The sequence below is a fragment of the Pipistrellus kuhlii genome, unplaced genomic scaffold (assembly GCF_014108245.1).
Source record: "Pipistrellus kuhlii isolate mPipKuh1 unplaced genomic scaffold, mPipKuh1.p scaffold_m20_p_6, whole genome shotgun sequence".
In the NCBI taxonomy this organism is placed as follows: domain Eukaryota; kingdom Metazoa; phylum Chordata; class Mammalia; order Chiroptera; family Vespertilionidae; genus Pipistrellus; species Pipistrellus kuhlii.
The window spans coordinates 54869514-54935925 of NW_023425562.1; the positions used below are offsets into that span (position 1 = coordinate 54869514).

A 66412-nucleotide genomic window follows, 5' to 3' on the forward strand; every position below is an offset into this window, starting at 1 on the left:
TGTCAGGAACCAAAAGTTTTGGGGTCCATTTCCAGTCCGGGCACATCTTTAGGATCCTTTGGGAGGCAACAGATGTTCTCTCTCTCTCTCTCTCTCTCTGTCTCTCTCTCTCTCTCTCTCGGCCCACCCTCTGCCCTTCCTCTCTCTCTAAAATCAATAAAAACATATCCTCAGGCGAGGGTTTAAAAAAATTACAGTTTTTACAAATGAATATTTAATGACACGAAAAAGGACAAAGGGAGTGGCGGCCTCAGGTGAAGACTTGCTTGCTGTGTGGACAGGTCCCTTCTCTGTCGTTATTCCTCCGCCTGGGTAACGGAGACCCACAGGGAGCGATGTGAGTATGAAGGCTGTAGCGCATGCAAACGCTCAAACTTGTGCTTGGCACATAGTCATGCTCAGTGTTGGTGGCTGCTGTTCCTAGTTGTACAGATCGGCCACCTCCCGCGCCCCTGCAGGGACGGGCCTGCACACATGCACCCTGCCGTCTGTATGTGGCGTGAGGCAGATTGCACTTGCGTGGGGCTTCGGGCACAAATGTGTGCAAACAGGCACTTGACTCTGAGAACCACATCAGTCCTGTTTTCTACCCAGCACTCTCCTCTCCCTGGTTCCCTTCAGCTTCAAGCTGCTGGGAACTCAGGCTTCCTCTTGGCACCTGACCTGACCCAGGGGCCTTGAGGGTCCTAGGGCATTTTAAAGGCTGGCAGTGGTATGGAAGAGGAAATCAGTGAGTAGAATTGGGGCACTGGGTTTGTGCCTGCCATGCTGCTGAGGGATGGCTGGGCCCATGCTCTGGCCAGCTCCAGCCCTCAGTCTCTCTTGTCCATCCACCCCCATGGCCCTTGCCCTTTTGTCACTCAGAGCATCACCATCAGTGGCCTGGAGCCCCATCCCTGGCTCCCATTTCTTTCTTTCCTTTAAAAAAAAACCAGTTTTTACTGATTTTAGAGAGAGAAAGGGAGAGAGGAAACATTGATCAGTTGCTTTCCACATGCACCCTGACAAGGACCAAACTTGCAACCTGGGCATTTGACCAGGAATCAAGCTAGTGACCTTTTGGTGCCCAGGATGGCACTCCACCAGCTGAGCCACACTGGACAAGGCTGGTCTTTCCCGTTTCCTCCACCTCCTCCTCCTCTTCTTCTTAAGATTTTATTTTATTTTATTTTTATTTTATTGATTTTTTACAGAGAGAAAGAGAGAGGAATAGAGAGTTAGAATCATTGATCAGCTGCCTTTTGCACAACCCCTACTAGGGATGTGCCCACAACCAAGGTACATGCCTTTGACCGCAATTGAACCTGGAACCCCCTCAGTCCGCAGGCTGACACTCCATCCTCTGAGCCAAACCGGTTTCAGGTGGTCTTTCCCATTTCTAATGCTTAGAAAGGACTGGTCAGAATCCTTCCTTGGCTCCCCACTGCCTCCAGGATTAAACCCAAGTTCTTTGCTGTGCCTTGTGGGGTCTGCTCACCTTTCTCACCTCTTACTCTTCCTCACTCTGCTGGTCTTTTCCCTCTGCTCAGTCTGGGATGCCCTCCTGGTAGCAATGATGAAGCGTAAATGATGAGCCCTCGCTGGTTTGGCTCAGTGGATAGAGCCTCGTCCGGGTTCGATTCCGGTCAGGGCACAGGCCTGGGTAGCAGGTCGATCCCCAGTAGGGGGCATGCAGGAGGCAGGCGATCAATTATTCTTTCTCTTCATCTCTCTCTCTTTCCCTCTCCCTTCTTCTCTGAAATCAATAAAAATATATTTTAGAAAAAGAGTAAAAAAGAGAGGTGAACTTCTTCTCCTCACTTCTCTATATTTGATGTGGAGTCCAGCAAATTTGCATTCAGATCTTATCTTTGCCATTCCCAAGCTCATTGTGACACTGGGCAGGTTTCGCCCCTCTGAGTTTTACTAGGTGTACCGGTTAATAATGGGGATTTAAAAAACATAGATGGCGTTACACATATGTTGATATATATGCGTTTTGATATGTATGCTATTTTATTGTATTGCTCCTTCAGATTACCACTTTTTCCCCATCGATGGCACACACACTTTCTGAGCAGCACTTCAAAACGTACAAAGAAGTGGAAAATTGAGTCTCTGAATAGTCTGCCTCAAAACAAGAAAAGTTCTATTGGGAGAGTATCTACAAGTTACCTGAAAGATGGGGAAATGTGTAGCTAGCGATGGACATTACTTTGAATAAAGCACTTTGATGTTTTTCTTGAAATTATCGTGTTTTTTTATTACAAAATCCACATTACTGTTAATAATGCAGATTAATTATTAACCAGTTAATAGTGTGGATTAACTATTAACCAGGTAGTAATACAGATTTTGTAATCCAAAGAAAACATGATAATTTCAAGAGAAACATCATCGCCAGTCACAATTCAATGCAAAAAAAACTTTCTTTAGTGCTGTTGAAACAACATTTTATTGATGACTTTTTGGTTTTCCATTTGTCTTTTGTTCAGTTGATGTGGCACTATTTTCCTTCCTTTAAATCTTCCCCATTGCTTGTAAATGATGGGAAATTGTTTGCTGAGCAACGTTTAATCTTTCTTCAAGTTGTTTTTCTGTTTGACACCCATCTTCATCCAATGCAATTTGTCTTCATACTTTTTCAGTTGACCTGGATGTTCTTTGTCTTCCACATCAAAATCATCACTTTTAAAACGTTTAAACCAGCATTTACAAGTGTCTTGAGATGGAGCATGTTTACCATAAGCTTTCCGAAGTATATGACAATTTTCAGCAGGACTTTTCTTCAAAATAAAGCAATGAATTAAAACTTCCCACAAATGGTCTTTTGGCATGAAATTTGACATTTTTAAGCATAAAAATATCTAGGATATTAACACCTTCAGAAAATGTGACATATGAAGTTTTGAAGCTTGTCAATACAACAAAATAGCATACATATCAAATCGCATATATATCAACATATGTGTAACTCCATCTATTGAAAAAAATCCTCATGATTAACCGGTACACTTAGTAGATGCCTCCTTTGCTAGATGGAGATAAGTTAATATTTCTTTTTGCTAGAGGTGGATTCATTTTTATTTTCAATTGCATTTGTTTTTAAAAAATATGTTCACTTGGCTCAGAACTCTAGTGATTTAAAATATACAAAAGATTACTGTATTTTCCGGCATATAAGATGACCCCCTAATTTTAGTTAAAACATAGGAAAGGCCTCTATTCGCTGTATAAGACTACCCCCCACTTCCAAGGCAACACCAGTTTTTTTTTTATTTTTTTTTTACACAGAGAGGAATTGAGAGGGATAGAGAGTTAGAAACGTCGATGAGAGAGATACATGGACCAGCTGCCTCTTGCATACCCCCCACTGGGGATGTGCCCGCAACCACGGTACGTGCCCTTGACCGGAATCGAACCCAGGACCCTTCAGTCCGCAGGCCGACGCTCTATCCACTGAGCCAAACCGGTTTTGGCACCAGTTCTTTTTTTAATAGACCGCCTCTCTGACTCTGGCCAATCTGAGCAGGCTTTTTTTCGTTTCAAAAGTCGTCTTATACGCCGGAAAATACGGTACACATACAGCAAAAATTTCTTCCCAAGACACCTTTGAACCTTTCTTAGCCTCATATCTTGTACACTCTTCCAGAAATGTCATCTGTCGAGGTCCTATACACTATACGTGCTCTCCGTGGATTTGTCACTCCGTGTTCACAGCCACCCATCAGGTCGGTGAGGAAACTGAGGCTCAGAGACCGGAAGCCACTTGCCCGGAGTCACACACACTGAGTAAGCAGTAGACACAAGACAACGTGAGCGTGTCCGCTTATGAAGCGCCTATTACGTGCCAGGCCTCCAGGACTGTCCCAGACTCGGGACATTCAACAGATCATTCCGCTGACAATGATCACCCTCCCTCCCTCCCTCATCTTCTGGGCGCTCGGCTGGGTGCTGGCTGGGTGCTGGGGACAGCTCATCGCGGGAGCCATTTTCTGGGTAAGAAAACCAAGAAACAGAAAGGGGAAAACCGCTCTGAAGCCACAGAATGATCATCAGCGCCGTTTGCAGGTGGGAAGCTGGGGCACAGAGAGGGCAGCGACAGGCCCAAGGAGTCCCAGCCGGGAGAGGCAGGGCAGATTGAAAAGCTCAGTTTCTGCGAGTGGCCATGGCCCCGCCCCTCGAGGGGCGTGATCAAACCCGGCCCCGCCCCCTGCCCTCCCGGCCCCGCCCCCGCCCCTCCGGCCGCGTTCCAGGCGCCCGGGCGCGCTTCCTGCCGGCTCCGCGGGGCGGGCGGGCGGCCGGCCCATCTGGCGGCCCCACGGGGCGGCGGCCCAGACTCGCTGGAGCCGGGCGCGGGCCGCCCCCCTGCCGCCTGCGGAGCCCAGGTGTGGCCGCGGCGGGGGAGGGGTGTGCCTTCCTTCCCGCTCGGCCCTTCCTGACGCACCCGGGCAGGATGCAGCCGCTCGCTCGTTCCCTCCTCGGCCGCCGCCTCCCGCAGCCCCGCCTGGATCGCGGAGGGGATCCGAGGTCGGGGAGAGCGGTGTCCGCTCCGGGGGAGACCCCGGTCAAGTCTGGCCCCTCCTGCGGGGAACTCAGTTTTCTCATTTGTGCGAGGACCGTTGGACTCTGACCTCCTGGACTCTGGCCTTGCCCCTCAGGAATCCCAAGCAGGACTGTGGGAGCCGGGGGCAGCTCTTCTGTCTTAGGGGCTGACAGTATCCATTTTTCACCCATTTCAAGTCTGTCTCCCCATCACAACTCCGCCCGGCGGCACTCCCTGTGTGCCCTGCTCACACCTGGTGCCAAGGCTGGAAGGACAGCTCAGGGCTTGACCTCCCTCAGGTGCAGCCTGCCTGGAAGGGAGGTTCTCCATTTCACGGCCGAGGAAACAGGACCGAGTGGGCAGGCCCCTTCCCGTCCCATCCTGGCAGCCAGCCCGTGCGTCACACTCGGACCTCCTTCTCCGATGTGCCCCCAAGATTGGAACCCAGAACCCAGTATCCTGTCAAACAGCGCCTCCGGTGAACACCAATCGTGGTGTTGGAAGCCAGGCTCCTGGGTTCAAATCCCCCCCTGGGAGCTCCATGTCCTCGGCTTCAGCTCCTGGATCTGTGAAAACGATGGCGCCTGCCTCACAGGGTTGTAACAACATATTTCTGAAACCCACAGCATGATGCCAGACGCAGGGCAAGTACGAGAAGCGGTTGCGCCGGGACCCTCAGCAGGGCCGGGCTTCCCTTTGCAGACGCCTCCTTCCTCCTGCAGTTAAAGGAGACCCAGGCCCCGGAGCGGAAGACCTAGCAAACCAGGGCAGAACGTGGGGGTTTCCGAGCAATTTCCCGAGAATCCACCCCCATCCTGGGGTGCGGCTGGAGCCAGGCCTATCCAGGGCCCCGCCCAGACACCCACCCCTGCTTCTGGGGCGTGCAGGCCCGATCTGCCCAGCCCGGTGCCATTTTTCCACGGGACTCTGGCGGTGGCAGCTCACATCTGGAGTCTAGACTCAGAGGCTCTGCGGGCCGGGCCTACCGCCCAGGCTGGGCCACCGCTGCCCGCTGTTTGCTCAGCTGAAGCTGGTTAATTGGAATTAGAGTGGCCTCTGCGGAGCCGGCTGGCCGGGCGGGCCCGGCATGGCCGCTGCCGAGGTCTGTGGAACATCTGGCCTGGCCAGGATGGTCATTAGGTGGCGGGCGCCCGGCGCCACTGCCACCTCAGCCTCCGCCGGGGGCCGGCGGTGACTCAATGGGGCCTTTGTGGACCCCGGGCCGCAGAGCCAACCGCACTGTGTGCCTGGGCTGCCTGCCCCATGTGCCGCCCTCAGAGGGGCCTTGTTCCAGGACCACACGGCCTTCCCTCCGGAGGCGCTGGAGTCGGAAGAGCTCCGAGAAGCCCCTGAACGGGACCCCCTGGCCGGGAGAAGCCTCTGAGAGCTCCTCCCCGGGCCTCTTTCCACAGAACCCTAGGCCCCGAGAAGCTGGGGGATGGCTCAGAGCGCCCAGCGGGCCGGCCGGTGACTCAGGCCCAGGAGGGGAGGAGGTGCACCGCCTTAGGAACTTTGGGGGGCTGTCTCAGCCCACTGGGCACCCCCTCATCTCAGGCTCTCTGTGACCCCACTCCTCCCCTGGTGCCCGGGGGATTTCCTGCCGGCCATGGAAACCCTGCTCCTGGGAGCTGCAGGCCCTGGGCTGAGATGCCCTCTGAGGCACTGGGCCAGGCCCTCTCCATGTTTCTCTAATGGCTCGGGCCCTTGTGTTGTGACCAGCATTGCTGTGGGGAAGGGGTCGCTCCTAGGTTCAGGATCCTCCTGGCCTTGCAGGGGTAATTTTGGGAAGAACCCCAGGAAAGATGGCGTGGGGGCCTTCATCTCCAGGATGTGAGTCCGGTGCTCTCCAGATGAAGCCAGCGATGCTGGTTCTTGCCTGGCCGGCATGGCTCTGGTTCAGCATCAACCTACGAACCAGGAGGTCATGGTTCGATTCCTGGTCAGGGCACATGCCTGGGATGTGGGCTGTGGGGCGTGCAGAAGGCAGCCAATCAATGATTCTCATCACCGATGTTTCTCTCGCTCTCTCCCTCTCTGAAATCAATAAAAATGTATTTAAAAAAAATAAAAAAAAACCTCTTCCCTGGGGACCAGGAGCCCCTGCCCATTTCTCTGCTTCATAGACACTGGTCCCTTTGCTGAATGAGGTCAGCCTTTTGGTATCTACCCCTCCACTTCCCTCCATGGCTGAGTGGTAGGTGCAACAACCCAGCACGCGTCTACCCTGCTTGCTGCCCCCTAGCGTTGTGAGGACAAGGTGAGGGAAACTGGATGGCTAGTGGGAAGGAGGGCCCATGGGCACCCTCTGCTGGCCACATGGCATCCTTGGGGTTCGGAGCTAGGCACTGGGTGGGCATCGGAGATGGGACAGAGGGGCCCAGAGATCAAGGTATCCCCCAGGTTGCGACAGTCCAATCCCCAAGAAGCGGCTTCCGGGTCAGGTTCTGGGCGGAGTGAGAGCCAGCAGACCCACTGTAAGATGCTAGGAGCGCGGCGGTCTGCCTGGGCAGCGGGATGAGTTTTTAATGTGAGGCAAAGTCAGTTCATAATACAAAAATCTAAAAACCAGACCCACCTCCCACCTGGCACCTGGGGCAGAGGGGCGCTGGGGCTTCCTTTGCCGGCAGGTGGCAGGGAGGGCACAGGAAGGCCAGAGGAGGGGAAGAGGGAGCCAGGGCACTGAGGCGTCACTGCAGGGTCGGGCTGCCAGGCCTGCGGCGCCCTCCGGCTGTGCGCCCCGCGCCTGCGCTGGTCCGTCCCCGGCCTGATCAGCCCTCAGAGGGTCAGGCACCAGCACATCATTTCTCCTTCTTCTCCAGCCCCTCTGACGCTGAGGCCTCTGCTCCCTCTTTGGATTCGGCCACGGCTGCTGGATCCTTAGGATCTGACTCTTCGTAACTGACAAAAAGCGAAACAATAGAAAGAGCACATTTAGAGGCGAGGGACAGAACCTGTGCCCGCCGTCCCACCATCCCAGGGAAACCCGGCTCACGAGCATTGCCAGCCCTCTGCCCAGTGCCCAGCCTCCTCCGGTGCGTGGCCCGCCGGCTCTGTGCCCTCCCCAGACAGGCGGCTCTGCTTCCCAGTGCCCGCCGGTGCCAAGAGGCGGCAAGGGCAGTGGCAAATGGAGGAGTGGTTGGGCTTGGACTTGTGTGAACCAACGTTAAGCTTCTTGAACCTCCCGCTGGAGACAGCGGGAACAAAGGGGCAGCCAGGATGCGGCTCTGGGAGATGGCTGCCTCCCAGGCCACAGGGCAGGAGTCAAAGAATCAGCCCCAGGGGTGCGAGTGGGCGGAGGGCTGCTCTCCTGGCGAGTGGCGAGCACCGCTCTCGAAGGCGAACACCCTGGCTTAGCTCTTACCATGGGCTCCACTTATTGAGCAACTGAGTTCATGCCAAGGACAATGCCCACATTTCCTCACTAGATCACCCCGAGGCAGGGATATGCCCACTTAACGATGAAGAAAGAGGCTTGGAGAGGAGAAAGTGACTTGCCCAAGATTACAGATGCACAGGGAGTGGTAACAGTGTCTACTACTGTACGACAGGGGTGTCGACACCCACTCTCTCAGGAGCCCCGCATTCCTGGTGAGGACACGGAGGTTCGGGCTGCCCGGTTCCCTGCCCCACAGCTGGGTGCAGGGCTGCCTGATGGCTGTGTGTGTGGGGGGCGGCCTTTTGCCCCTGGCAGTGCTCCCTACCCCACTCGCTGGGGCCGGGTACGTGCCCTACCTTGGGCCCTGGGGCAGTGGGGGGAAGCGGGCAGGTGGGCACCCGCTAGGCATTACATGGCGCTGGGATTCTGCGGGCGCCGGCGGTGAGGGCCAGCTAGCTTCTGCTGCATGGAGTCGGCCAGACTGGCTGGGGAGCCCGAGATGGTGGGGAAGTGGGTGAGCCTCGGGGTATGAGGCAGGATTTCCGCCGAGGACTCGTAGCTGTGAGAGACAGACAGAGACAGAAAGGAGAGATGGCGAGGAAAAGACTAAAGGAGGACAGAGCCTGCTCTTCCCAGGAGCAGCGAGCAGAGCTGTGTCTTACTTTCACCTCTCTGTGCGTTCAGCTTCTCTGGACAGAAGCCGGTGTCACTTGGAGAATGAAAAAGAAAAGAGGTACCGATACGAGGGGGTACCAGACATCTATGGCTGCTGGGAGCATTTCTCAGATACGCTGCGGGTGAAAATCAAGACGCAGACGCTCCGAGAACGCCATCTGTGCGGGAACAGGCACTGTGCTTGCTCTCGGGTACAAGGGTGGCTCTGAGTGCAGACACTGTGACAGAGCCGGCCTGTGGGTGTCTGGGCGCTGAGGGTGTTGTCCCTCTGTTATGGAATTTTGTTAGCTATTTGAAAGTAAATAAATGAATGAAAAAAGGGGGAGCATAACAATAAAAGGGAAAGTAAAACAAAGGATAAGGTGGAGAATCAGGGAGAGAGCAGACAGAAGGAGAAGAGAGACCACCTGCTTTTTCACCTCACCCTACGAACTCCTCAGGGGCGGGGTAACAGGGACATTTAGGGAAACCAAGTACCCATGAGTGAAGGGGCCCCTCTGTTCTCGCTGGGGGTGCTCAGAGCTTGACTCCATGAGGACTGGGACCACAATAGGCCTGGGCCCCGACGGGTTACCCAGGGGTGGGTGGGGGCTGAGACTGGACAAGAGCCAGAGGGTGAGGGCAGGTGCTCAGCTCAGAGGTCAGGTCCCACCTCTGCCCCCAAAGCGCCCCTGGATCTGTCCCCAAGTTCACCTGCAGTCTGTCACAGAGTCTAAGACTTCAGCAGGCCGGGAGATAAGGGCAGGCAGGCTGGAGCCTGGGGCTTCCAGGCAGGGCAGGACGGGGGAGGGTGAGTCACAGGCTCCCTTGGAGGCAGCCAGGTGCACGGAAGGCCCTGGCGGGCGCTCGAGGGACAACCTAGAGGCCAGGCAGGTGGAGCTGGGTGGAAGGCCCGAGTGGGCAGCTGGCAGCTATTTCTGGGTCCCTGGCAGGCGGGGTCAGCGGTGCTGAGGAGCAGGCACCTGTGGGAGTCACGCAGGCCTTGGGCTGTGGGTGGGGCTGCGCATGGGCGTGGCCGGTGTGCAGATGGGGCTGAGACAGAACCCAGCGGGCTGTGGGTTACAGCTACAGGGGCGGCTGAATGGGGACTGACACTTGCCTTCTAATCTGGGGCCCTTGCCGCCACACCGGAGCCTCCCTAATGCTCTCCGTGGAGGCTGAGGCCAGGGGAGGGGAAGGACACGCTGGTCACACGGTGGCACAGCACAGGTGGCCCGGCGCAGCCCGTGGGAACTCGGGACGCCTGACAGTGAGGCAGCCCGGGGGAGAAATTCTACACCTGCCAGTCCCTTGTCAAGAGCAGCTGGCCTTTGGCTGTGGGAGCTGTCTGGAGAGGCCCGAGGCCTTGCCCTCTGCTGGCTCCGGCCCACGGAAAGGCTCCGGCGGTGCCCACAGGCCAGGCACCCACCTGCTGGTGGAAAGGGCGAGGGGTGGGGCTGGTGGTGGGAACAATGTTCCCCTGGCGACATGTACAAACAGCTCCGCTGGCTGCCTGCAGGTGCACCTGTGCAAACGCCTGCCCTGCCCCTTACCTGAACATCTCTGTCACCTCTCCCTTCGCCAGCGCCACCAGGACGGGGAAGCCGATGCAGGCGGGGACCAGGTACAGGAGGGCAGGCTGCAAGAGGACACAGGCTGTGAGCAGTGCTGGGCAGGATACCCCCTCAGGGCCACGCACCCTTTCCTGGGCGTGACAGTGACGGCTACTGCCCAGGTTCAGAGCCAGCCAGTGTCTGGGCCTGAAGCCGGGCTCCTGACTCCTGGACCGGGCTGCTCCTCGCTAGGAGGGAAGGCAAGAATCCCAAAGAAACTCGAGTTTGCAGAGCTTAAGGGTGCCAGGAGTCTGGTGGGCAGCATCCCAATGTAACCTCTTGGTTGGTCCTATTTCCAGAGACCCTCCTTCCCTAGGATTAATTAAATGAAATATTTAATTAACAAAATTAAACTGTCAAATAGTATATTGAATTAATATGTATAAATTCTCACTTGAGGGTATGTTTTTATTGATTTTAAAAGAGAGGAAAGGAGAGAGAAACATGGATGTGAGAGAAACATTGCTCAGTTGCCTCCTGTATGCACCTTGACTGGGAATTGAACCCGCAACCCTTCGGTGCAGGGACAGTGTCCCAACCACCTGAGCCACTGGCCAGGGCCTGGGAGTTTGCGTTTTGGGCACATGCTCCAGGAGATGCTGCTTCAGTGACAAGATGATGATGGTGACACAGCTGCTATGGCCTGTACGGAGGTCACGCAGATGGCCGCTGGCTCTGCCGGGATTCACACCCCGGTGGTCTGGGCCCGAAGCCTGTGTGAGACTCGGTGTGCCTGGCTTTGGAGGACGGCAATTACTCTAAGGACCCTTGTTCATGGAACACCTTCTGTGCTCACCGAGCTCAGGCCTCCCAGCCTGTCTCCTCCTCCCGAGTGCCTCCTGGACACAGAGGCTGATGCTCTGGGAGGAGGGGACAGCCTAGGCCTCAGAGGTCTAAACAGTAAACAGGGATTGAGTATCGGGCACACTAGGCTCAAAGCCATCCTTTCCCCTGCAGCATCTGAGAGCTGGTGTCACTCTACTGTCCAACCCCCCGGCCCCCTATGCCCCCTTCTTCCTTCTCCACCTTCGCCCGCCCTGTCCTGCTCTGGCCAGACTGGCCTCGTTTCAGTCCTCACACCACCTCCAGCTTCAGGACCTCTGTGAGATGCCCCTGTGCCTGGATCTCTCCTCCTCCTTCAGCGCTCAGCTCGGCTGCTACCCCCATGGGGAAGCCTTCACTCGCATGGCCAGGTCCTCTTGCCGCACACTCTCAGGGACCCCTGGATTTCTTCACAGCTGCCTGCTCATGGCTGGATCCCTGGCACCCAGAAGAGGGCCTGGCAAACACTAAGCAAACAGTCTTCCTGGATGCCCAGTCAGGAGGCGCTTGGAGATGGCTGGCTGAGGGGACATCCTTCCTAAAGCCGAGCCGGCCCGACCAGAGAACAGGGCTCCACAGCCTGAGTCCGACCTGCAGGGCATTTTTTGGCAAACTTCACGGTGGCCTGTGAACCACACACACTCCACGTTGTATTATCCTTGAATCCAATAGCACCATAAATATTAGGACCTGAGTTTTATGGACGATGCTACCGAGGTTCATACGGAGGTAATGACTTGCCCAAGTTAACAAGGTGGGGGTTGTCCATAAGTGGCTGAGCTTGGATTCGAACCCGGAAAGCTGAGCTTCTCTCAATGCATCAGGTCTCTGCTATGCGCTAGGCTTTGCGCCAAGAGCAATAGGAATCACGACGACGAAGGTCTACACCAGAACCTGTGAGGCAGCGAAGGCAGCGCTCAGAGCTGACGGGAGCGGCTCCTTCGGGAGGCAGGGAGTTTATCAGGAGGTCACAGGCGCACTGTTTTCTTTCCTCTCAGGCACCGGGAACCTCTCCAGACGAAGTCAGCGCTCAAGAGGCTAGGATGTGCAAGCAGCTCAGGGCGGTGAGCAGGGGCTAGGACTCCTGGCTTTCCATTCATCTTGGCGCTGGATGCTGAACCTCGCCCCCCTCTCTGAACAATGAGGTCACTGATCATCTCCAAGGGCCTTTCTAGAAGGCGTCTGGACCCCTGGCTCAGTGTGGCTTTCTGGGAGAGGTTCGGGGGTTAAGACTGCTTAGGCAGAGGACACCCTTACTAAGGAACCGCTGGCCCTGGGCCTGCCTGTGTCTGGGAGAGACAGACCTCTCAGGACAGGATCCCTTTCTCAAGACTTTTAGGGAGATGCCCACATGGATGACTGGGGAGGATGGCTGGGCTGCTGCTGGGGAGTAATACAGGCCTGGGCTTAGGGGACAAAAGTCCAGGGTTCCAACTGGGGCCCGGCTTGACTTGCTGTGTGACCCAGGAAAGGTTCCTTTTCTGTCTGGGCTACAGTGTCCCCCACAAAGAGATGACCTTTCTCATGCCTCTGTTCAGTTGTGAGAGCTCCCGATGGAATTCTCTAGCCAAGGCAGAAGGCAAGCCTGCCACCTGGCGGCCGCCGGCGGAATAGCTCTGGGTTTGGAATCGAAGGTCTGAGAGCAGGAGAAGAGACATCCAAGCTCCTTCCCCAATCCAGGTTCAATCCCTCTCTGCAGCCTCCTTGCCATTAGGTCACTCTCAGCTTGCACAGCCCCCAGGCTGTTTGGAGCAGAAGAGAATGAGAGAGGGCTCCACACTGGTTCTTGGTTTCTTCACCTATGGGTAGAGGACCTGTCCCTTGTGTAAAATAATACTTTATGCATACTGTAGATATGCAAATACTGTAACCACCGAACAACGGAATGAGCAAAAGGGTTTAGGAGTGCCTGGCACAGAGTAACTGCTCAACAAACAGTTCTTGGCTGGTGCCCTGGAGGGTCAGGGAGGTGGGGACCAGCAACAATGACAGTTAAAACTACGTGGGCCAGGCATGATTCAAGCAACTCCAAGGCGGCTACTTCTATTTACCCTCATTTTCTGTTTTTGTCCATCTACTAGTGGCCAGTGCAAGAAATTCGTACACATTAAAAGGGAATTAGAGGAAACATTTTAATATTGCTATTTGCCCTTTCTCTATAATAGAAGTGTCAGAGAGGAAAGAAAGTTAGCAAAATGTATATGAAAACCTTCCTCCTGTCAAGAGTGTGGGGTGCATCGTGAGACCCAGAGTCAAGTCCCTGCCCACCCACATGCACGCATTGAAATCGCATGAGATCCAGATCCAGCTGGCCCCACCCCTGTCAAGCCCCACTGGGCTCAGGTCCCCTGGCCCGGTCCGGCCTGGTGCCACACAACCTCAGGTCCCTGCTAATTGCTCGTTACAGGAACCTCACCTCCACTGCAGGCGCAGCCATCTTGTGATGGCATGAGGGTTAATTTGCATATCACCTCTTAATTATATAGGGGGATGAGGAAAATCACGAATAAGTTCAGCAACCTGCCAGAGTCCCACAATTGCAGGTGGTAGGGTCTATGCCCATCAGGGCTCCCTTAGCTCCTTTCCACACTGCCCTTCCCAGAGCCGGGGGCTCAGAGCCTGGGCTTGGATTCCCCGTGACACAGGTTTGAATCTCAGCTCCACCACATACCTTCTGCCTGGCACCTGAACTGGTTCCATCTGTTCACAATGACCCTCGTGAAGTGCCGAGCAGAGCCTGGCCCACAGAGTGCTCTCATTTCCAGTAAAGAGCACTGTCCGCTTGCTGTGCCTTCCCAGTCTCCCCCTCTTCAGGTCACACTGACAACGGCTCCAGCCCTCACCCCACCCTGTTTCACTCTGTGGCAACTCAGTACCCATTTTGGTGGGACAAGGAGGCAGAGCCTGGCCAGGCTTAGGGAGTGAGGGAGGGGACCCCCAATACCCTATCACTCATCTGGCAGGGCGAGCACTGGGCTGACACACCCAACACACACCCCACCCCCAGTCTCTGTCTCCTCCCACTGAGGCTGAGGAGTCACACCCTCTCTCAGACCCCTGCAGCTGGGGCCACGTGACATGGATCTGGCCCATGAGGTGTGGGCAAGTCTGCTGGGAAGGTCTGGGGAAGGTGTCCCCTTCTGATGAAGGCAAACAGGCATGGCTGGTACTGCTTCCTCCTCCTCGCCCCTAACCTGTGTGCTGCCGGAAGCAGAGGCATCATCTTGCAAGAACCACGAGTGGAAGGCGGAGAATCAGACATGCTTGCTCTGACAGCAACGAGTAACGTTCACCTCCGGATATGACAAATACCCCCTATGACGCCCCCGTTACCTGTGTGAAGCATTCCCCATACACTGAGGGCCCTGCTCACCTGGGCGTGTTTGAAGATGTGCATGATGAAGATGGTGAGGCCCAGGCCGAAGATGTAGGCCGCAAAGCTGGTGTAGAAGTAGGTGTGGGTGTTCTTCTTCAGGCTTCGGGAGAGGACGGGAGGAAGAGGGAGTGTGAGATGCAGCGTCCCTTTAAAACAGGAGCTGGGGAGACCCTGGAGGCGTTGAGGTGGCTGAGAGCTCTGGGCTGGGATTGTCCAGAAGTGGTGCACACTCTGGAACTGCTCCAGCTGTGTCTCTGGACAAGACACTTTCCTTCTCTCAACCTCGGTTTACTCATCTGCAAAATGGGGATCTATCCACCACCACCCATCTCCCTGATGGTTGTGAATATCAAATGCTATAATCGAGGACAGAGGCTTAAGATTCAAGCCGGCACAAAAATCACCTGGAAACCTGGTTAAAAAACAAAAACAAACACCCCCCCCCCCCACAAAAAAACAAACACCACAAGAGTTTGAGGTCAAATTACCAAGGAGTCTGAGGTAATAGTTCTGGAGCAAGGTCCTGGAACCTGCATTTTGAAAAACCCAGGGGAATCTGATACCAGTGGACAATGCTTTTAGAGAAACTGCAAAACTATTTTAAGTGCAGTGCACATGATAATTCAGTTGTCTGTTGTGAATAATAGATGCTGACTGCATAGATAAAATGCCAGCGACTTCCTGGAGGCGATTCATCCAAGATCAGCTTCAGAACAGCTGAATCACAAGCAGCCTGGCTCACTGCCATGACAGGACTTTCCTTTCCAATGCCAGCGTGTGACCTCTGCGTGTCAACAGTACTGGGGACAATGCCTGGTGAAACGAACGAGAACTTCTGAGCCCCTCTCTCCTTGCCTTGGCTGCTTCTAAGCCCTGAGCTGCAAGTACACCGAGAGCCGCTCTGTTTGGAGGCCTGAGGCCAACTGACTCCCTCTGGGCACGTTGCACAAATTCTGGAACCAGCTCCAAAGGGCTCGCTCATCCTGAAGTCAGATCTGAGGTTACTGGCAGCTGCATGTGAGTCTCCAGCAGAGCCCAGGGACTTTTGAGGGTTTCTCTTTATGTCACCTCTGAACAGCCAAGAGTAGCTGGCTGACACAGACGTGCCTCAACTTACACACCGGCCAGGTCCTTCCTGAAGGCTGCCTGTGAGTCTGCATTCATGAGTCCCAGAGGGGCACTACACCAACAGCCAGCTGTATGCGGGTGGGAAAGTAGTTTCACATGCAAACTGGATTTCAGTGATGCTGGTACCAAGTTTCTCATGACCACTGCTAACACAACTATTGCTTTGGCAATGATTGGCATGAGGAAATGAAGAAAAGTTCATAAACCACCTCAAAATCAAGGGCACACATTGCCAGCTCCCCATGGGGTGACTGAATGCCACCTGCTGGCGGCAGGTCCAGCTGGCCAGGTGCATTATTAACTCAAGCGCGACCTTCCCTGTGTCTTAACTGGTGACTCAAGCTGGCCCCATCTCTCCCCGTGCTCACGTTCTACAGTGGACTGAAAGAAGTCTGAGAAGGGGAGGGTGGGGATGGCGGAGCAGCTGGGCCATGGCGACCTGCCCCAGGCTGATAAGAAACTCGAGGGCTGACTGAGCTGACTGAGCTCCCGAGGTCAGACTGTGCCCAGCACTCTCCAGATCTGCGATAGGGAGGCAGAAACTTGCTTACTGCTACCATAAGGATGCAGAACCTTAGCTCAAAAAGGTCAGGCCACTTGCCAAGGTCACAGTGGGAGAAAGCACAAATGGGTTTAAATCCTCTGGCCTGTGATCCTTAACTTTTTCTTTTTTTGGTCACAAGCTCTTTGAACACGCAGAACCTCAAAATGCAAAAGGCAGATAAAATCAGAATTGCTCTGATTGCTGGGGGGTGGGGGTCCCCCGAGGCCCCTTCTCTGGGCGCCTGGAAGGCAATGGAGATCCCCCCGCTAGGGGAAGGCCCTCACTCACGGAGCCGGATGGTGAGGGGTCCCAAGAAGCTTACCTGATGTCAAAACGCAGCAGCAAGGCAATGAAGATTCCTGCCGGGAGAAAGCCAGGGTGAGAGCGGCAGGGAAGCCAGCACCGCAGAGCTGGAGCCCTCGGTCCAGGGAGGAACTAACACACAACTGGGCCCCCAACCTGGTGATGCCAGGCACGGAGCGACCACTGGGACCCAGGGAGTGGCCAATACGCCAGCTGCCAGCAGAAATCCTGTGTCCCCGCCATCAGGCCACTCAGAACCACGAGAAGGCCCAGGACTTCGCTTTGGCTGGGACCACGTGGATCTGGCACCTCGAGCACCAACTGTGCCACACTTGCTCCTCTTCCCAATGTTTATCGAGGGCTGCTGGCACCAGGCACCACAGGCGATAGCAGGGTAAGCAAGACAACTGCACCCCGAGTTCAGCCAAGGGGGCACGGGGTACACACTCTGCTCGCACAGAACCAGAGCCGATGTGAGATCAGAACAGTGAGGGCACTTCCCGCCCCAGGGAAGGGGTATCAAGATGAGACCAGGCTGGGGGAGGAGAGTGCTTTGAGGAAGTGACATTTGCCAGGGAGAGGGGACAACAGGAGCTCAGAGATGTGGCAGAGGTCCAGGGCAGCCAGGAGGCTGCAGCCCAGAACAGGAGGTGCAGGGGACAGACCAGCCACGCAGGGTCCAGAGGCACGAGGAGCTGGGTCTCTGTCCTGAGTGAGGGAGCACACTGGGAGGGTTCCAAGTGGGAGAACCACGAAGCACATTTAGAAAAAGACCGTGCTCACAGGCTCAGGGAGAAAGAGGATAAGCAGATCAGGAGGTGGCTCTGTGGGAACTCAGCAGAGGATGGCTAACTCTGTCCATCCACTGAGCTTCTATTTGTACTTTAAAACCCAGCACAGACACCCTGAAGTCCCAGGACACACGGCCCAGCCTGTGTGTGTGGAACACACACCACACCAGTCTGTGTCTCTCCCTGTCTGGTCTTTGGGTGGAATCATTCGGGGCAAGGGTGGAATCTCAGTTAGTTGAGAGCAAACTCTCAGGAACCAAAACATTCTATGCTGATCAGAAGCACCGACTGACAACATATACTTCATTTTAAAGAGGGAAACGAGCCAGCCCCCACCAACAAATGCTGCCTTTCCGTAAGCAAAGCGGGGAGCTCAGTGCCCCCTGGCGGCCGAATTCTGCAACTGCTGCCTCCGTTCCCCAGCTGACCCAGGGGTCAGAGCTCTCACTATTCCGAAAGCATCCGGTCCTCAGAACCATCCAGCGACCTGTTCTTTGAAGAATATCACCGGGCTCCGTGAGGGCACAATCACCTAACGTTCACGGTGACTGCTGAGACAGGCGTCCGTGGGCACACACGGAAATGCAGCCATGTCCCTCTGGTGCAGGCCGTGAGCCCAGATCACAACCACGGGGACACTGGGCAAGTCTGTGTGGTGCCTGGGACAGGCCAGCTGCAGAGGGACCTGAGTGCTTTATGGACTCGAATCTCCGTCTACGGAGCTGCCTCGTCCTGGGAGGACGCCTCCCTGCCTGACAGCACTGCACGTTATGGAAACTCTTGGCTTCAAGCCCAGGATCAGTTGCCTCCCACACGTGCCCCAGCCAGGGCCAGGGGATCGAACCTGCAACCCAGGTACATGTCGTTGACCAGGAATCGAACCCTCGACCCTTCAGTGAGTGGGCCAATGCTCTAACCACTTGGCAACACAGGCATGTTCTGCCTGGAGCCCTCCCAGCACTGGGGGCAGAGGACCAAGGGGACTTTGGCAGTCGCACTTGCAGACACTGGTGAGGGGGGGGTGTATGTGTGGGTGTGAGAGGGGGCCGGCTCTTTCACCACTGACATGAAATGTGCCTTTTCAGCGTACAGTCCGTCTGTCATACACGTTTATCTTTGTAGTTCCTGAGTAACAGCTGTTCACCAAGCCAGCTCAGCGAGGACACTCCTGGCACTGCTGTCCCTCCAGTGCCCAGCCCAGGCCTGGCACCGACTGGCGCTCCGTGTGTGTTGAGGCGGATCCCTTCACCAAGCCCGGGTGGAGCCAGGGTGGGGAGGTGAGTCACCCTCCCCTTTCCCACTGGGCAGGCTGCTTCACGGCATCCTCCTCGGTCCAGGGGACCCTCCCCGGCCCCGGTACCTGGGATGACGATGTCGCCGAGTCCCAGCATGGCGAAGTTGTCCGCTTCCAGGCCCTTCTCCAGCAGGTCCTGGGGGAACACCACTGCGGGAGGCGGGGGGGGGGGGGGGGGGCGCGTTGGTGCTGGCCCAGCCCGCCCCTGCTGCACAAACTCACACCCCTGCACTCTGCGTGGGTGGGGGCGGGGGCGAGAGGATGCTGACAGGCTGATGGGCACTGTCTTCACCGGGGACCACCGCTGGTCGGAGCAGGGAAGGCTCCGGGATCGTCTGGGCCAAAGGCTTAATGCCCTCATGGAGTCACACAGCAATGGAACCTTGGTTAACTGGGCTGACCCTCGGACACAGTGCTGAGGTGTGACAGGCGTTCCGGCTCACTACGGCAGGGCGAGGGCAGACGGGGTTGTTCTAAAGCGGGGAGCCTGGGCTCTAGGCTCTTCCTGTGTGTGCGGAGGGAGAGGTCACACACCCACACATTCCCTGCTGGAAGCCTCCCGCCCAGAAGTCCCTCTATGGGTTTTGGATAAATACAGATTGAGAGAAATCCCGCCCCCCCAAATGTCCAGTTATGGCCAGAGGTGGCTGTAACTGGATTTTACCCTCAGGGCCCTGAGAGCAGAGCAGTTAGGTGTGAGCTTCAGGGTCAGAATCTTGGCTGTGATGTGTGACTTTGCAGTTACCTAATGGCTCTCTGCCTTAGTTTTCTCACCTGTGAAATGGGCGTGACAACAGAACTGAGCCCATAGGGTTGTGGTGAGACTTAGATGATGGGCACATTGTTAACTGCTACCTCATGCCCTCTTTACTAACCCAGTCCGGACTTTGGGTGGGGCAGCCTTTCCAGGCGATGCATTAAGTGTGCTGTGGCTAAGACGATCAGGCAATCCCGGTCCTGGAATTCCCCGCTTCCTTTGCTGCTGGGGGTGGTCAAGTGACCTAGCGCTGGGCAATGAATGACCCACAGGCCGAGGCTCGCTGGGGGCTGTGGGAAAGCTTGTGCTCCCCTAATAAACGTATAGACGCCCTTCCCTCCCTGCGGACTTCTTCCTGCTTTGAATGCAGTTACGATGATTTCCCCACTCAGCCTCTTAGTCCTGGTACCACTCAATTCTGAGAGGCAGATGTGGAAACCAGGGCCCAGAGAGAAGCCTTTCCTAAGGTCTCACAGCCAGCAGGCGTCAGACCTGGGGTTCAGGTCCAGGCGGCCTGACTTCAGCGAATGTGCAGGCACCCCCTCTGCGATGCTGCCTCTGAGCCTCTCCCAGCAGAGGAATCGGCCTTCCCGCCGGGAAACCAGACTCGAAGCACCAGAGACCAAACAGGACAGTCGTACCCCTGTTCGACTGTCTGATTTCCTACTGAGCGGTGTCCAAGTCCCTGGCATGATACTCCTGCTTTCCCCTGATCTGGCCTCTTTCCTGCTGCTCCCCTAGCTCACCCCTCTCCCTCCCAGGGCTCCGTGCAGTTAGCTGAAGCTGTGCGCGTCTACCTTCCGAAGGCCCGCTCTGCCCTGCATGCCTGGTAAGGCACAGTCCTCCATGATGCAATCTGTCCCTGACACTGGGGCTGGCTCATCCATCAAAGCACGTGGGGAACTTCTCTGGGCAACGGTCCTCACCCGACACCCTTGGTTCTGGGCGGCTGCTAATTAAAACACCTCCAGGAGCAGTGGCCCAGGCCTGTCCACCCGACCCTCCATCTTCCCACAGGAGTGCCTGGCTCAGGGGCCAGGGCGGGCTCCATACGTTTACTCAAGCTGAAGCTGGGAGAAACGGGTTTTCCTCGGGTCCCTGAGCTGGGACAAGGGCATTAGGGGCGGCGTGTGGCCATGATTCCTTCTCGGGCTCACGGGGATGTCCTGTCTGCAGCAGTGACTGTGGGAAAGACAGTTCTGAACTGACTCTCGGAGGCCGACGTCACTCTGACTGCCGAGCCAGTGCTTCCCATGGAGCCACTCCGTGTGGCGCCTTCCCAAGGCGACCCTCGCCTTCTCCCTGCCGTCAGGCCTGGTGCAGCAGCTTCCGGGTGGGTCTCCTGATCCCCGAGGTGACTCCTGAGTAGTCTAAGGCTTAAACTCTAAGCTAATCATGCTTTCCCTTATCCCCCTTGCTGATGACTGGGGGCCGGTGACGCAGTTCTGGCCAGTGAAGTATAAGGGAAGCTGCAGGGAAGATATGGGGAAAACATTCCTCTTTGATGAAAGAGAGAAAACTCCCCCATCTGTCCCTGCACACGGCTGTGAGGAACCCACACCGGGAACTGTGGCAGCCACGGGACCAGGACGGGATGAGCGGGAGGGACAGGCGGGCATGCTGAAAATGGGGGGTGTGACCAAGCAGCTAGAGGTGGGGCTTGGGCAGAGGTGGCTGGATGTGAGCACGGCTGGATGAACCATGGAGACAAGGAACGGAGGCTGGAGATGCAGGAGAGCTCGGAGGAAGATCAGGTGTGTGGGGAGAGCTAACGGACAGGAATGACCAGAACAGGGACCACAGGGACCACTGGGGGGGGGGGCAAAGGGACTCCCCATGTGGGGTGGTCACTTACATTTTATTGGTGCTTCAAAGGACCTGGCCACTGTCACCATTACATTGGTGCCAAATACCTAGAAGGACAAGAAAGGAGTCTAGAAGGACATGGGGGCCGGGAGGGACAGAATGGCTGACCTCAGGCGCCTCTATGTCCTGCTGAGGTCTGCAGGGAGAGGGCAGGGAGCTGGGACGGCTCCAGAGCAGATGCCAAGTTAAGTAGGCGGCCCCTGACACTGGTTCTGGGGACACTTCATGGGGCTCCTGGTTCTGGGCAATTCAGAGGTGTCGGAAAGAGCCTCTGACGTCCCTGACCAGGCACCGTTTGCCCCGTAGTATCACCCCTTTAAGAGAAGAGGCTGCCTGAGGCTGGAGAGAGGGACCTGCATCAGGCTGCCCACGACCCCACAGCAATGCCTCTCGGTGTGCGTGTGGCAGGTCTCAGCTCAGGGCGGTGTGCAGCCAGAGCCTTCAGTCAACAGCAGTGCCAGGCCCGTTAATCACGCTAACTACCCTCGCCAGGCCGCCATGAGGAAGAGACGAGGCGGGCTGCGGGCACCGGGCACAGGTGGGCTCCCAGCCAGGGGGGACCTGCTCTCTCCTGTCATGGATGAAGGCAACTGAGCCCAGAGGGACCTTCTGAGGCCTTGACTTCCAGGCCACGGCTGCTGCCCCCCGTCAGAGGACCGCTGCCCGGGCAGGGCAGGGGGGCAGGGAGAGCTTACCCAGAAGATGTCGTAGATGAAGAGGCCGCCCAGCAGGATGCAGCCAGTGCTGACGTTGTTCAGGTGCAGGAGCTCCACCCCGTTGAGGGAGAAGGCCAAGCCAAAGAGGTTGTTGGCAATCCAGTGCTGGGGGAGGAGGGAGTGAGACTGGGTCGTGTGCCCCCTGCCCCGTCCCACCCAGCGCTGTCCCTGTCCCCCACGGACCACATGTCAGGCCCCGGCGACTTACTTTCCTCAGCAGGTACCAGACGCCGACGATGCTGCTCAGGCCCAGGCACACCAGGTCCTTGGTGTCAAACTCATAATTGATGATCTCTGGGCAGAGAGGCCGGGTAAGTCCACTCCCCGGGGCGGGGCTGCCCCTCCCACCTGTCAGCCCCTGGACGGAGGAGGGCATGGCTGTGGGCACTGCCAGAGGCTCAAGGGAGCCACCCCCAGTCTCTCCATTTTCCTAGAGGAGGGAATGGAGGCTGAGAGAGAGCAGGCCAGGCCCGGTGTGGGGTCGGTGGGAGGTGGCTGGAAGCACAGGTTCTACATGGCAGGTGGGTGCCCCCGGGGGAGGCTGTTCCCTTTCTGAGCTCGTTTCTTATCTGTAAAATGAGGATCACGTCACCTCCCTGACAGGCTGCTGTGGGGAGCAAGTGAGATGGCCCCTACGGAGCTCCCAGCGTGGCGCCTGGCACACAGCGGGAGGCCAAGCAAGCCCGGGTCTTTAGCAAGGTCCCAGGTCTTTCAGGAACCTTTCTATTTTGCCGCCAAAGGAATCAGAAAGGTTGCTGGCAGCCCTACGTCACTAGGAGAGGAGGAAGAAAGTAAGAGATGGCGCCTGGAGAAAAAGCAGGGGAGAGTCCCTGGTCGGCTCCTGTGGCAGACAGCCTCCATCATGTCTAAGTTTCCTAACAAGGAAGCCCGGGGCCCAGAGCACAGCCGTTGTTCCAGATCTCAGAGGGGAGGAGCTGCCGCTGGGCCCCGCTTTCCGCTTTCCTCTGTGGTGACAGCACCCTGGTGATCTTTATCTGGACACGAGGCCAACCAGCTCCTGGCCACAGCTCCCAGCTTCCCCTGCGGCTAAATGGGACTGTGACCCAGCTGCCTCTCCTTCTGGCTGGTGGGGCTGGGAGTGACGGCGCACCACCGGTCATGGCATGAGGCAGAGCAAGAGGCAGACCGCGCCTGGGACCCTGAAGATTTTGTGTGCAAGCTTGCCTTTTTTTTTTTTTTTTTTTTTTTTTTTAATATATTTTATTGATTTTTACGGAGAGGAAGGGAGAGAGACAGAGAGCTAGAAACGTCAATGAGAGAGAAACATCGACCAGCTGCCTCTTGCACACCCCCTACTGGGGATGTGCCCGCAACCAATGTACATGCCTCTGACCGGAATGGAACCCGGGACCCTTTAGTCCTCAGACTGACGCTCTACCACTGCGGGAAACCGGTTTCGGCAAGCTTGCCTTTCTTTCTTTTTTAAAAATCAACAGATCCACCAGAGATGCAAAAACGTCACATAAAATAGCAGTTCTTTAGAAACAAGAGAGAATGTGCTAGGCTCCAGTAGGAGAGTGTGACGTTCACAAACTCAGACTTTTCCATGTGAGACACCTTCCATTTGGTTAATCCATTGTAATCCTGTTACAACATTCAAACCCACAACCTAATGAAACCCCAAACCCAGGCTTTCCCCAATTCCCTGTAGTTTTCACTTTCTTTTTTAAAATGTTTGTTTGTTTATTTATTTTTAATAGAGAGAGGAAAGGAGAGGGAGAGAAAGACAGAAACATCAATTCGTAGGCTCTGGTTGCCTCCCACATGTTCCCTGACAGGATCAAACCCACAACCTGGGAATGTGTCCTGACCAGGAACCCACCTGGCGGCCCTGCCAGCCACTCTGGCCGGGGCACAGCTTTCAGGTATGTGGGGAGAGCTAACGGAGCCCTGGGTAACAGTGTGGCTCGGTGGGTTGAGCGCCATCCCACTCACCAAAAGGTGATGCGCTCAATTCCTGGCCAGGGCACATGCTCCGGTTTTGGGTTTGACTCTGGCCAGGGCGTGTGGGAGGCAACCAATTGATGTTTCTCTCTCTGAGTCTCCTTTCCTTTCTCTCTTAAAAAAAAAAAAAAAAAAAAAAAAAAAAAAATATATATATATATATATATATATATATATATATATAGTCACGGAACCTCCCTTTCAAATCTTAGGTAGGAAAGTAATCATACTAAAAACAGCTACAACAGACAGCTTTTTCTGAGTGCTCTCTACAGCCAGGCAGTGTGCTGGATGCTTCCCACTCATCACCCACTTGCATCCTAACAACATACCTAAGTGGGAGGTAATAGATCATCCCTTTTATTTTACAGATAAAAAACCAAACAAACCCCCAACGAAAACCCCCAAGGCTCAGAGAGGGAAAGGCGCTCACCCAGAGCCCCCCAAGCAGGCAGTGGCAGAGCTGGGCTGTGAACCGGGCAGGGTGACCCCAGCCCACTTCTCCATCACTCGCTCTATGAAGAGCCCCAACACCGGAGACAGGGGAGGGGGAGGATGGCAGCACTGACCTTCCTTGTTCTCCCCGGAGCCCTGAGTGAAGAGCAGCTGGTACTGTCGGTTTGGGAAGTTGGCTGGAAAAAACTTACTCATGAAGGGGCTGGAAGAAAAGACAAAGCAGATTGGCAAACAGAGCCCCTGGGGGCAACCACAGACCCACTCACCCAAGAAACAAAAGCAGCAGACTTGCATGTAAACGCAGTTTTTAGGAGAGCAACGGATCTCAAAGTCTGGTCCACACACCTCTGTACGAGAGTCCCTTGTCAAGAATGCAAATCCCTGGGCTCCTTTTCCAACTTACTAAGTGAGATAACCTGATGGTCACCCCACTCCCTTGACTTGTGAGGCCTGAGACTTTTATGAGCTCGCTGGACTTGATCAGCTTGGCCTCTTCTCTCGTAATCCAGCACACTCTGTTTCCTGCCCAGGCGGGGAACAGGCATTCTCTCCTGGATCACCCACAGAGCAAGATCAGCTAGCACATTGGGCCTCTTGGTGCAGCCTGGGGTGGCCACAAACTTGGGTGGCCCAGCCCTGAAGCCTAATCTGCCACACACCAGCTGGGTGGCCCTGGGTGAGCCACTGTAGCGGCTCATCTCCTCCGCTGTATGGGGATACTACCCTCTGCCTCAGCTGCTGCTGTGAAGATAGGAGAGAGGGCAGGGAGAAGCTAGGCCAGCAGTGCATCCACAGCCAGAATGTAAGAGCTGTGAGTTTCCCTCATCATTGGAGCTTGTCTAGGCCCGGAGGTCGAAAGCATTTGGCAATGCCAGATAGCCTGGCATGACTAAGGAGGTGGGCAAGTCCAGGACGGTGTTCCCAATGGCAGGCACATGGAGGCAGGCCAAGAGGCAGCTCGGGCACAGCGGTAAAGGCGGGGGGAGGGAGCCCTCTCTCTAAGACCCTGGGGCTCGGAGAAAGATGCGGCATTAAGAAGGACCTCTGGGCTGTTTCCCCGCTTGTCAAACAGCCAAGCCCTCCCAGTCCGCAAGGCTGTGGCATGAGATGTGGCAGCCCCAGCCGGAATCGGGAGTGGCTTCCACAGCGGGCTCTGAGGAGGTGGAGGCGGAAGCTGGGGTGACTGAGGATGATGCAGCTCAGCTTGCTGAGTCACTTTTGGGAAAGTCTAAAGCCTGAGTGTATGTGCGGAGGCAGAGAGAAGGCCCAAGGAACTAAGCCCTTCACTCCAGTCTGGCCTCTTCCTGAGAAGCTTGATGCTTGCCTTCTCAACCAGCAATTAGGAACATGGACTCTGGAGGCAGACTTCCTGGGTTCAAATCCCAGCTCTGCCACTTATTAGCTGTGTGACCTTGGGCAAGTTACTTAATTGCTCTGTGCCACCGTTTCCTCACTGGGAACACTCCAATATCTTCCTGAGAGTCGCCTGGTGCCAGGAGGCTGCTGGCAAATGCTTGCTCAGAGGCCTCCAAATGCAGACTATTGTTTGAGGCGGGTTTTTTTTTCTGGTCCTCGATGGCTCACGTCAAAGCTAAAGGTCACTGCTTCCTGCTGGGAAACCACATCCTGCTGCCCTCTCCCCTGGGGGTGGAGAGCACTGGTGACATGGCCTCCTGTTCCTAGAGTGGCACAGTGTGGCTTTCTGCCTCCTTTTCTCCTCTAAAGGTGAGCTGGGGGGGGGGGAGTGAACTCACAGGTGGTACAAATAAGTCAGGTTCCCTGGCAGAGAGGATTTTGGCATGGGCTCAAGTCTCGGTGATTGTGCAAGGTAAAGGCAGGCTGCAGGCCCTGCCTTCCCCCAAACCCGAACCTGGGGTTTCTTCCCACAGACATCGAGGTCGGCCAGGAAATGGTGGTGGAGGTGGAGGGAATCTCACAAGCTGGGCCGACCCGGCTCGGGCTCAGGGCTTACAGCCTTTCAGCAGGTCTCGCTGCCGATCCTCAGGAGGCCACTGGCCACTGGAGGGGTGGCTGGCCGACCCCCTCTTTAAGCTCTCTCTTCCCCTTTCATCCATCCCAGTTTCTGATCCACATCACATTTTTGAGAGAATAGCTTTGGCCCTATATAGTGAGAACACCTCTTCTGCCCATGGCTATCCATTGTTATTTTATTAATAATTTTTTTTTTGGCCTGGCCAGTGTTACTCTGTGATTGAGTGTCGACCCATGAACGAGGAGGTCATGGTTCAATTCTTGGTCAGTGCACATGTCCAGGTTTCAGATTCGAACCCCAGTAGGGGGTGTGCAGAAGGCAGCTGATGGATGATTCTCTCTAATCACTTATGTTTCTATTTCCCTTTCTCTGAAATAAAAAAACCACAGGTCTTTAAAAAATTTTTTAAAAAATTGATTTTAGAGAGAGAGGAAAGGAGAGAGGAAAATACCGAGTTGTTGTTCCACCCATCCTTGAATTCACTGGCTGACTCCTGCATGCGCCCCAATTGGGGATCAAACCCGCAACCCTGGCACATCAGGATGATGCTTCCATCAACTGAGCCTCCCAGCCAGGGCTTCATTGTTTTCATAAATTCTAATCTTCCCAGGTCATACTTTGTGCTCTAAATTTTATCAAGAAAATGATTCTTCTTTATAAATTGATTGATTTTAGAGAGGTGAAGAGAGAGGGATAGAGAGACAGAAACAATGATGAGAAAGAAACATCGATAGGCTGCCTCCTGCAAACCTCCCACTGAGGATTAAGCCCGCAATCCGGGCATCTGCCCTGACCAGGAGTCCAACCACGACCTCCTGGTTAATGGGCCAACGCTCAACCACTGGACCACACTGGCCGGGCAAGAAAATGGTTCTCCTGGTAATTTTCAGTCACTCACAAATTTTACCATGTGCGGTTTTAGCTGCTGTTGGTTCTATTTTCTGTTGATAATTTTTTTATCAGTAAAAATTATGAATTCATTAAAAGGCAGGTAGATAACTGTTCTTAAAATAATCCAGGACTAATTTGGGACAATTTTCCTCAGTTATTGTTCCAAAGGGAAATATCATTGAAAAAAAATAATACAGGTTCAAAATACTGTGTTTGGGCAGTTGGATGGAGCTCTCTTGCAGGGTTATTGAAATAAAAGTGAAATAATCAATGCCTCAGCACATGGCCTACCAGTGGCTTTCAAAATATGTTGTGTTCTCTCCCTCTGTGATGGTGGTTGGGCTGTGGGTTTCAAGCTATTCAAAGATGCAGGGGTGGGATTGGTGAGAACTGGAACTGGAAAGGGGTTTGGAGTGGGGTAAGATGCTAATCAGCATGGGCCCCAGTGTCTGGAAGTGACTTCCTGGACCCCACCCACTCATGGTCTATCAGGAAGGGAGAGTCTGTCTTTGAGGAAGAATAATTGGGTTTGCCACTATCTTGCGAGGGTCAAATTGTAGAGGTGCCTTTGATTCTGTAGGATGGGGGCTGGAGGAGAATCCTCCCCAGGTGCCTAAACAAGATTCTGTGGATGAAGGTAGGCGTAGTTGAACAACACTGAACTCAGAAGACCCGAGTTCAAGCACCTGCCAGTGTGGCTCAATTGGAGGAGCATTGTCCTGTGTACCGAAAGGTCACTGGTTTGATTCCCTCCCAGAGCACATACCCAGGTTTCAGGTTCCATACCGGTTGAGGTGTGTGTGTGGGAGGCAACCAATTTTTCTTACAATGGTGTTTCTCTCTCTCCCTTTCCCTTCCTCTCTCTTTAAAATCAATGAGAAAAAGAAAAAAGAAAAAAGAAAAAGAAGAAAGAAAAAGACCAGAGTTCAAGTCCCAGCTATGATCTTGGGCCAGCAGTTGATTAATGGTGGGCTTGGCACTGTGCTCTAGGCATGTTACATATTTGTAACATGCTACATCTCTCCCACGCCCCTACCAGGAGGATCTCCATCTTACAGGAGAAAAAGCTGGTGCTCCGAGAGCTGGAGTAGCTTACACAGATCATGGAGCCTGCAGAGCCAGGCCATCTGCCTCTTGAGCTCACACCCTTGACTGACACTCTTCTGCCCACAACGTGCCTGGAGGAATGAGGCCAAACTCACCTTGGCTTTCAACGTCCTTGTGAGCAGATCCCTTTTTTCTAGATTCTCTCCGACTGCTCTGGGAAGGTTCTGACTGCCCCCTCACCATGCAAAGACCTTGCAGCTCCTGGCCTCTCCCTCCTTCACACCTCTGCCAGGTTTCCTACCTTCCAAGCCCAGTTCCAGTTGCATTCCTTCCTTTTGGAAACTTTCCCTGTCCGGCTGCCCACCTCATGGTCTATCAGTGGTTCTCAGCCTGAGACACTCCCACTCCCAGGGGCCAGATGGAAACAGATGGGGGCGCTCTTGTGGTTGGGCTGGGGGCACACTCCCATTTGGTAAGAGGGCGAGGACGGCCAAATGTTTACAATGCACAGAGAACTGGCACGTCCCAAACGCCAGCAGCAGCGCCCCCTGCGGATCACTGCCCAGGTCCTTCATCACCATGAACTGACGCCAGCGTGTGGCCATCTCAGCAGGTGACAGTGGGGAAAGGACGGGCTCTGGGGCCACACAGACCTGGCTCTGAGTCTTGGCTCTGCTGCTTATCAGCTGTGTGGTCTTAGCCTCTTGGTTAACCTTTTTGCGCTTTAATTTCCAAATTAACACAGGATTAAAAGCAAAAGCTAACCGTATTGGCAGGTCAGCGCAATAATAATAAGGTTCAGCAGTTACTGAGCACAGGAAGTGCTCGGTGGCAGATCCTGTGATAAAAGCTTTCCACGCGACCATGAGGAAGGGTGCTAGTATTTCCCTGCACATTCAGGTGAGGGAATGGAGGCCGGAGAGAGGAAGTAACTTGCCCAAAGTCACAGGGATATTAAGTGGCAGAGTCTGGATTCAAAGCCAGGCAGTCAAATTCCAGAGCCTGTGCTCCTACCTTCTCACTCGCCGCCTTCCTCGTGAAATAAGGTCACGCGGGAGGCGCCCTGCATGGTGCCTGGCGCGGCGGGCTCGCACAGCTGGCAGGGCCACTGTATTCCCCGGCTCAGGACTGTGATAGTAACATGACATCACTGCCCACAAATACTACTTTCCCGCGGCCGGGGGCACTCTCATCACTCCCTTGAGGAAACTGTGGCCCAGAGAGGTCAGGATTCTTGTCCTAGGTCTCCCACGGGGACACACGGGGCAAGATTCCCTTGGGTCTCTCAGCCAGGATTCAAACCTGGCTCCGAATGGTGCCAAAGGTCAAGTTCTCATCCAGGAGCCTGTACTGGCTCCTGAAAAAGACGCTCCAAAGGCTGCAGAGATGCCTTCTGACCTGATGGTGTGGGACAGGGCCAGGATTCCAAGCACGAAGAAATACATGGACAGCAAGAGGTTGATGTACTCCTGGGAGAATATCTGAGGCGGAAATACAAAGAGAAACAGAAAGTCAGGGTTGCCGGCGGCTGGCAGGAAACCGGAGTCGGCACTTCTCTTCTGGAGGCTGGTCACGCCCCTCTGGAGTTGGGCACGGCATCGGGGAGAGTCTGACAGCGTGGGGGACCGTGCAGTTTCTGTGGCCATGGGGAGAAAGAGGGGACCACCAGATGCACCTCCAACGCAGCCTGTGGGTTTGCACTTGGCGGCCCCTCTACCTGGAGACACTAGGTTGTGTCTGCAGAGGAATCGTGGGGGAGGGAATCTGAGGCTCAGAGTCCCAAGAAGGCAGGCTGGACCTAAGGAGGTACCCTCCAGCTTCCTTCTCCACGGCCCTGAGACGCTCGTACGAGTCACCTGCCCCGCATTCCCCATCACACCCCCGGGGACAGCTGCTCCATGGTGATGCCGGAGCCATGGCGGCCAGCGCTGACAGCTGCTTCTGGTCTCATGGTGTTAGTAACCCCGAGAAGCTTCTCTCTCACAGAGCCCCAAAGTCACCGTCACGTGCTCATCCTAGACTTTGGGAAGGCTCTGCCAAGTTCTGCCCTACTCACGGCATCGTCTTTCGAATTTGTTACCGGGAAGGTCTAACTATTAGGGAGGCAATAATGGGCTGCCGTGTGGGCCTCAGGGACGCTGGGCTCTCCCAAGCGGGGCTGTTCTGGAATCTGTTGTGCCTGCCCATCTGATCACGCAGCTCCCTGCTGACGGCCTCTCAGCAGCTTCCCCTGGCTCTCACAGCCCAGCGCCTCCATCCGCACCGTGGCCTCAGGCCTCACGGTGACCATGGCAGGCTGCTCTGCTGCAGCCGCACCACGCCCGCTCCTGCTCTACACGCCGCCCGGATGCTCCCTCCTTTCACCGAGGCCAACGGCACTCGCCATTCTGCTCTCAGCTCAGAGCAGCTTTCCTTGGCATGGCGAGGAAATTCCTCCCTGATTCAGCTCACGTTTGCTGCCTCCTACGCGCAGGGCATCACGCTAACCACGGGGGTTCGGCGAGGAATGCGGCAGAGAAGTCCCTGCCTCATGGAGTTCACGTGCCAGCGAGGGAGGAAGCTCAACAGAAACCCACGTGCACTCCAACGTCAGGCGGAGCTGGGAGCCAGGAAGAAAAGCTGGCAGGGCGAGCAGATGGAGAGAGAAGCGGGGAGAGCTGGTGTTTAGACGGGAGGCCAGGGAAAGCCCCCCTAACAGGACAACACTCACTTCTTTTGGACCTTGAGAGCTTGTTTGGAGATTCTAGCAGGGGAGCGCAGCTACTCGTATACCCTTGACCGAAGACCGGTCCTCTCCTCTTGGGGGAAAGCCGTCCTCTTCGACCGAGCGCGCAGCTTCGGGAGGGACGCACATGGATCGGTGAGGGAGGAGGGGGACACCCGCCTAGCCAGCCAGATCAGCCGAATCAACCCTGGCGATCAATGGGGTGACAGATGTTGCAGCCAGATCGCCCTCACATCCACTCACTTCTTTTGGGATAGAACCCTTAATGACGGGAACAGCTGTGAGGATATTTGGGGGAAGAGCATTCGAGGTAGAAGGAGGGTAAGTGCAAAGGTCCTGAGGTGGGACCATGCTTGTGTGTGCAGGAACAGCGAGGGCCTGAGGCTGGAGCTGAGAGCAAGGGGAGGTTGTCAGGGGACAAGGCTGGGGAGGCAGGAGGGAGACACGGTCTTCGGGCTGTGGATTCACCTGGGTAGCAGGCTGGGGTCGGAGGGCTATGCTGTGAGGGCCTGGGAGGATCCCTCTGCTGCCGTGAGTAGACAATCTACAGCATAAAAGTGGAAGCAGAGCCCGGGAGGAGGGCACTGCATTATCCCGCGGAGGGAGGATGGTGCCCTGGGTGGATGGAGGGACATGAGCAGCAGTGGTCAGATGCAGATGTGTTTGGCTGAGGGGCTGGCTATGAGGCTGAGAAGCAGTGGTTTTGGCTGAGTGGCGATGTGTTTGGGGGGCTGCTGTCTAATATGGAGGGGCTGGGCAGGAGCAGGGTTCACTCCAGGACGGTCCTGTGCTTCCCTGGTGCTACAGACCTTGTCTTCACAGACACTCATACGTTTACCCATGTGATCACGTATGAGTGTCTGTCTCCGCCACTGGACAAGAAACTCCTCGAGGGCAGGGATGGGTTGCAGGTTTTTCTCACTCTGGTGTCCCCGGCACCTAGCACAGGGCCTGGCGTGTAGCCGGCGCTGTCAATGTTTACAGGATGAGTGGATGGATGGGCAAGTCCGTGTCCTACATTGTGAACGCTGTGAGGAAAAGACCTATGAACACAGACACGTGGATTCTGTTTTACTTGGCGATGTGGTGTACCTCTCACATTGAAATATACTCTTTCAATGGAAAATGTCTCCCTGGCTGCACCTTTGAGCTTCTGGTTGGCCTGATCGCATGGACTAGGAAAGGTGCACCAAGCCTTGCTTTCTTTGTGCGCTGGCTGCCAGAAAGTTTAATTTTCATGAGCTGCCTCAAAGCAACCAGTTTTGGATGAGATAGGATCAAGTAAATTTTATGACTTGAGCTGAAACTGGTTTGGCTCAATGGATAGAGCGTCGGCCTGAGGACTGAAAGGTCCCGGGTTCGATTCCAGTCAAGGGCATGTACCGTGGTTGTGGGCACATCCCCAGTAGAGGGTGTGCAAGAGGCAGCTGATCGATGATTCTCGCTCATCGATGTTTCTAACTCTCTATCCCTCTCTCTTCCTCTCTGTAAAAAAATCAATAAAATATATTAAAAAAAATTTTATGATTTGAGAAATGTTACAAACTCCAGTGCCACAATCAGGAGAGCAGCAAAGGGGCAGAGAGACAGCCACTGTTAAACAGACCAACCAGCCAGCCGTCAGCCCGGAGCTCGGGAGGAGGCTGGTGGCTGTGTCCAGGCAGCCGCCTGTCAGAAATGTCGACGTGGACGTTGAGACGCGGGGGAGAGGTGGACTGAGTCCTCTGGCACAGGCCGGCCAGGGCTTGCCTGCCAGGGGAGGACAGGATGACCAACAAGCAATCGAATGCAGTGCCTGAAATAAAAATGCGCACACCTCTGCTGCCAGAACCCCTTCCTGGGAACCTGCCTAAGGAAGGAACCCTAAGGACTAAAAACTAGAAGGTCTTAGGCAAGGCCCTGGCGGTGTATTCCTGGCACTTAGCACATCAGAGACCTGAGAGGTACCTGCTAAAAGCAAGGTCAGCGGCAACGGGCTAAATGTACACAGAGCCCCAGAGAGATCTCAAAGGGACAGGGGAAAGCGAAAGGATGTACACAGGCAGTGTATTGCACCACCTCTATGGAAACCAGACCATCAATACACACCGAGGCACCAACACCATGTTTTTTACGAGGAGACACACATCTAAGGACACAAATCAAACCATTAGAGCAGCACCTCCGGCAGAAAGAGAAATGGAGGTGGGAAATGGTGGTGGGCACCAGGGGTACATGGGAAACTGGGCGAGGGGGCCAAGAGGGAGACCTGGCATGAATCGACGCTATTGTGCTATGACACAAAGCATTTGATAAATGCTTCACCTGAGGTCCAGGAAAAAAACAAAACAAAAAACAACAACATAAAAAACAAATACAAAAATGGATAAATACCTATTGTTACTCAATTCACTCTTATTTATTGGTAAGAGTAAAAATCCAAATGATTTTTTCTGTTTAAAGTGAGGGGGATGATACAAGTCAACCATGGTGAGCAGGCTTGGGGGAGGGGAGAAGATATTCTAAAACCCTTAAAAACAGTAGTTCTGATCCAAAAATGTGGGAGCAATGGACCAGGAAACAGGCTTCAGCAATTCCATTTTTACTGGTAAAATCAAGACTCTGGCTGCAGCCCAATGCAGGTGAGGGTACAGGAAAGCCAGCACGCTTGGGACTGTTGGAGGGAACGTAAAAATGGTACCACCTCTTTGGGTGGATGTGGCACTATCTGTCCAAATTACAAACAGAGACGCTATTTGAGCTGGTAATCCTACTGCAGACACCCTTGTCAATACACGCATGTGCCAGGATAAGTGCGTGAAGGTGTTCCTGGCGGCACTGCAGGGATGCCCAGCACTCAGCGCCCCTCAGGAACACCACAAAACACAACCACAAGCAGCTGTTACAAAGAACGAGGCAGATTTAATTGTCTTGACACAAAAATATCTCCATGATAAAAATTGTATAATGTTTGAAACATATTTGTTTTTAAATTTTAACATAAATATAGAGCTATACAATCTTTTATGTGAAGGTTCATAAGAAACTATATTGAGGAGAGGATTATGGCTCATTTACACCTTCTCTTAGATTGAAAAAGGTTTTTAACCGTAGACATGGTACTTTGAAATTGTAAGTTAAAGGTTGTCCTTGAGGAATTCTCACTGATCAGGCAAAAAGTGCTTGTGATGTACTATTAAAAAATATGCTTATCAGAAGCCTGAAAGGAGACAGGCTAAAATGTCAAAAGGGATTACATTTGTGTATTTCTCTTGATATTTTCCCTTCCTTTTCTTTAAGTTTTCTACTTATATTACTTTTATAATTAGGAAATGAGTTATATTAAATATAGTTTAAGGAGAGTTTGCAGTAACACGAGGAAATGCCTACGATGTTAACGGGAAGTGAAAAAAGCAGCTACGAAACTGAATACACCCCATGGGCACAGTTCCGGCAAAGCCATGCACGGGAGAAACAGTGGAAGGCACACCTCAAAAGGGACTCTGGGACTGTCTCTGGAGGAGGGGTTTTGGATGACTGATGTTTTTCCCTTTTTACTTTTCTGTGTTTTCCAGGTTTTCAACACTGAGCCTGTGTAACTTTTATTAGGAAAATAAACCTTGATAAATTAAAAAAAAAAAAAAAAAGCAATTAGTAGAGGTAGAGGTATGTCTGAGACACAAGCTATATCCCATCCCAACATAAATAGCACTGTGAAACCTAATGGGTATCATGCAAAAAAAACCAAAAAGCTTCACGCAGAAAAGAAGTCAAGGTTGGTGGGAAACAGTCCCAAACAATGTGGCTGTCTCTGGGAAGTGGGTCTAGGGGTGAATGTAAGGATTTTTTCCTGCTCTTCATTTTCTATAAATGGACATGCATGTCTCCTGGGATGGAAAAAATAAAACAAAAGGACGTAAAGTGACTGAAACCAAATGACACAGCAGGTGGCAAAGACTTACTTTGAAGAAGAGGTAGAGCCCCAGGAGCGTGCAGCTGGCGATGATGGGGAAGCGGGCGGCGTCCCGGCTGGTGATGGTCTCGGGCATGTCCGAGGCGTTCTGGAGGAGAGAACAGAGGGCCCCTGAGCAGGGCTGGTCCTGCCTCCAGCGCTGGGCCCTGGGAGGAGCTGATGCCCCAGGAGCTCATTAACCTCCTTCCTCCTCCTGCCCCCCCCCCCCCCCCCCCAATCAGGTGCTGCAGGAGCCCGTGTTTTCTTAGCTCCAGGCTTTGTTAAGGCCGTTCCCTCGGCCAGGGGTGCTGCCCAGGCTCTCGGGGAAAGATGCTCTGATGACACTATCTGCCAGTGAGGAAATCTGAACCCTGACAGGGAAAGCCCAGGGAGGACCCGTGCAACATGTAGTTTATCTGGGGAGAAGATCTATGGCAGAGACAGCCAATAGGAACTGAAAAACAACAAAAACCAAAAACCTTGGAAACTGGTGACAACAGACCTGTTCTAGAACTCATGAGAATGATTTCCAATTTTCTTATGGATTAGCTAAGAGGTAAATATGATTCATCTCTTATCCAGCAGGTAGAGTGGAAATAAACCAACAACCAACAAAACGGACAATGGCTGGACTCACACATGGGAAGGCACCAACAGTGAGAAGCATCTTTTTTGTGTGTGTGTGTGGTGATCCTCACTGGGGATATTTTCCCATTGATTATTCTTAGAGAGAATGAATGGAAGGGAGGAGGAGAGCCAGAGAGAAACATCGATGTGAGAGAGACATAGGTTGGTTGCTTCCTGCTTGAGCTCTGAGTGGGACAGGAGCCTGCAACCGAGGAACGTGCTCTTGACCGAATGGAACCCAGGACCCTTCAGTCAGCGAGCTGACGCTCTATGACTGAGCCAAACCAGCCAGGGTGAGAAGCCAATCTTGACAACACTTAAAACTTAAGAAATTTGGGAAAACCGCCGAAACCGGTTTGGCTCAGTGGATGGAGTGTCGGCCTGCGGACTGAAAGGTCTCAAGTTCGATTCCGGTCAAGGACATGTACCTTGGTTGCGGGCACATCCCCAGTGGGGGGTGTGCAGGAGGAGGTTGGTCAATGATTCTCTCTCATCGATGTTTCTGGCTCTCTGTCCCTCTCCCTTCCTCTCTGTGAAAAGTCAATAAAATAAAATATATTAAAAAAGAAATTTGGGAAAACTGAATCTGGTAAGAGTGAAAGCCACAACTAAATTTACAATGGCAGATGCTGTAGTTGGCAAGAATGTGATCTGGGTAAAGAGCTGACAGAAGATAAATGTTTACATGAAAAAGAACTGAATGCAATAAAAATAATTTCAGTATTATAAATATGGAAAAACTGGAAATGGAGTAATAGTGCAACACAGGAATTAAACAGCTCTGTAGAATTCATACCAAAAGACTCTCCAATGAAAATTCATCAGCCAAAACTGGTTTGGCTCAGTGGTAGAGTGTCGGTCTGCGGACTGAAAGGTCCCAGGTTTGATTCCTGTCAAGGGCATGTACATTGGTTGCGGGCACATCCCCGGTAGAGAGTGTGCAAGGGCAGCTGGTCGATGTTTCTCTCTCATCGACGTTTCTAGCTCTCTATCCCTCTCTCTTCCTCTCTGTAAAAAATCAATAAAATATATTTTAAAAAAATAAATAAGTAAAAATAAAAATTTTATTGATTTAAAAAAAGAAGAAGAAAAAGAATCAATCGTAGAATATTAAAGACACAAAGTGAGGAGTGTTCGGAATCACCCTGCTCTCCATGCCCTCTGCTAGGCAAAACCCTCAGTCTTCCAGGATCCAGTGAGTGTCCCTGCCACGAAGCTTCTCCAGATCCCCCCACTGGGGTAAGCCTGCTTCGCAACGGCAATCTCACTGCACTTTACGCCTAATTCTATTTTATATCCTAGCCACTGAAGGTCCTAGCAACACCAGATGAGACTTCTGCTCATGCCAAAGAGAAGTTCTCTCCACAAGAGCCACACTCGTCAGGGTGCCTGAGATTCCACCATCACACCCATCCTGTGACTAAGGCACCAGCATCCCTAAGAGGAGGGATCATGTTCAGCTGCAGCCTCATTAATATTTTGGCTCACAGCTGCCTCTGAAAAGCCAACAGGGCAGAACACGCTAAGGGGAAGCTGCCCGGAGAGGTATCTGGCCCAGGGAGGCCCTCACACATCACGGTGGAAGATCTCAGAGGGCGAAGGAGATCGGGGCGCAGAGCGGGAAGCCCAGGAAATGGTCACTAGGAGATGGAGGGGTGGTGAACGGGGATGTTTACATGTCACTCATTTGTGTACAAACTGGTCCTCTGGGGGAGGGCCACTGGGCAGGTTTGTCAAATTGTAACCTGCACATGGTCAAGACACAAAGAGAAGACCCACAGATCAGGAACTACAAATGGTTCTTAATCACAGGAAAAATGTTCATCTTTACTCTTTTTTTTTTTTTTTTAATCCTCACCTGAGGATATTTTTCCATTGATTTTTAAAGAGAGAGTGGAAGAGAGAGGGAAAGAGAGAGAGAAACATCAATGTGAGAGAAACACATTGATTGATTGCCTCCTGCATGAGCCTGACCAGGGCCAGGGCTGGGGAGGAGCCTGTAACTTAGGTATGTGCCCTTGACCGGAATCTAACCTGGGACCCTTCAGTCTACAGAGCCAAACTGGAGAGGGCCATCTTCACTCTTAATAAGAGAAGCTCAAATTACAGTACACCGAGATTCCATTTTATCATCAGTGTGGCGAAATCCACGTTTGATAGTACACTGAGTTGGTGAGGCCGTGGGGAAAACGGCTGACCCACACTACTGACAGGTCTTCCCGTAGAGAGCACATTGGCCAATAGCTGCCGAAAGCACATACCCTTTGACCACGCAGTTCCACTTCTGGGAATTTCCCCCACATTATAACTCATACATGTGCACGATCAGGCAGATGAAGTACAGCCAAGGCAGTCATTGCTCTCTTAACGGCCTGCGGGGTGACAGACAAATCGCTTCCACATCCGTCACTCACTTCTGAAAGGGGCGAGGGGCTTAGACCAGATGAGATGTGGGATGTGTGAGAGCCTGGCAGACTGTACAGTGCTGTGAACACGAGGAGCTGCGATCATCAGGGAGGCCCCCTCATCCAACCCCACACAGGCATGGCGGAGAGCCCAGCTCAGGGCTACAAGGAGCAGTCTCCCCGGGAGCCCCGGAGGCAGCTCTGTGGGAGTCCCTCTCTGGCAGCCTTGCTGGGAGGAGGGTGGGGGGGAGCGACACTGGCACTGAGAGGCAGGGTTATCTTCCCTCCCTCTTCTCTCTCAGCCCTTGGTTTCTGCTTTTGGCAGGAGTGTGCTTGGGGACTGGGCCAAGTTCCTCACCCGCTCTGTGTACCTCCACCAATCGTTTCCTGTGTAGCAGGAGTGTGTGCACACACTCAAAAAAACAACAACAACACCCCCACCCCCAAACTGGCTCCTGACCTCAGAGTTCACAGGCAAGTTGGCCAAGACCTTGGCAATAACAGAATATCACCATCCGTGGTGACACATGACAAAATAAGACACGTATACAGGTCTGATACATGGCACACGTGCCAAATAGCTGAGAAGCTCTGATGTCAGAAAGCTCAGTCTGCTTCCTGCTCGGCCTCCCCAGCTGCGGGACCCTGGGAGTTACGGTCTCAGAGCCTCCACCTCCTCAGCTGGAGAATGACTTGTCAAGAGACTAGGATTTTGCACTTGAAGTATTCAGTGCTGAGCCTTGAACACGTCATTCAAGCCGTCTAAATACTTTATATTAGATACAAGGGGATGGTGAGAAAGCAGTCGGACACTACTTCTGCATGGAAGCGCGGGCGTATCAGAAGTGGCTGGAGCGGACATAATGCCACTTAAGCAAGACCTTGAAGGCCAAGCACCCTGAGGTGAAAGCATCCAGGGGACTCTGGTTAGGGCTCATTTCCACACATTCCTTTCATTGCAGCCCAGGATCCAGGGCGGGAAGAGGCTCCATGTCATTTGATGACGAACCAAGGTTGAACAGATGCTCCACCATCCAAAGGAATCAGGTCTCCTCCGGGGGTGACTGTTATAAATAACCCATGCCGTAACGCTGAGTCAGAACGGGAGACTTGAAATTCGACTGACAGTCACAGCAATAAGGATAACATTTTCTGAGAGCTTTCTAGGGGCCAACCACTGTTCTAGGCATTTTACACGACTTCATCCTCACAAAACCCCTACAAAGCAGGTACGCTTAGTAGCTCCATTTTACAGATAAGGAAACTGAGGCTCAGAGAGGTGAAATGACTTGCTTTGAGGCCACAGAGCTGGCAAGCAGCAGAGCCAGGATTCACACTGGGGCCATCTGGGTCCAGAGCCCAAACTCTTGGCTATCACTCCCTAGGTACCCTCTCCCTTCCCTATCTAGAAATTTCTGCTGGGAAGTTGTGACAAGATGCTCAGGGAGCCTGAGACCATTCTGAGGAACAGATCCTGGCAACAGAACAGTTACACCTCATAGTTACAAAAATACTAAATGTTGTTAGGATTCTCTCCTAATTCAATTTGGATTGCTTTAGACCAGACACTCCTATGCGAATGCTATAGCTCCTGACACGTGAAACATAACTAGACGCTGACACACGTAGCAGACATAATTTTAGTTTCCAGTGACATGCTGGATGTTCAGCTATCAGGGCGGAAGCAAGAGCAGTGAGGAGAGACAGATGCCCGCTTCCAGCAGGCCCTAGAGACGCGCTGGGACTCATGGACATTCTGTGACTGCTGCTCCAGCTGGAGGCCGAGGGTCTTCCCTCCTCATTACGCCGCCCACTCACCCACCCTGCCACAATACTCTTCCTACTCTTCCTAAGCATTTCCTGAACGAGCCCCTCACCCCAATCCTTTGCCTCCAACCACCTCACCAGCCTCTTTCCTTTCTCCCTCCCTCCTATGACTGCCCTGCCAGGAGCGCTTTCTGAAGCTGAGACCTGATTGTATCGCATACCTGTGCGAACATCCCGGCTAAAGGACACTCAGCAGTCATTACACAGGAATCCAGGATGGTGGTGGTAGGAGTCTAAAGTGGTCTAACCCCTCTGGTGGGTAATTAGGTAAAGTTAAAACCCTTTGCCTTTGACCCAGCAAATCCATTTCAAGGAATTTATTCTACAAATACACTGACAAGTGTGAAATGACTGTACGAGATTGATTCCAGCCTGGCTTGTGACAGCAAAGGACTGACACAACCTCAGTGAACCGCGGGGGACTCTAAGTCAGGGTTCTCTCACTCACACACCGGATGCACCAGCAGGGCTTGTGAAAGCATTCTGCCGGGCCCACCTGAGTTTCTCATTCTGAATTTGCATTTCTCAGCCTATGTACCTGGTCTGCACTGAGAAGGCCCCGGCACAGCTGCCCGCTGGGGGCAGAAGCCACCCTGCTGGGTGCTAGTTCCATTCAGCCCCAGGCCCCAGCCCTTGGGTGCTGGGTGGAGGGTGCGCTTGCTTCCATCTGACCCAGGGTCCTCCCCTCGCCTCCCCAAGGTCTTGCCTGCCAGTCGCCTGCGGATATGCCATCTAGAAACTAGTCCGGCCCAGCCAAGGCGACCTGCCCCTTCCACGCTGCTCAGATTACCAGAATGTCCTCGAACTCAAGAAGGCTGATGTCGAGAAAAAATTCTTGTCTTTGGGAAAGGTGAACCGGAAGAAGCTAAAAATCAAGCAACAATAACAAAATCACACACACACAAAAAAAGGCCAGCAAGAAAACTGATGAACAAGGCTGTGGCAAACCCTGAGGACACCAGCTCCCGGGAGGCCCGAAGCGTAGCCTGCCTGTCAGGATCCGCAATTATGAAGAACAAATGCAGAAACATTGAAGGACGCTGCCCACAAGCGCTATCTGCTGCTGAGCACTGCTCAGAGGAAAAAGACGCCCAGAAACCGCCCCGAGACCCCCTGAGGCCTTGAGAAGATGCGCACGGAGCTGGGGATCGAGTACACCTGACCCCGCTGTCCTCCGGGAAAGCCCACTGCAGCGGGCCGACCGAGAAGGCCCTGCGCAGCTGGGTTTACCAGGAGGTTTAAAAGCTGAAGGAGCAACAAAGGGCTTGAAAAACAGCAGCAGCCCGGAAACAAGGCCAGATGAACCCAAAAGCTCTTCCAGAGCCCATCAAGGAAAACCAATAAATTCTGTTCAAGTTGAATGCGGGCCACTGGCTGACGCCCCTCTGTTCTTCTGGAATTCTGTACCATGGGCGTTATTACCCACTCTCCCTGCCACAGGACAATGAGGCAGATCCATGTGTACAGACATAGGAAAATGATCAAGACATTGTTAAAGAAAACACGCACACACACAATTAAGTTGCAGAGCATTATATGCCCTATAAATCTTAATTTTTAGAAAAACAAATTTACATATGGATAGACACAAGGGCACACACATATGTTTGTATAAACACAGAAAAAGTTCTGGAAGGTTACACACCAAACAGCCTGGGTTACCTCCAAGGAGTGGCACTGAGAAGCCTTTTCCTTTCATTTCTGCATGGTTTGAATCCCCCCCCCCCGCCACCCGGCCCCCGCCTCCCACCAAGAGCTACTGTGCAATACGTGTGAAGATTAACTATGAAGATTAACGGTTGCACTGTCTTCAGGATTCAGTACCTCAGAAAGCCTTTAGGCTCCCTAAGTATCTTCTTGTCCCCATCCAAGTCCCTGCACTGGGCCCATGTCACACTGCTCCGGTCTCCCCTGTGTTCTGGGGCCTCCCTCTCTTCCTGTACCTCCTGCTGAACCTTACCCTCCACACAGAGACAACTGCTGTCAACTCCAGAGGCACAGCAGCATTCCATTTAGCTGGCTGGCCGCACATGTGTTTGTCTTTGGTGAGTGCGCACTGGGAGGGCAGGGCTTGGCCTTCTCTGTTCTGGCAGCACTGGTACCCGGCCCAGGGCCTGGCACAGAGCAGGAGCCCAGGGCAGTCGGCTGAGGGGCTCCTCGGAGTTACAGGCTAAGCGCCTCTGGAGGAACCTGCTGTGCAGCTACTGCTGGGCCTGGGATCTGCTCTTTTCTGGGAACGCAGGTGGGCACCCATGCCTGCTTCCTCCTGGATGCCCCACTTTCTCCTCCTCCTCACGTCATTAATCTGCCATGCCTGTTACGGACAAGTTGGTCTCAGGGAGACTTTTGTCCTCACACGCCCTCTCTCAGCTGGCTTTGGGGTTTAACCCTGATGGGAAATCAAAACTCTTGATCCCCCATATTGACTTTCCCCTCTCCCTGCCAAATGTCGGGGAAGCATGACTCAGGGCAGAAAAAGGAAGTCCTCAGGCCAGTCCTTTCTCTAGGCCAAAATGCCACGTGTGTATCATGTAGGGGCACCTCCATGGGGTTCTGTATTTAGGGCACCTGTGTATCAGGAGAGGGCCCAGACCAGGACTAGCAGCATCTGGTTCTGACACTATCTGGCAGAGTGATCTTGAGAAGCCATTTCTTTGATCCTCAGCTTCTTTCTCCGTACAATGGGGTAATAAACCTGGCCCTGCTTGCCACACTCGGTTCCGGGGAGAATAAAAGAGGGTGAAGGCCTCGTAAACTTTAGACTATCCTAGTGGTGGGAGGCTACCGAGTCAGCCCTTTACAACTTCACGCACTGTCTTCCAACCCCTGCTGTCCCGCGGGAGATGCTGGGGGGAGGTATTTGAGGTGACAGTGCCTCTAAGCTCTCTGCTAGCCTGACCCTCTGCTCCAGCCACACCACCTTCCCAAGTGCTTCGCACCCCCCTTACCTGGATTCCTCATTCCTAGAATGTCTTCTCAGCACAAAACCGCCCCAGGTGTGCCCAGCCTTTCTCCTCAAACCCTGAGCTCTACCTGTAGTGCAGCCACAGAGCGAGTTACTCCTCCCTTGTCCAGACACCCCGGTGACAGGGCTCAGAACCACTCATCTCGGCGGCGCCCCCACACCCTAGACACTGGTGGAAGTTCGGGAGATTTTGTTGCCTGGAAGGTGTTTTCTGAAGAGAGTAGTGATCCCTATGCAGAGAAGCTGCCGAGAATTGCTCAGTTTTGGGAGCCCCTCAGATAAACTGCCCAGCGTACACATGCTGCCCCTCACCTCCTCGGTCCTGGCCTATTTCAGAACTTCTCCCTGCACCGAAGTGTCTGCCAAAAGGCAGTGTTAGGGGGGGCTGAAGGCCACCTGAACTCTGCTTAAAGGTAAATGGGGGAGGGGGACAATGTTAAAATATGTACGTAGATAATAATTTAATAAAAAAAAAAAAAGGAAAAAAAAAAGGTAGATGGGGCCACCCTTCCTGCCTCTTCCCCTTGGCATCAGCCACACAGAGAACCCGCAGCTGAGTCCGTGCATCTTGGGGAAGTAAGGTGGCAGGCCTCAGCCACTGCTCAAGCTGGGTGGTTTCAAGGCGGGTATGAGCAGTTTCAAAAGTGGCAGTTGCTTTGCGGGCCTGCCCTCTGAGGGTAAAGGCAGCTTCCGTTCAGGTTCCACTTCAGGTTTGGGTGGGGAGGAGCAGCGGGAGCTGCAGAGCGGGAGGCTGTGGAGGGGACTGGGTGCCAGGAAACGAGAAGCCATTGGTACGGTGGGCGAGAGAGGGCTTACTTCAGGGAAGGGTGGGAGCAGGAAGAGAGGAGGTGGTTGGTATCCAAGGGCACAGGTGCTGAGGAAAGCCAGGGGTGTGGTCCGGCCAGTCTCACTCGGGGTGCCAGCGGCAGCACAGTTACTCAGCAGGTGGGCCATTTGATGGAGGGGCTGTCTTGGATGCATAAGGAGAAAGGCTACTTTGAGGTAGGATCTACCATGTTTCCCAGAAAATAAGACACCCTGCGAAAATAAGACCTAGCGCCTGGAAAGATAGACATCCCCTGAAAATAAGACCTAGCGCAACTTTGGGAGAAAAAATTAATATAAGACACTGTCTTATTTTCGGGGAAACAGGGTAGGCTCAGGTAGGACAAGGTTAGCTGGCTGTCGGGGAGAGGAACCCAGTCAAATAAGGTGTCTACACCTGGTTAAACAGGGAGGCACCAAGTTGCCAGGTACTGAGGGGCTGGCCGACTGAAATTGGTTCCAGAAAGTGATGTGAAAAACTGTAAGCTGGGGCTCTACTCCTAGGTTTTTAAAATAATAATAATTTTTTTTTTTTTTTTTTTTTTTGAGACAGGGACAAGGGCCTGATCTGGAGATCCTGAGAGAGCACACTACAAGCCACGGATTCCAGTTGGACAGGTGTCCGAGTCCAGGGCTGGGCCTGGATGCCAGACAATGCCTTGGGATGGGGTGTGGCAGGGCTCCTGACAGAAGGATGACACGAGACTGTACCCACTCACGAGTCCCCAGGACCAGCGCCCCACCAGGGACAGGGCGGGTGGAAGCGGAGCCGGGATGGGGTGACTGCCTGAGGAGGGATGAACAGCCCGAGCAGAGGCTGGGCTGGGCTGGGTCTAGTTGGTCCAGAACAATTGGTACCGGAATCAGAGCGAGGGTCCGCTGACAGCGCTGGCACCCAGGCCGTATGCGGGGGAAGGGCCAGCCGCCGGATCGCGGGTCGGGCCCGGAGGCTGCAGCGCCCAAGGCCATCGCGGGAGGTGGGCCAGGGTGGGGAGAGGGGGGATCGGGCGCAGGGAAAGGAGGTGTCTGCCTCTTCCACGGCGGGCGGGGCGGGCCCCTGCCAGCCGCCTCCCGCGTGGGGGTGGAGAGCACCCGTTCGCCGCCGCCCCTACCTTGCCGCGGGCGCAGCGCACGGAGCGCAGGGCGCCGAAGAAGATGGGCAGCAGCGCCATGAGCAGGAGGCTGCCGTAGGCCAGCGCGATGCCCTCGGGCGTGGAGGGCGGCCGCGCCGTGCCGTTGGCCGGGCTGCCGGCCTCGGCGCTGGCGTTGTGCGGGTCGCTGAGGGCTGAGTCCATCACGAAGCTGCGCTCCGGGTCCGATTCCAGTTCCGGCCTCTGCATAGGGAGATGGGCACTGCGGGGAAAGCCACGTTCCCCTAAAGAAACAGGAAGTGACGTGCCTCCCGCGCCGCCAGGGCCGCGCACGCGTGCACGTCTCTGCGCCCGAGCGCCCTCTAGCGGGGGCTCGGGGCTCGGCGGCCGGTTGCTAAGCAACTTGCTAGGACGAGGTCAAGAAAGGATCACTAAGACTCCTGCGGTGGGCATCCATCCTGAGAGAGACCAGAGGATGCTATTCTCAGCCTCAGCGGACTTCCTCAGTCGGCAGACTGTCCTCAAGATCCTAAACCTCATAACTGGAAATTTATTTACTCACGCATGCATTCATCCAGTATTCCATTGTTCCTTCTCTCCTTAAATATCTGATTATCCCATTCATTATGTGCCAGGTACTGTCCTAGGCTCTGAAGACACAGAGAAGGAATAATGTTAGGGGGAAAAATAGAATATTGGGAACTAGCTATAGTTATAAGAAAGTATTGATCTTGCTGTGTTAACTGTGATGGCCTTGTTCTGATGGAAGAAAGGACCTTCTAACCGGACTGGGAGTTGTACACCCCTGGGACCTGGGAGTCAACTTTAGACCTGCAGTCAACCTCGGACCTGGGAACCAACTTGGAATGTGGTCCCTTCCCATTCAAGAACTGCCTAATATCATCGAAGGATTAATGACCTTGTTGCCCGAACAATGGAGTCCCTCCCCGGGGCAAATTGCATACTTCCCCACACCTGTAATCCCTGTGTAATCCCTACTTCCCCACGTAATCTTTGTCCTTCTACCCAATATAAGCAGCTGGCTTATGGAAGGCTGCTGAGCAGATTTCTATGGATGACCTGCTGCTCTCCCTTTATGTCGGCAGTATCGGAATAAATGCTCATATATGATTCTATCCTGTCTCTGCTTAATCGGCTCAAGCCCGTGCCTATTGGTTGTCCGGTTTCAATAATACAGGCAAATGTCTGTCCCTGCCCTCTTTAAGCTTGCATTTTTAGTTTGGTGGAATGGGTGGTGGTGGTGGTGGTGTTGGGAAAACAACATATAACATGAACAAAATAAATGAAACAGGAAGTCTATAAGATGCTAGTGTTTAGTTATACGTTACTTAACATGCTAATGGAGATAGTAATTTAGAGAGGCCTCCCTCTCTGGAGCCTGCTGCATGTCTGTGTGTGGCCTGGGCCAGGGTGCTTCCAGACAGTCCCACAGGATGGAGATCAGGTGGCTGTCTCTGCAGACGGACAGCCCTGTGGGGCTCCCAGGGAGGAGGAGGGGGTGTGGGCCTGGGCTCGGTTGCAGGCCCAGGCTGTCTGGGGCGCCTGGCTGTGTCACTGCTGCCCTAGTTAAGAGCCGGAGAAAGTGTGCCAGACCAACTGGAGAAAGCTGAGACCTGCAGGCACTTAGCGCTGGCGAAACGTTGAGCCCAGCAGCGGGGAAGAAAGCACGTTTTCCAGACCCCGGGAAGTGAGCACCTAGAACCAGGAGGGGAAGATCCCTTCTCCTCCCGGGCCTCTCGGACACTCTGCTGGAAAGGTTATGGTGCCCGCTGGCAAAGGAGAAACCTTTTTTTATTTTTTTTCTTACTGAAAGAGAACATTTATTTGGTAAACTACAGAGGTAATGGAACGGTGAGCTGAGGTTTTTTCCCTGGGGTCGTGTCTCAGGACACTGAAGAATGAGTCCGTGGACCAGAAGATTTAAGCAGAAGTGTGGGAAATTATTACAAGCCCATTCAGACTCCCCAGTAATGGGCTGTCCGTTAAAGCCTGGTAGTCCAGGGGTAGATATTTGCTCCAAGCCTGTTTCTGTATCCACGTCATCACCTCACCTGACTGAGTCCCTCATGGTTCTTGCCCAGCCACAGACCTGAACGTTCCCTGTGTCTGTGTGTTCTCTCTCTGTCCCTGAGCTGAACTTTCCCTGTGTCTGTGTGTTCTTCTCTGTCCCTAAGCTGAGCTTTCCCTGTGTCTGTGTGTTCTTCTCTGTCCCTAGGCTGAGCTTTCCCTGTTTCTATGAGTTCGTACACCTCATTGTTGCAGGCCCTCCCTTGGGTCCCCTTGCCTCCGGCTTTGAGTTCAGAAACATTTTGTTACTCCTGCTTGGCTGGTTTAGAGATTGGGCTGCTCAAACAGCGATATCTGCCTGTGTGTCCCACCTGCCTTTGTTTCCCCCTGGGCCCCTGCCCTGTCTGCCTGCGTTTCAAGTTAATCCTTTCAAAACGGGCTTAGAAAATGAGTGATGGAGGTAAAGGAAGGGCCCTGGGAGCTTGGGAGAGAGGGAGCTAAAGGGGATGTGCCTGGGGGAAAGGGGGAAGGGGAGAGGGAAAGGCGAGGGCAGGCCTGCTCCCGGGAGGGAGGGTGAGCACCCAAAGGAGAAGTCTTTACAAGGCTCAGCGCCAGGACCACAGAGTTGGCAAAAAAAGAGTGGGTTTAAAGCTGAGAGGCAATGGATTGATGGAGGGCACGGATGGTAGAATCACACAGCTGGGTCCAGGCTTAGCAAGTGGTGAGGAGGGGCTGGAGCAAGGGTTCCTGGTGAGGGGAGACAAAGGCAAGGAATCAGGCTGTAAACGTTTGAATCGCAGAGTTGTTTGCCGAGTGTTTTCCAGGCACCATACTGGGAACTTTGTGGGTGTCTTCTTTGATCCCCATCACGCTCGTAAGGGATGACTGGTCCACTTTCATAGATGACTACACTAAGCCTCCCACAGGTAAACTGGCTAGTCCAGGTCAGCAGTGGGAGAGGAGAGACTTGAGCTCAGGTCTGTAAGACCCCAAAGACTTTGCTCTTTCCAACATTCTCGCGACACAGAAGGCAAAGAAGTTTGGACCCGAGTAGCTTAGTTCTGGGCTGATGATGTCAGGAAGCTGGACGTACCTCAGTGAATGGGAGAGGGCAGTGTGCCTGGTGAATGCAGGCATCAATAATTCAGGCAGCTGGCCCTCAGGGCTCCGAGCATCCTCATCGGGGAGCGTGCCATCGGAAATCAGAGACAACCGGGCTTCACACTGGGCCGGGCACTGGGTTGAGTGTGGCCCGGGCAGATCTGGCCATCTATCTCCCTTTACACTCAGGGGTGGGAGAGTGTGAATATGGCTCAGGGAACAGATGGGCTGACCTGGGTTCAGAAAGCACCTGTCAAGGGTTGGATTTCCGGCTTGGGTCTACCTGGCTTGATATTTTCTGGAGATAGGGATAGGACAATTTGAGAGTGGGTGCCTCCTGGATAAGGGTGCTTTTCCAGAGGAGATCTGAGTTGACATCAAGAACGGAGGTTGCTTAGAGCCTGGGGTAGGTAAATCACCAAATATTTGTTCCAAAGAACAAATGCAGTCCTTCCCCCACCTCTTTTTCACTTATTGTTATCTTACTAGAGGCCCGGTGCATGAAATTCATGCATGGAGGGGGGAGGGAAGTGTCCCTCAGCCTAGCCTGCACCCTCTCCAATCTGGGACCTCTTGAGGAATGTCTGACTGCACCCTCTTACAATCCCAACTGCTCCCCTGCCTGCCTTCCTCATTGCCCCTAACCACTTCTGCCTGCAAGACTGATCACCCACCAACCACTGCCCTGCCAGCCTGATTGATGTCTAACTGCCCCCTGCCAGCCTGTTTGCCCCTAACTTCCCTCCTCTGCTGTCCTGGTCACCCCTAACTGCCCTCCCCTGCAGGCTTGATTGCCCCTAACTGCTCTCCCTTACAGGCCTGGTCTCCTCCAACTGCCCTCCCCTGCTGGCCATATTGTGGTGGCCATCTTGTGTCTACATGGGGGCAGGACCTTTGACCACATGGGGGAAGCCATCTTGATCATGCATGTTGGAGTGATGGTCAATCTGCATATTACTCTTTTATTAGATAGGATAGAGGCCTGGTGCATAGGTGGGGGCTGGCTGGTTTGCCTTGAAAGGTGTCCCAGATCAGGGTGGGGGTTCCCTTGGGGCATGGGGTGGCCTGAGCGAAGGGGCTGTGGTGGTTTGCAGGCCAGCCATACCCCTTCCCCCACAGGCGACCCAAGGGGAGGCCCTGGTATTTGGGATATGTTTATCCTCTACAATTGAAACTTTGTAGCCTGGAGTGAAGCCAAGCCTTCTGCTTGCTCTGTCAGCAGCTATTTCTGTTGGGGTTTATTCACCTTCTATAATTAAAACTTTTTAGCTTGGAGTGAAGGCCTAGGTTGGCCAGAGCAGGTGGAAAGGTTGGCTTCCTCCGTCGCTCTCTCCAGCTCCGTGGCTGCCTCCATTTTTCTTGGGATTTATCTTCTAAATTAAAACTTTGTATCCTTGAGTGGAGGCCTGGGCCAGCTAGGGTGTGCGGAAAGCTTGGTTTCTTCCATTGTCGGGGAAACCCAAGCCTCCTTCCTGCTCTCTGTGGTGGCAGCCATCTTGGTTGGGTTAATTTGCATACTCACTCCGATTGGGTGGTGGGTGTGGTTGGTAGGCGTGGCTGGTGGGTGTAAAAGAGTGATGGTTAATTTGCATATTACTCTTTTATTAGGTAGGAAGCTACTCAGCAGGTAGGCCATTGAAAATTCATGCACTCGGGGTGGGAGTGTGGGGGGGTGTCCCTCAGCCTGGCCTGCATCCTCTCGCCATCCGGGGACCCCTCAGGGGATGTTCACCTGCTGGCTTAGGCCCGCTCCCAGGGGATAAGGCCTAAGCTGGCAGTCAGACATCCCTCTGGCAGCCCTCGGGGTGACATCCTTAGTGCTGCCGAGGGGGTCGGAGGGGCTTCTGCCACTATTGCTGCAGTTGCAGCCATCAGCCCGCCCTTGTGGCTGAGCAGAGCTCCTGCTGTGGGAGCACATGACCACCAGGGGGCAGCTCCTGCATTGAGTGTCTGCCCCCTGGAGGTCAGTGCATGTCATAGTGACTGGTCATTCCCTGTCATTCTACCTTTAGGGTCAATTTGCATATTACCCTTTTATTATATAGAGTTCAGTCACTATGAGTGCACAATTTAAAAAATTTTCCTCATACACACACACACACACTTGGCACACAGTATTACATGCTTAACTAGCTCTGAAAATAAGAAGCAAGGATCATCAATGGATACTAAAGCTATTGAGAGAAAGGCTATGAAGGAACAGGATATTTCTACCATTTTAAAGTGTTGCCCCACGGATTACTTATTAATTATAAAAGAAAGACGTTGCCTTGACATGGAGTGATCTGGAGGGCACTCCCCTAACCAAAGGCTCAAACTTAGCATCACCAGAGAGGATGGAACACAATGGCAAGATGCAATGCAGTGTGGGGGACATCACCTGTGTCATCTTGCCAAACACGTTTAAACTGCATCTAATCACGAGGAAACCAGAAAAGTCAGGATTGTGGCACCTTCTACAAGACAGCCTGGACTCAAGAAATGCCACTGCCACCGGGCTCGTGTGGCTCAGTGGCTGACCCATGAACCAGGAGGTCACAGTCCCATTCCTGGTCAGGGCACATGTCTGGGTTTCGGGCTCAATCCCCAGTAGGGGCTGTGCAGGAGGCAGCTGATCAATGAACCTCTCACATTATTGATGTGTCTATTGCTCTCTCCCTCTTCCTTTCTCTCTCTGAAACCAATAAAAATATATATATTTTTAAAAAGTTGGTGCCATGGAAGAAAAAAACAATCCATGAGATTGTTGTAGAAGAAAGGGGACTAAAGAAATGTGAAAACCGAGGGTAATGTATCATTCTCGAGGAGACCATTTTTTTTAAAGAAAATGCTCAGCCAAGTGGGGAAGGTTGAATATGGATCATTTGGAGGCGATAATGGTATTGTGGTTCTGTACCCCTTTTTAATCCAGGTTTGGTCCCCAGATCAGAAGGCTCAGCATCACCTGGAGCCTGTGCAGAATCTCAAGTCCTCCTCCACCCCCGCCCCCCAGACCTACCAGGTCCCCAGACGATCCACATGCACTTTTAGCTTCAGAAGTGCTCATGTCGGAGAACTTGCTTAATTCATAGGAGGTGTATTCTGTATATCCTCTCAGGAGCCAGGTGTTGCTGGGTTTTTGATCCTTGTGAGAAAACGGGCTGGACAGCAGTATAAATGTTTACTGTTCTTATTCTCTGTTGAGACCACAAGATCTTTAACTATATGTGCTCAATCAATATTTGTATAAATGAATGAGTTCATTGTTTCCTCCACGAAACCCTTTTCTCACCCCACAACCCTGGTGAACCCTGACTCATCCCTCCCAGCTGAGTCAAATGCCATCTCCTTAGGGGACCTCAGGAGCTCCGGTCTTTCTAGCAGGTGGTGCTCCTGCTAAATGCCACCGGGGCTTTACGAAGGCAGAGGAAACAGGGAGAAACACTGAGCCCCACTCCTCCTTGCATTAGGGCTGACTTCTCACTTGGGAAACATTTTTGGAGGCCAAAATAGCTCATGTGAATTGTGTCTTTAGCTCCACAACCCTAGAGAAATACTCAAACAAGTCTACCAGGGGACATGTCCGAGGATTTCTCTGCAGTTTTGTCGTTGTTGTTTGTTAGTAGCAGCAAGTTAGAGCAATCCAAGTGTGTGTCACCGGGGAACAGGTAGACAGAAGGTGCTGGATGTGTTCTGTGGGACATTAGGCGGCCACCGGCGGCAACCAGCCACGTGCATGTCGGTTAGCGCATGTCCTGGTTTGGGCAGGATGGCCCTGGTTTCTGCCCTTCATCCTGGCTCAGTTAGTAATAGAACCCCTGGCCCTCTTAGAAGCATCCAGCTTCGTCGGGACCGGTTTGGCTCAATGGATAGAGCGTCGGCTTGGGGACTGAAGGGTCCCGGGTTCGATTCCGGTCAAGGGCATGCACCTTGGTTGCGGGCACATCCCCAGTAGGGGGTGTGCAAGAGGCAGCTGATCGATGACTCTCTCTCATCGATGTTTCTAACTCTCTATCTCTCTCCCTTCCTCTCTGTACAAAATCAATAAAATATATTAAAAAAAAAAAAAAAAGAAGCATCCAGCTTCGATGATAATGTATGGTCACTGCCATAGGTCAGACTCCCTAGAAGCAGAGCCTATAGGGGGATGCTTGTTTAAGTGATTTTGGGGAAAAGTGTACTTAGGAGGAAGTGAATGAGGGAAGAAAAGGCTAAGGAAGTAAGAGGATAAGTGAAGAGGGCGTCTCAGCGGGAGACTCCCTTCAGCCTGAGCCCAGGGGAGCTCTGGGCACACGCTGCAGTGCGGAGCTGTTTCCGCCTTGAGGCTAGGCCCTGGCACCCCTGGTTCTCTCAGGCCGTGGCCACAGTCTAGGGAAGGGGGTAGGGTTGTGCCTCTGGCCAGTTGGCTTCTGTTGGCAGTTCTCCAGAGAGGGTGACAGCTGTGAGTGGCTATTACCACCACTCAACGACAGCTGGGGGTCATGCCACTATGTCACTAAAGGCATCTGGTTGGTGCAGTAAATTCATCTCTTACGATCCCCCTAACATGAATAGATCTTTAAAGCACAGAGCTGAGCCTGAAGAAAAGTATGTGATATGATTTATATAATTTTTTAAAAATTTTATATAAAAGTTCATATTAGCCCCTGGCTGAGTGGTTTAGTTGGTTGGGCATTGTCTTGTACACCCAACGGTTGAGGGTTCAATTCCCTGTCAGGGCACAGACCTAGGTTGTGGGTTCGATCTCTAGTGAGGGTGTGTACAGGAAGCAGCCAATCTATTTCTCTCTCACATCAATGTTTCTCTCTCTCTTTCCCTTCCTCTCTCTCTGAAATCAATAAAAACATATCCTCGGGTGAGGATTTAAAAAATAGTGCATATCCATGGCAACATTGTAAAGCTAACAAGAGTATTCACCTATTAAAAATACATATCAAGTACATTAGTTTGGGTTGCCTACTGAGGGAGGGGAATGAGTGTGGAAACTGGGAGTTAAAACAAACAAACAACAAAAATGTACATAAGTAAAATGAAACAGGGGCCTTGGGGGAAATGGCGATGACAGTCTACCATGAAGGAATGAGTATGATGGACACCCCTCTGCTCCCAACATGCAAAAAGGAAATAAAAGAGCTTTGAAGACTCCCACACAAAGCCGTCATTGCAGAGTTCCCTTTGTCCTTTGTTGGTCGGGGACAGGCTGGACTTGCAAAGGGAATGGCAAGTGTCTTCTGACAGTGAGGCAGAGCTCCCCGGTTTGCAGGGCTGGAAGCCCAGCTCAAAGCACATTAGGTAGGAAGGTATAGGCTTGTGAACTCCAGGGAAGAGCTGGATAACAAGTCCCTGCAAAGGGCAGCTCTGGGCCGCAGTTACTCCCAAACATGGTGTCCATGCTGCCAGCATCCTCTCACTGCTTGTTCTCTGCTTCTCTTAGTGTATCATCTTTATTCTCTTTCACAGCTACAAATGCGTGCTACACACGGTAGCCTTTAGGAGCTGAGGAAACAGGGTAAGGTTTGCCTAGGAACCCTGAGGCTCCTGTGGGCCTGGGCCTCCTTGGCTCAGCGTGGTCTGGGTGTCCAGCTCGCCTGTTACAGGCCTCTGGGTCGGTGAAACATCCATTACGTAGTTTGAGACTGGAGTTAGTGAGGATTTCTATAATCTTGGGCCAATCCATAGGATGTTGGAATGAAGGTAGATGTTAGTATGACAATGTTTTCAAGATTGAAAATGTTACTGCATTGACGTTGGTATTTTTTCTAGGAAGGAGCTGTATATATATATCCTAATATATAAAAACTCGGTCCATCACGACTGGGGGCTTGACCAATTGGAAGTCAGTCTTGCATTCAGTGCTGGGTTGCCGTGGTGACCCAGCACTGACTGCTATGGCAACAGGCTTGGTGACCCAACACTGACTGCTGAAGGGATTGCAAATCAGGCTCAGATAGAGGCCTGAAGAGAGGAGTAGGGTCTGATCTGTAGCTTCTGTGGTAGCTGTTGATCAGCACTTGTCTCTCTTTTTCTCCGGGCCTCGCCAGTAGCCACACCTCCATTTCTCTCCAGGCCTCCACCAGGGCTGCTAATCAGCTCCACCTTTCTGACCAGGCCTCGTTGATAGGCCCAGAGATGCTGACTGGCATAGAAACCGACCAATCAGAACCAAGTTGACTGGCAGAGGAGGGCAGTTGGGGGTAAGATCAGCTCGGCAGGGGAGGGCAGTTAGGGGCAATTGTGTAGGCAGGGGAGCAGTTAGGTGTTAATCAGATCAGCAGGAGAGCAGTTAGAGGGTGATCAGGTTGGCAGGTAGAAGCAGTTAGGAGCCAGCAGTTTCAGATCTTGAGAGGGATGTCCCACTGCTGGTTTAAGCCCGATCCCCCAAGGGGTCCCATATTGGAGAGTGTGCAAGCTGGGCTGAGGGACCCCCCCCCCCCAGTGCATGAATTTTATACACCAGGTCTCTAGTGTGTGTTGTGTGTGTGTGTGTGTGTGTGTATAAGGTTTCCCTGTGGGAGTTCAACTGGGAGACTAGGAATTCTATTGCTCACTATGACATGCGCTGACCACCAGGGGGCAGCACGTAATGAAGAGAGGCTCCAGCTAGTGGCTGGCAGCCAGGGAAGAAAGGCCCTGATTGATAGCCAGGCCTAGGGACCCTATTCATGCACTGGGCCTCTAGTACACATATATGTATGTTATATATGTACATATATATATATATGTATGTGTTTATTTGTATATCATGGGAAGATTAGAGGCCCAGTGCACAAATTCTTGCACCAGTGGGGTCCCTCAATCTGGCCTGTGGGATCAGGCCAAAACCAGCCCTCTTCTCCAAGGTTTAACATCTCCCGAGGGGTCCCAGATTGTGAGAGGGCACAAGCCAGGCCAAGGGACCCAACTGGTGCAAGATCAGGGCTGGGGAGGAACCGCGGGAGGGCTCCAGGGCATGTCTAGCCCATCTCACTCAGTCCCAGCAGCAAGCTAACCTACTAGTTGGAGTGTCTGCCCTCTGGTGGTCAGTGCATGCCATAGGGAGCAGTTGAGCGGCCTTAGCATATAATTAGCACATTACGCTTTGATTGATTGAACGGATGACCCGACAACCAGACACTTAAGCTTTTTTTATATAGGACAATGACAATCTGCTTGAGGGCAATGTGAAACCTTAAGAACTCTGAGTGGTAGATGCCAAAGAAACAGAAATGGTCAGTCTGCTTTGCATTAGAAATTAACAGGGATTTGTGGAAGGGGGAGAATGAGACAGACACAAATGAAGCAGATAGAGGGAGGAGAGGAGCCAGTGAGATGGTGTGAGGCTGGGACACCACATGGAGAGAGGAGTGGGGAGGCCAAGGGCCTGCTTGTGAGGCTCTGAGGTGAGCTCTCCTGTTTTCCGCATCTCCGTAGCTTTCCACACCTGCAGAGAGTCCTGGCTGGGCAAGCCTGTGTGTGTGTTTGGTCCAACAGTGGTTGACATGAGGAGTTATAAACTGAGGAGGAAGGACTGGAATCACAGGATGTCAGGAGCCCTCTGACTGTGGAGCAGGAATTGGATTGGCCAGGACAATAGTAAAAGTGAGAAAGTAGAGCAAAGAAGAGATGGTGGTGGCTTTGGCTAGGGTGGGGCTGGTGGGGATGGGGAGAGCAGATGGGTTTAATAGATATTGAGGACATTTATGATTTATGATTTTATTTTAAAAATAGCATCACCAGGACTCCCTGATGCAGAGGAGAAACTGAGTCCTTGGTTTCTGAATTGAGCTCCTGGATGACGGAGATGACATGAACTGAGCTGGAGGAGATTGGTGGGAGACAGGCATCCTCCCTCTTTCAGTCTGGAATTGGGAGGAAGGCCCTCTTTGGCCAGCAGAGGGCAGCCTAGACCAGTCAACAGGCAGCCCTGGGGGTCTAGGATGGGCCCAGGCACACTGGCAATGGGAAGGCTACTGCGTAGCTATGGAAAGCATCAGGTCTGCTCTGTGGCTTCAGTCCAGCCTTTGACATAGAGTTCGATCAAGACACTGAAACTTGGGGCTGTCTATGCCCAAGGCTGCTGGCCCTCCAGGCCATTGGTCTCTCCTACGCTGTTTCAACAGCTTCTCACTGAATTCATCTCCAGGAGTCAGCTCCACATCACACACTCAGCTTGAAAGCCTTCAGTGGCTCCCCATTGCCCTCAGATAACGGTCTTCGAGGCCCCTCGTGAGCAGCACCTGCCTAATGTCCAGCTCTCCCTGCTTGCCTCTTTGGCATCAGGCTCTTCCCTGCCTCAGGCCCTTTACCTGAGCAGCTCCTCCCTGACTGGCTTTCTTTCTCCCTGATGTGTGTTTTGTTTTTTCCTCCCTTAAATATTTTAATTTTTAAAATTAAAAACATGTATTTTGGAATGCTTTTCTATAACTTTGTGATTTTTTTTGAGCTAGCTCCTTCTCCTGGGTCTCAGCTTAAATGTCACCTTCTCTAGCCACCTTTCTATTCTTTATCTCAGTTACTAATTCAATAAAAAAGTCCCCATAGCACATAGCACTTCAACGTGCAATGCGCCATCTACCAGGATAATTTGATATATTCATTTGCATTTTCTCCTGTCCTTCCTGTAACTATTGCCTGGGATAGGTCATGGGTTCAAAGCAAAGATGGCCTCCAAGACTCTTTCCTTTCTGGCTTCCATTTAAAAAATATATTTTATTAATTTTTAAAAAATATATTTTATTGATTTTTTACAGAGAGGAAGGGAGAGAGATAGAGAACTAGATGAGAGAGAAACATCAACCCGCTGCCTCTTGCACACCCTCCACCGGGGATGTGCCCGCAACCAACGTACATGCCCTTGACCTGAATCGAACCCGGGACCTTTCAGTCCGCAGACCGACGCTCTACCGCTGAGCCAAACCGGTTTCTGCTGGCTTCCATTTTTGATAGGTTTCAGCAGAGGGGATATTGCAAACCGCCGGTTTCATGGGCCCAGTTCTGCTCACAGATGTGTTTTGTATGACCTTCACCAAGGTTTAACAACTGTTTTCACTCAGTTGCCAATGTTTTTTTTTTTTTTTTTTTTTTTTTTTTTTTTTTTTTAAAAGAGCAATTTCAAAATAAAAAGTTGGCTATCGGACCTCTTTTGAGTAGTTAGAGGATCTGGCCACCTCAGCCTGCATTTTCACATGAGGGTGCTGGTACTTATTGAGTACCTACCAGTGTCAGGCACCATTCGAAGCACTGCTCATGTGAAGTCACAGGGATAGGAACAAGTAGGATTCTCTTTCAGGGTTAAGGAAACTGGCACAGAGGAATAAGTGGTTTGCCTAAGAACTCACAGACAGTAAAGAGCAACCCCAGAATCTGAACCCAGGTAGCATAACTCAAGAATATGGTCTTCTAACCATTAGGCAACACTGCCTGGTGGCATCTGGGTGAGCTGAGCTGGGCTGTTCTCTCTTTGTGGTTCATGTGCTTTCTGATCACCACGTCTCAACCTTTTGTTAACTACTTGGGTCCTGGAGTCTGAGTTTGCCGCCCCTGGGTGTAGAGAGGGTGCTCGTTGCTTCTGAGGGACGGACAAGGGGAGAGAGAGGAGCTCTTGGAGGCTCTGAAGAGAAGAAAAGAGGAAGGAGTCTGGGACTGGGGGGATCTTCCTGTCTCTTTCTTGGCAGGGCCTCAAGTGGTGGCCAGTCTGTGGGGACAAATGGACAGTGTACCTGGGAGGCTGGATCCAGGCTTCCAGCAAGACTCCCTCTCTGGGCTGGACTTCAGCGGCAGTTGAGGGTTTGGACGCTGTGCTTAGAGGCCTCCCATGGCCCAGTGCCAGGCAGAGACCCTGGTTCTCCTCCCTGTCCCCTGGCAGGTGAGGATGAAGAGTGAATTTCCCTCCAGACCAAAAGGGTGGAGGATAGGAACAGAATTTAATTTGTTTAAAATGTAAGTTCTTAACTTTAATAAAAATAATTTTAATTCAATTAAATATTTACTTTTCAGATAGAATACATTTAGGTCCATGAATATTTGAATTATTAGTATTATTAAAGGAAAAATGACAAAAAAAATAAAAATAAAATGTAAGTTCTTTATTGTTTAAAGTATTACATAAGTCTCCTTCTCCCCATCCCTCCCATTGACTGCTCCCCAGCCATTTCCACTCCCCAGCGTATGCCCTCACCCCCGTACTGTCTGTGGATGCTCGTAGGCATGCACACAAGTCCTTGGTTGGTCTCTTACCCAGCCGCCTCCCCTGCCTTCCCTCTGAGGTTGGACAGTCTGTTCAATGCTTCTCTGTCTCTGGCTCTATTTTTGTTCATCAGTTTATGTTGTTCATTACATTCCACAAATGAGTGAGATCATGAGATATTCATCTTTCTTCGACTGGCTTATTTCGCTTAGCCTAATGCTCTCCAGGTCCATCCATGCTGTTTCAACTGGTAACAGTTCCTTCTTTTTTAGCACAGTATAGTATTCCACTGTGTAGATGTACCGCAGTTTTTTAACTCTCTCATCTGCTGATGGGCACTCAGGCTGTTTCCAAATCTTAGCTATGGTGAATTGTGCTGCTATGAACATAGGGGTGCATTTATCCTTTCTGATAGGTGTTTCTGATTTCTTGGGATATATTCCTAGAGGTGGGATCACTGGGTCAAGTGGGAGTTCCATTTTTAGTTTTGAGGAAACTCCATAGTGTTCTCCACAGTGGCTGCACCAGTCTGCCTTCCCACCAGCAGTGCACGAGGGTTCCTTTTTTAATTTGGTTTTTGAAAAAATAAAGAAATGAATGTTTTTTGCACACTTGAGTTGGTGAGGGGATGGTTGTTAAGTTTTACATTTGATGTAACAATTTGTAATTATTTTTATTATTTCTTTTTTTTCTCAAGTTGGTCTTTTTAAGTTTTTTTCCTCTCCTATTAGACTGTGAACCCCCTGAGTACAGTGTCACATGGTACGTGTACTGTCTAGAGAGCACCAGGCACATAGTAGATGTTCAATAATTATCATGATAATTACAGTGCACGTTCATGGAGAACTTAATCCCATGCAGCGTGCTTAACATTTACCTGTATTAATTCATCTGACCCTCACACCACTTGTATGGGTAGGCATCTTTTCTTTCTCATTTTGATTTTATTTTTTTAAAAATCCTCACCTGAGGAATGAGGATATTTTTTTCCACTGGTTTTTAGAGACTGTGGAAGGGAGGGGGAGGGAGGGAGAGAGAAAAAGATTGATCTGAGAGAGAGACACATCAATTGGTTGCCTCCTGCTCTAGCCCTGACTGGGGCCAGAGATTGAACCTGCAACTGAGGTATGTGTCTTGACCAGGAATCAAACCGGAGACCTCTCCATCCACAGGCCAACATTCTAACCCCTGAACCAAACCAGCCAGGACTCCTCCTCATTTTACACATGAGGAATCTGAGATACAGAGAGGCTAAATAATTTGTCCAAGGTTACGCAGCTTGGATCGTATCTAATAAATATTCATTGAATGACCGGACGAGGGAATGATTTCCTGGCATGCACCATGTTTTCTTGCCACCAGGCCGCCCCTCATCCTCCACAGCGGTATGCCGCAGTATTAAAATTACACGGGTCAGGCCGGAAGCTGTCTCAGAGCCTCCAGTGAGTCCCTGAGGCCCAGGGGGCAAGGTCCTCACCCCTGGGATTTGATGATGACTAATCCTCTCCCTCTAGCTTGCTCTCTCTTCCTCCCCAGCCTTACATCTACACTTCAATGCACAGATTATCATAGGCCCCTGGATTCTTCTCAGCCTCCCTGCTTTTGCTTAAGCTCCTCATGGTGTGGGGACCACCCTTTCAATCCCGAGGTCCCATTATTCTAAAAGGAGGTGCCAGAAAGGCAGGCCAGTTCTTCAAACCACAGCCCTCCCTTGTTTACTAATACTAAAATGCTGGATGTGTCTGGCCGCCAGCAGCCTTACGGTGGTGGTGGCCGGTTACAGAACAGGGTTCTCATCCCCATCTCTCCGGTGGGATATGGAGTCCCAGAGAGAAGAAGGGACTTGTGTTTTTCAGAGGTTAGCGTATTGTCCCGTGCACAGATGGGTTATGGGCCTGATCCCTGGTAGGGTGTGTGCGCGAGACAACCGATCAATGTTTGTCTCTCACATAGATGTGCCTCTCTCTCTCTCTCTCTCTCTCTCTCTCTCTCTCTCTCTCTCTCTCTCTCTCTCTCATCTTACACTTGGGTGAGGATGAAAACAAACGCGCACTTAGATCAGATGTAGTGGGGCCAAATCCAGGCCGCTGGCCTCCCAGCCCAGAGCCGTTCACCATGGCAGCTGCTCTACGTGACCTCACCCAGAGGACAGGACCTGACTGCCGAAAAGAGCCTCACCCTGAGCTCCCCGTGCTGGAAGGTCCACCATCGGAGATGACTGCCTTTGGGGTGAGGGGCGTGGAAGGCTTTCCGGTCCGTCAGGGAGTCTCAGCTGATGACGGAAACCCCTGCAAGGAGTCCGGCGTCCAGCTCACGTCGGCCGTTCCCAGGAGGATGAGCTGGCTGACCAGCAGCCAAGGGTGAGATGCCGTGGGAAGGAGACCCTGCACGAGGCCGGAGGAATGTGGGAAGCACCATGGCGGGCAGAGGGACGGGGGCAGGGAAGGCAGCCACGGACGGGGTGGGGCTGTGGGAGCCCAGGCTGGGGAGGCCTGGCTTCCCCACCCCTGGCTGTGCGGTGCTGGGCGCGTCTCTTTCCTCCTGGAGCGCTGATCTGGGTCAGGGCTATGGAACAGGCCTGTTTCTGGGTTTATCTTGAGGCTCTTGGTGTCAGGAAGTTGGCACCCCCCACCTCCCAGGGGTGGTTACCATGACAACTATCTCTGGGGAACTAGTGACCAGGGCGATGGTTGCTAGGGCTACAATTACAAGGTACAAGGGCCAGGTGATTGGCTATCGGTTCTGCCTTCAGACAGATTCCTCCCCTTCACCTCCTTCCATCACCCACGGAAGCTCAGGGTGTGGGGCCGGATATGCTGACACCCAAGAAAAGTGTCAGGCGTCGGGGACCTGTGTTCTAGTGTCTTTCCTTGGACCGACGGGCAGTGAGACCTGGGGCAAGTCTCTGCTTTCCTCCGGGCCTTGGTTTCCTCCTCTGGAAAAGGAAGGGGTTGCACGAGGCCCTTTCACTTCTAAATTTCTACCCATTCGCCATTAGACAAAAGGCAGTGTTAAGCCAAAGGGTTGTTTCCAAGAGCAACAGGAAAATGTTTACAGCCCAGCCGTGTGGCTCAGTGGTTGAGTGTTGACCTACGAACCAGGAGGTTACGATTCAATTCCCAGTCAGGGCATATGCCCGGGTTGCTGGAGTTGTGGGCTCGATCTCCAGTGTGGGTGTACAGGAGGCAGCTGATCAATGATTCTCTCTCATCATTGATGTTTCTCTCTCTCTCTCTCTCTTCCCCCCTCTTCCTTTCCTCTCTGAAATCAATAAAAATATATTTAAAGACATTAACAGCTGTTATGACTGTCATTCACCAGTCCATCCACAGGACCTGGACTAGGACAGGTGTCCATCTCTCAGTGCCTGTGAGTGAGGAGGGCTGGGTGACCCCAGAGGGAGGGACTGCAGTGGCCTTCATGCTGGGAGGGCACTTGGAGGGCACTTGGGACTGGGCTTATTAACAAGTTGTTAGAATGTAGCTAGATGGCCGAAACCGGTTTGGCTCAATGTATAGAGCGTCAGCCTGCAGACTGAAAGGTCCCAGGTTCGATTCTTGTCAAGGGCATGTACCTTGGTTGCGGGCACATCCCCGGTAGGGGGTGTGCAAGAGGCAGCTGATCGATGATTCTCTCTCATTGATGTTTCTAACTCTATCACTCTCTCTTCCTCTTTGTGAAAAATCAATAAAATATATTAAAAAAAGAAGAAGAAGAAAAAAAGAATGTAGCTAGATGTTTTGATGACTGGCATGGCCATGCCTTTCCGTGCTGAGCAGCCTTGGATGGCGTGGGATTCAGGCGCTGTGAGCAGTGCAGGGAGGTTTTCGAGGGCCTGATTATCACCGAGCTCTGGCTGCTGATGACGCCGATGGATCGCACTCAAGGCAGCTCTGGTCAGGATCTCCCCATGTAGGATCAATCCTCATTCCTGGCCACCGCGCCTCCCTGAGTCAGCCGTGCCCAGTCCCCAGAGAGTCAGACTTGCCAGCGTCTCAATTCCAGGATGGCCAGTGCCCAGACAAGTGGGCAGGGCACCGCGGAGCTGCCAGCGCGGGGGAGCCTGAGGAGGAAGCAGGAAGCTCGGGAGGCCTGCTCCTCCTCTCCCGGGAGACCAGGCCTTGGGCAGATGCCAGACCCTCAGCCTCCCAGAGCTTATTCCTCTCCCCCCCACTCCAGGCCCAACACCCGCCCCCCCTCCTTACCCCCCCCTGCCTCTTTCAGCAGGACTTTGCAAACAGCTTCCCCGGATGGATGGGGCAGCCGCCTCCTCCCTGCACACTTTCCATTCCCAGCCCTGAGCCTCCGCCAGGGCTGCTCAGGAAAATTGGCTGAAAGAGACATTTTCCATGCTCTTGACTCCTCTGCCGGGTGGCTGTCCCTGCCTCCACTCCTGCAGCCTCTTCTCCAGCGGGTCACCCAGACCCAGGAAGGAAAATATTTAGTCAGCTAATTGCTGCTCACTCACCATTTGACTTAGTATGTAATGTTATCTCTCTGGGCCTCAGTTTCTTTTTTTTCTTTTTAAAAAATATTTTATTGACTTTTTATAGAGAGGAAGGGAGAGGGATAGAAAGTTAGAAACATCGATGAGAGAGAAACATCGATCAGCTGCCTCCTGCACACTTCCTACTGGGGATGTGTCCACAACCAAGGTACATGCCCTTGACCGGAATCGAACCTGGGACCCTTGAGTTTGCAGGCTAACGCTCTATCCACTGAGCCAAACTGGCCAGGGCAGGGCCTCAGTTTCTTAATGGATGAAATAAGCTAGCTACCCTGGGAAGAATACTGGGAAGGCAGACATTTTTTATTTAGGCCTTAGCTCTGCTGATGACTGTGTGGCTTTGGACATGATACTCACCATCTTAGAGCCTCAGTTTTCCTGGTCTGTTAGACCATGTTGTCTCTTACTGTTGTGAGGATTGAAGAAATGACCTGAGAAAAGGGCTTAACTTAGTATTCTGCACATGGCAAGTGCTCAGTGAATACTTTTTTTTTTTTTCAAAGCCAGTTGACGACGACGACTTCTTCTTCTTCTTCTTCTTTTTAAAATATATTTTATTGATTTTTTTTACAGAGAGGAAAAGAGAGAAATAGAGAGTTAGAAACATCGATGAGAGAGAATCATCAATCAGCTACCTCTTTGCATACCCCCTACTGGGGATGTGCCTGCAACCACATGCTCTTGACCGGAATCGAACCCGGGACCTTTCAGTCTGCAGGCCGACGCTTTATCCATTGAGCCAAACCGGTGTTGGCTTGACTTCTTTAAAAAAAAATATTTTTATTGATTTCAGAAAGGAAGGAAGAGGGAGAAAGAAATAGAAACATCTATGATGAGAGAGAATCATCGATTAAGTGCCTCCTATTCACTCTTCACTGGGGATCGAACCCACAAAGTGAGATATATGCCCTGACCAGGAATCGAACCATGACTTCCTTGTTTAGAGGTTGATGCTCAACCACCGAGTCATGCCAGCTGGACTGAATACCTATTTTTTAAAAATTAATGTGTTATATTAGTATCTGTTAGGTGCCAGATGCTGTGCTAGGCGCTTTGCATACCTGCTTTCTAATCCATGTAATACCTGTGCAAAATGTTTGTGATCCATTTTGTAAAGCTGAGGCTCCAAAGGTTCAGAGAGGCTAAGTAACTTGCCCTCAGTCACACAGCTGTCAAATGGCTGAACCAGAGGGAGTCCAACTCAGGTTTGGTTGATTCCAGACTCCCTATTCTAACCAAGGCCCTGGTAACTGGAAGAAAAAACACATCCCTCTACTCTAGGCAGATAATGAAGAGTAGAATAGCCTAGACTAGTAATTTAATCCAGCCCTAGCCGGTGTGGCTCGGTGGATAGAGTGTTGGCCTGTGGACTGAAGGGTCCCAGGTTCGATTCTGATCAAGGGCACATGCCTGGGTTGCGGGCTCGATCTTCAGTGGAAAATGTGCAGGAGGCAGCTGATCAATGATTCTCATCATTGATGTTTCTATCTCTCCCTCTTCCTTCCTCTCTGAAATCAATAAAAATACATATTTTTTAAAAAGAATTTAATCCAGCCGTTAGGAACTGTAATTTCAAAGCTTCCCTGGAGTTTTGGGCAGCTAAGGGCACAGTCATTGAGAGAAATATCGCTCCACTTTATTATAATTAGGGAAATACAAAGTAAGCAATGAGACACTTTCTTTCCCAAGAGAATATCAAATGAGAAAAGATTGGTCTTTTGGTGTCCTGAACCCAATTCCTGTGTGTGTATGTGTGTGTGTGTGTCCCCAGACTAACAAGCAATTCTCAGACTATCTACCTGGAGATAGCATCAGACTCCATTGACAACGGGCTCAGTCCCACAAGACTGCCCTCCAATTCAGGCTCCAGTTGCAAGCTGAAGTTGTCACCTGTGCTTCCGACTGATCAACTACAGACAGGAGGTGCCAGTGACCCCCTGCAACTCAGGATGCCCATCGCAAGTCCAGCATGTTGTCTGTGCTTCTGACCAACTGGCTATACAGCAGAGGTTCTCAGGACCCTCTCTTTGCATTTGATTAAGTTGCTGGAATGGCTCACAGAATGCAGGGAAACCCTTTACCAACAACATAGTTGATTTATTACAAAAGGATATTAAAGGATACAAATCAACAGCTGGACAGTGAGTCCCAAACAAAGGCACGTCTGTCCTGGTGAAGCTTAGGGCCCTGTGCACTGGCTTGTGGGCATGTTCTGAGTCTCCAACCCGCAGGGTCTCTGACCCCCCCTGGAGGCTGCATTATGTAAGCGCGATTGAGTAGCTCACTGGCCTTGGGTGGTTGACTCACCTCTAAGCCTCTCTCTCCTCCCCGGAAGTCAGGGGTGGAACTGGAAGTCCCACACCTCTATTCATGGCGGATTCCTTGGCAGCCAGACCTGTCCTTAGGTGCTTTCCAAAAATCACGTTCACTAACATAAATCCACTTGTAGTGGAAAAGGGCTTGTTGTGAATAATAAGACCAAACATTACATCAAAAGATGCTCCCATTGCCTTATCACTCAGGTAATTTCAAAGATTTTGGAAGCTGTGCCAAGAATTGTATGGGTGAAGACCAGATATATCTGAGCAATATATTTTGATCATCTGAGTGATTACATATGTATATTTCTTATAAATTGTAATATAGTAACCAGTGATAGCTAATGTGGATCCTGGTGTGGGGAAGTGGGCACTATTGGTGTGAATATAAACAAAACCAATCCTTTTGGAAAGCCATTTGGCAGTATCTGTTGAAATGTAAAATGTATTATAAACGGAGATTTCAACACTCCTTTCTCAGCAACGGATAAGACCAGTGGGCATAAAATCATTTTGGATATGGAACACTTGAACAGCATTATCAATAACCTTGACCTGATTGACATTTTTAGAACTCTACAACCAACAATGGCTGAATGAATATTATTTTCAAGTGCACACGGAGCATGGATCATGAAAGATCACATGTTGAACTATAAAACAAGTCTTAAATTTACAATAGAGTTAAGTTATAAATCAATAAAAAAAGACATAGAACTCCCACCCCAAATATTTGGAAATTTATACACTACATATCACTATACGTCTGAGTAACATATGGGAAGAAGAAATCACAGGGGAAATTAGAAAATATTTTAAACTGAATTATAATGAAGATACAACACACCAGAATTTGTGGGATGTACCTAGAACAGTACTTAGAGGGAAATTTAGAGCTTTATATAACTTACATAGCTTTTTTCTAATATAGAGTTAAATGCATGCATTAAAAAAGAAGAAGGTTCTCAAAAGGTCTAAAAAAGAACAAAATTAATGTCAAAATAACGAGGTACATTTGTATGTATTGGCTTGCATAGAAAATCAGGATAAATTGAACAAAAAGCAAATTACATCGAATATTTACAGTGTCATGGCAGATATATATTGCTCTCTGCCCTTCAACATCTGTCCTAAATATAAAACATAAAATCCCTGATTTTAAATTGATACATGGCTATTCAGAATAAAATACCCCAGGCACCTTTGCAATGAAGAGTGGTGATGTGACTAATGAGATGTAGGCAGGGGTAATGTGTGCATCTTCTGAGAGGCGGGCCTTTTCAGGCTCCTCACCACTTCCTGCTGCTGGAGCTCAGGATGTGATGGCTGCATCTGGAGCAGCAGGGGGGATGGAAGACGAACCCCAGTGCAGGGCTGTGCACTGTGGAATACACGCCAGCCCCCAACTGCCTGCTTCTGAACTTCCTTTCCGTGAGAGGGAAATATTCTCCTATCTTGTTTCCATCACTGCTATTTTGAGTTTCATCCTTTGCAACTAACTTCAGTCCTAAAGCATATAAGTGTGATCCCATTTATGTGAAAAAAAGCAAAGTAAGCCAGGCTGGCATGGCTCAGTGGTTGAGCGTTGACCTATGAACCAAGGGGTCACAGTTCGATCCTGGTCAGGGCACATGCCCGGGTTGTGGGCTCGATCCTTAGTGTAGGACATGCAGGAGGCAGCCGATCAATGATTCTTTCTCACCATTGATGTTCCCTCTCTCTCTCTCCCTCCTTCCTTCCCCCCCTCTCCCTTTCTCTCTGAAATAAGTAAATAAATATATTTCAAACAAGCAAATTAAAC

At 52.2% G+C, this 66412-nt stretch overlaps 1 protein-coding gene across 3 annotated transcripts; it reads right to left on the reverse strand.

Annotated features, from left to right (window-relative positions):
* Nucleotides 1-7022: 7022 nt before the first annotated feature.
* Nucleotides 7023-44820, reverse strand: HM13 (histocompatibility minor 13). Of its 3 annotated transcripts, none has more exons than XM_036418472.2 (13): nucleotides 44535-44820; nucleotides 34784-34882; nucleotides 29516-29598; nucleotides 24300-24388; nucleotides 21974-22059; nucleotides 21745-21870; nucleotides 21039-21096; nucleotides 18493-18576; nucleotides 16361-16397; nucleotides 14364-14466; nucleotides 10109-10194; nucleotides 8314-8460; nucleotides 7023-7423 (listed from the first exon to the last, which is right to left on the reverse strand). In XM_036418472.2, the coding sequence occupies exons 1-13, from the start codon at nucleotides 44760-44762 to the stop codon at nucleotides 7324-7326; spliced, it is 1326 nt and encodes a 441-aa protein (XP_036274365.1). In that variant the 5' UTR covers nucleotides 44763-44820; the 3' UTR covers nucleotides 7023-7323. The 3 variants fall into 3 exon arrangements, 2 of the variants coding, with proteins under 2 accessions (XP_036274365.1, XP_036274366.1); XR_004984372.2 differs by having other exon boundaries at nucleotides 7390-7423; nucleotides 8258-8460; XM_036418473.2 differs by lacking the exon at nucleotides 8314-8460 and having other exon boundaries at nucleotides 44535-44819.
* Between the last annotated feature and the right edge of the window lie 21592 nt (nucleotides 44821-66412).

Excerpts from the sequence above, each read along its gene's own strand:
- HM13 (XM_036418472.2), bottom strand. The coding sequence starts at position 44,762 with ATGCAGAGGCCGGAACTGGAATCGGACCCGGAGCGCAGCTTCGTGATG. Across the intron at positions 29,599-34,783 it reads GGCTCTACCTCTTCTTCAAA|ATATTCTCCCAGGAGTACAT; the intron begins GTAAGTCTTTGC and ends TTTCCGCCTCAG. Across the intron at positions 22,060-24,299 it reads CTCCGGGGAGAACAAGGAAG|AGATCATCAATTATGAGTTT; the intron begins GTCAGTGCTGCC and ends CTCTCTGCCCAG.